At 37.0% G+C, this 72,089-nt stretch overlaps 2 protein-coding genes and 1 long non-coding RNA gene across 7 annotated transcripts in view; all 3 read left to right on the top strand.

Moving 5' to 3' along the window:
* The window catches only part of rbm5 (RNA binding motif protein 5), a 22,323-nt gene extending 3,900 nt beyond the window's left edge, over positions 1–18,423 (top strand). For 2 of the 3 annotated variants that reach the window (XM_039771920.1, XM_039771921.1), the window contains exons 4-25: positions 644–802; positions 1,972–2,041; positions 2,508–2,581; positions 4,195–4,278; positions 5,256–5,316; positions 5,713–5,778; positions 5,956–6,116; positions 6,197–6,294; positions 6,390–6,477; positions 8,018–8,086; positions 8,601–8,667; positions 8,897–8,994; positions 9,285–9,366; positions 10,495–10,586; positions 10,683–10,871; positions 12,315–12,458; positions 15,226–15,297; positions 15,640–15,819; positions 16,212–16,286; positions 16,420–16,517; positions 16,879–17,008; positions 17,449–18,423. In XM_039771920.1, the coding sequence (XP_039627854.1) occupies positions 644–802; positions 1,972–2,041; positions 2,508–2,581; positions 4,195–4,278; positions 5,256–5,316; positions 5,713–5,778; positions 5,956–6,116; positions 6,197–6,294; positions 6,390–6,477; positions 8,018–8,086; positions 8,601–8,667; positions 8,897–8,994; positions 9,285–9,366; positions 10,495–10,586; positions 10,683–10,871; positions 12,315–12,458; positions 15,226–15,297; positions 15,640–15,819; positions 16,212–16,286; positions 16,420–16,517; positions 16,879–17,008; positions 17,449–17,574 (2,283 nt within the window). In that variant the 3' untranslated portion in view covers positions 17,575–18,423. The remainder of the gene's footprint in view (positions 1–643; positions 803–1,971; positions 2,042–2,507; positions 2,582–4,194; positions 4,279–5,255; positions 5,317–5,712; positions 5,779–5,955; positions 6,117–6,196; positions 6,295–6,389; positions 6,478–8,017; positions 8,087–8,600; positions 8,668–8,896; positions 8,995–9,284; positions 9,367–10,494; positions 10,587–10,682; positions 10,872–12,314; positions 12,459–15,225; positions 15,298–15,639; positions 15,820–16,211; positions 16,287–16,419; positions 16,518–16,878; positions 17,009–17,448) is intronic. The other variant, XM_039771922.1, reaches the window with a different exon arrangement.
* Positions 18,424–24,331: 5,908 nt separating this feature from the next.
* LOC120541615 (RNA-binding protein 5-like) lies at positions 24,332–56,145 on the top strand. Of its 2 annotated transcripts, XM_039773411.1 has the most exons (24): positions 24,332–24,480; positions 27,172–27,225; positions 28,237–28,375; positions 30,280–30,420; positions 31,493–31,559; positions 31,905–31,978; positions 35,953–36,036; positions 36,410–36,470; positions 37,228–37,293; positions 39,007–39,167; positions 41,514–41,611; positions 45,336–45,423; positions 49,164–49,209; positions 49,899–49,963; positions 51,417–51,489; positions 52,318–52,409; positions 52,546–52,713; positions 52,826–52,978; positions 53,631–53,711; positions 54,008–54,196; positions 54,340–54,414; positions 54,953–55,050; positions 55,160–55,289; positions 55,527–56,145. In XM_039773411.1, the coding sequence occupies exons 2-24, from the start codon at positions 27,209–27,211 to the stop codon at positions 55,662–55,664; spliced, it is 2,304 nt and encodes a 767-aa protein (XP_039629345.1). In that variant the 5' UTR covers positions 24,332–24,480; positions 27,172–27,208; the 3' UTR covers positions 55,665–56,145. The 2 variants fall into 2 exon arrangements, with proteins under 2 accessions (XP_039629345.1, XP_039629346.1); XM_039773412.1 differs by lacking the exons at positions 24,332–24,480; positions 27,172–27,225; positions 28,237–28,375 and having other exon boundaries at positions 30,370–30,420; positions 31,489–31,559; positions 55,527–56,064.
* A 7,097-nt stretch (positions 56,146–63,242) lies between these two features.
* The window catches only part of LOC120540195, a 20,556-nt gene continuing 11,709 nt past the window's right edge, over positions 63,243–72,089 (top strand). For both annotated transcript variants that reach the window (XR_005635771.1, XR_005635772.1), the window contains exon 1: positions 63,243–63,355. This is a non-coding gene — a long non-coding RNA (uncharacterized LOC120540195). The remainder of the gene's footprint in view (positions 63,356–72,089) is intronic.

Genomic DNA, 72,089 nt, shown 5'->3' on the forward strand with positions numbered 1-72,089 from the left:
CTGTATTCAAAGTGTCTTGCAACACATCAGTAAAATGAGTTAATTGTTAGGAAACTATAAAGTTAAACCATGCAGAAAATTGAAAGCACATGCAACAAACAATGGTTATATATTTGGAAGAAAACTAACCATCTTTACAAAAAGATAAAATACACAAATAGCTTCTAGACATCAGTGAATGGTGTACAGAGCCCAGCCTGATAGCTTGAGTGCCAGGTTCCATTACTGTTGGAATTTTGTGGATAGGGAATAACAAACTGCATCTCTATTCTTTTGAAGCCTGTATAGATGTAGCAAAAAATGTAACCTGAGACCAAGGGTGTTTTTTTTAAATGTGCTACTGATTTAAGTCAGATACCTTGTGAAAATAAGGTCCTTATCCACTACTTGAATACGTTTTAAGTTTCATTTAACTCGAGAGTACAATTGACCTTTTTTGTAATGATTTCTCAAATATACAAATACCAAAGCAGATAACAGAGCTTTCACTTGATTCATCTTCTTTACCTTCCAAATTGCTAATTCAGAGTTTATCTGATTTTAAACACAGGCTTTACTGATAGGTACATCACTAATATTGTTTTAGTTTTTAAGTTTTATTACTTGGATTATTTCTACATTTGAATAATGCCTCTCTTAACAGCATAGAGACAGGAAAAGAAGGAACAGTGACAGATCTGAAGACGGCTATCATTCTGATAGTGAGTATCAGGAGCAGGACTATCGAGAAGAACCAGGTGAAGAGAAAGAAAGTAAAACCATCATGCTGCGGGGCCTTCCTGTTCACATCACAGAAAGTGATGTAAGTGTTAAGTGGAACTTTTAATTGTTGCGTATTTATTTCTGAACAGTGTGTGCCTAGAACTTATTTGAATATTAAAAAGCAAAACAAATATAATGGAATATAACCTGGTAGCCAAAAATAAAAATTGCGCTTGTAGTAATGGTTGACTGCTTTAGTGTAGAATGTAAAACCTACTTTATTCTGATGTACCATTTTAACATGTTCACCTTTTTCGTACTGCTTTAACATGATGATTAGTTTTTATTTTGGAGAAATATAATGAACAAGCATTCCATCTATTGTAGAGGCTTGATTTAAGTTACCCACAAACTAGGCAATCCCATGCCCCCCTACCGAAAGCGGGTACATTACTAGACTTTTGACTGTGTGTATTTATTTATAAGAATAAACCATCTATTGTTAAAGGAACAATTTCTATAGTAATAATTTTGTGACATTGAAGAGAGAAATGTAATACCTCTTAAAGAATGAGCTATGTGTTTTTGTATTTTGACCCTTTACATTTTCCTATCAATTCACCAAGGAAGCCAACTGCAGATGCTCATTGTTGTAATGCAGTGTTTTACGACTGTTGGTCATCTTCATAATATAAGGAACAAATCAGTAATTTCCTTTTTAAAAACAAAAAAAAAAAACCTTCAAACACTGGTCCACACCTGGCTTCATTCTGATTTATAAACCTGTTTTTAGAATGGAAATACGCCTTTATGTTGCTCAATACTTGCTAAGGATTGTGAACTTGTCCTGTAAACAGGTGTTTTTTTGTCACTGTGTTCTGCAAAAAAACAAATTTAATCTCAAAATGCTAGCAGCTGTTTCCCAACACTACTGAGATATATTGGGGAAAAGGTAAAGGTATGCTAGGAGCTACCTAGTTAAATTACCTATTTACGTGGCCTGGCTTTCATCTTCTGAATGACACCATATAGCATGTAGCATTAAAATTAGAACGTGTTCTTACTGAAGGCATGAAATCTTGAACTTTCTTTGCAGTAAACCCTGTCATGTATAACCTAGATGAGAGGACTGGCCTTAGTACCAATTTTGAGGGGATAAGAAATACATATGTATAATGCAAAGTCTTATTTACTTCAATATTTTACCATAGAAGCAGGATAAGACCATTTCTAAAGGTTTGATTGACATAATCATATTTGTATCACCAGATTCATGCTGCTTTGGATTTACTAGAGGGTCCCCAGCCAGCTGATGTCCGACTAATGAGAAAACGAACAGGTGAGAAGTGTTTGTTTGCTGTTGTAAGTTTTCCTTCCCAGTGTTTCTTTAAAGAAGTTATTTCCTACAGGTTCAATATATCCAATACAAACTTAAAATCTTGTTTGCCATAGCTAAGGAATTGCACAGTTTTCAAGTTTTAACAGTTAGAAAAACTTAGTTTAGCTTAATAATGGTAAGTAGATTTTTTCTGACCATTTAATGTGTCCATTTTACTTTCAAAAACAGACTATTTCACTACTGCATGGTTTTCATTTTCAAAGTTTGTGCACGGGTGTGAAGTAAAAATAGTGAAGATTTCTTGCTATGGCAAAGATTGAAACCAATTTTCCACGGCAGTAACCCTCAGTTTCATATATTGGGTGTCTTAAGTTGTGAAGCAGCTTGTGACACAGAGAGAGCTTGAATTGTTTTCCAAGGAAACTGACTAACACAACTCCCGTCTATATCTGAATGCTGTCTCTAGGTATAAGCCGAGGTTTCGCCTTCGTGGAGTTTTATCACTTGCAAGATGCTACCAGATGGATGGAGACCAATCAGGTTGCTTCAATCGCCAAGTCTAGAATTTACCTTGGGGATCACAACCAAAAATACACAGTTCAGGAATTGAACTTTTTAGTTTGGTCAAAGAGTACTGTACAGTTCACAAGAGCAAGAGGGGTTCAGTTGTAGAAATTCAGTCTTGAAGCCTGTGTATGCAGTGGTATTTCTAAGAGTATAAAAGTACCAAAAATTACTATATGTTGCAGCACTTGACAGATGAAGCTGTATGTTCTAGAAGTAGTTGTAGCTTTTTACAAGTGCCAAAGTTTTTTTTATTTAAATTACATTAATTTGCATTCTGATTTGGTTGCTATCTTTTTAAATCTTTAAAAATAAGCTCTTCATTTTTATATACCACAAGTATTAACATGTATTTCTAGTTAACACACAAATGTTTGAAGTTTGGCATGAGCATCTTTTTTTTTTTTTTTTTACAATGATACATTTTGAAGTGCTTTGCAAAAGCATACACGGCTGGTTCCATTACTGCAGTCATGCTATATTTTAATGCTAACATGGGTGTACTCTGAAAAGAGAGAGTTTTAGAAAGTGTGGCCTACTTGGTGGACTGATACCACTTGTAAGGGTTCTCCTTGCTTGTACTTGATGATTCTGTGGTGCATGTCAATTGAATTGAGTATCTTCAGAAAATTAACAGCTGGGTTTAGACCCTTTTGTTTTGGTGTTGTATTATACATTCCATGTACTCTGTTTAAAGCTGATTTCTTTGTGTTGGTTTTAGAAAACTCTGACTTTATTGTAAATTGGCTTATTTGTTTTTGATTGTAACCATCTTTGCATAGTATAGCATACACATGCCTGATGAGTAGTTTCTGAATTGAAGAACAGGGAAATTGGGTGGTGCCCAATGAATATTTTTGAGCAGACAATAAGTTTTTCAATTTTGTTACACTTTTTTATATTTCAGGTTTTCATTAATAACACTTATTTGGCTTTATTTGTTTGAAAATATTAAATACACAAGTCGCCTTTCAATGCATTTGTGTGTTAATTTAGAACGTGTTAAATTCTTAAGTTGCTAAGAAAATGAATATAAAACAGTCAAGTGTCCCTCTTGCTCTGTCTTAAAACAATGCAAGCATTAATGTTAATTTGTATAGCCCTCATAAAAGCATTCTTGTATGATCCTGATGATGATGATGATAGAAAACTGCCCAGTGCTTTTTAGGCAGGGATACGTTTTGAATCCAGTTGCAAGGCTGCTTCTAAAGTAAACTCTTGTTGTTTCACTGCATTCAGTCTCCTTTGAGACTTGTTTTTCCATGGCTCCACTGTTCCCTTGGTTTCCATTTCACATGCGCTCTGCCTCTGAGTCTTGGTCCATTTTACTGATGTCCATTTATGAAATTTAAGAATGGACCAAGTCCAGGTCAGTAGCATTCGGGTCCCCAACACTTAAAAATCTCACCACTGTTCACACAAATTGCTTTTTCTTTGACAAAACACACAAGAGTTGACATTGTTCACCAAAACTTTGAGAGCTTCGATTTTCCTTGGGAGTTTAAAAAAAGATTTTTTTAAAAATAAATTGTTTCCCATTTCATACTACCAAGAATGTGTAAATTAATTAAAGTTGTTTGGTTTTGCAGAATAAGTTGGTGATTCAAGGCAAGACAGTGGGTATGCACTACAGCAATCCACGGCACAAATTTGAAGACTGGCTTTGCAACAATGTAAGTAAACTGACTATTTGCAAACTCTCAGAAGGAAGTTCTACTGAATTCACTTATATATCTAAAGTTATTGATCTTTTCTTTATTTACAAAAAACAATCAATGTTAATTTTTTTTGTGTACTCTTGCCTATTTCAAGTAAAAACTTATTGTAATTTGAATCCATTAGATGAAACCCAAACAGAGGTAATTTAAAAATTATGAATGATATTGCCGGGATAGTATCTAGTCCTCGGCAGCCCTGATTTTAAATTGTTTTAAAAATATTGGTTTCTACATTTTCTTAAACATACAAACCTAATAGGTTGTCTCAAACTATCTTTGTGTCACCAGCATCTCATAGCAGGTTATGGAAGTAGTAACACATGTTGAACTTGAGGTCCAAAACCAATCCTGCATTTAATGCAAAAAAAAAAATAAAATGGAGGAATCCTAAAGTGTCGCGTGTTTTAGTTTGTGTTTGTAGTACGTATGCTTTCAGTTTGCACACCATTATTATATCTTCGTGGTGTGCTGTTGGCAACCATACAAATCCAGAAGAGCCAATGCAGACAAAACCGTTAAAAATTTGTGGGTAATGGCTCGCAGATAGAATTAAGGAAAAATCCATCAGTTCAGGTTAAAGGATATATTGTCTCAAAGTCCACATAGTCAGGTGATAAATACAGTACATCTACACTTCATTACACCTCTATTTTGTACCGTTGTAAAAGTGAAAAATTTTGTAGCATGTTTTATAGGTGTTTTTGGTTCTTTTCAAAGCAGCTCTTTAAACCTGTTCATGTTAGTTTTTAAACTGTCAGCGTGTCGTGGATTGTCTTTCCAACCCAAGCGGGTATACTTTTTGATGAAAATGTATTCAATTTTGTAAAAATGTACAGATTACTGTTTTTATGTTAATGTATATTACTTGATTACATTACTGAGGGGAATGTTCTTAATGCACTTTGATAACTAATTTCCTGGATTCTTTACAGTGTGGCCTATACAATTTCAGAAGGCGGCTTAAGTGCTTCCGGTGCGGTGCTGCTAAAGTAGGTAAGAAAAGACCCCAAGTGCTTACCTGGCTTAGTTCACAAAATGGTATTGTATTTATCCTTTAATCTGAAACTTGGAGTTCTGGAATACAAGTTCAAATAAGCTAATGTGGTTCAAGTGAATAACCTTTTTTAATAGCCTGTAAATAATCAAATATCTTGTTGCTATGGTGAAGATGTTTTCATGGATTTTATTAGAAGATTTTAGCAAATGGTATTTAAAGCCAGTACTAATTAATGGTGGCAAAAGCATGAATTTGTTTTGCTCTTGCAGTGCTATAACTTCATACCATTGTAAATTTACTTTCTTTCTTATAACATGTTTTAATTAAGTAGACTGCCCTTAAAGCAAATGGAAGAGTAAAAACAAAAATGTTACAATTTGTGTTTTTACTAGATTGTGAATCAAACAATCCCAGTGGATTACCAGAAGCTCAACAAAGCAATGATTATTATGGTGACAGTAAGTATCAAAAGTGTAATGCCACTGCTCCATATTTCCAAATTTATTTTTCAGAACTAAGTCTATTAAACAATTTTGTACAAATAGGCTTTCCTTTTTAAGTATAATTTCCCCTTTAAAAATGAGGAGGTAAATTGCTACCTTTATTCCAGTAATATTTTCTTCTTGCTTTGGCAGCTATCATCTTGAGAAATATTGCCCCTCTTACAACAGTAGAGGCCATCATAGCTGCTCTGGCACCATATGCTAACTTGTCAGTCAGCAACATTAGACTCATCAAAGATAAACAAACTGGACATAATAGAGGTTTTGCTTTCATTCAGCTATCGTCACCTTTGGTAAGGAATTTCACTGGAAAAAGTACAATTCAGTTTGAGTAAATCTGGTATTCATATTAATAAAGTATTTTTCTTTAAAGGAAGCTTCACAGCTTCTTTTGACTCTTCAAGGCCTACAGCCTCCCTTGAAGCTTGATGGTAAGACCATTGGGGTGGACTATGCAAAAAGTGCAAGAAAGTAAGTCAACCAAGCCAAGTTATTTTTCCTTCTACCTCCCATTCCACCCATGATGATGTAATAATTCTACTTTATTTCTTAACAAAATCCATCAGGGACCTGCTGCTTCCAGATGGCAATCGAATCAGTGCATTTTCAGTAGCTAGCACTGCAATTGCTGCTGCACAGTGGTCATCAAGTCAGGTAGGTTATAGATGATTTTTTTTACTTGTTATATGGTGTCTGGTACTCTTCTATATCATTTAGTATTTAATAGAATATGATTAAATAAATTGTTTATGCATAAAACCGGTTTATCTTTCGGCTGCTCCCATTAGGGGTTGCCACAGCAGATCATTTTCTTCCATATCTGCATATGTCCTCTGCATCTTGTTCTGTTACACCCATCACCTGCATGTCCTGTCTCACCACATCCATAAACCTTTGCTTAGGCCTTCCCCTGGCAGCTCTATCCTTAGCATCCTTCTCCCAATAAACTCGCCATCTCTCCTCTGCACATGTCCAAACCAACGAAATCTCACCTCTCTGACTTTGTCTCCCAACTGTCCAACTTGAGCTGGCCCTCTAATGTACTAATTTCTAATCCTATCCATCCTCGTCACACCCAATGCAAATCTTAGCATCTTTAACTCTGCCACCTCCAGCACTGTTTCCTGCTTTTTGGTCAGTGCCACCGTCTCCAACCCATATACCATAGCTTGCCATTTCACTCTTGCTGATACCCGACTGTCACAAATTACTCCTGACACTCTTCTCCACCCATTCTACCCTGCCTGCACTCTTTTTCACCTCTCTTCCACAATCCCCATTACTCTGTACTGTTGATCCCTGCATCCTCACCATTCCACTGACCTCTCTCTCATTTACACACATGTATTCTGTCTTGTACCTACTGACCTTCATTCCTCTCCCCTCTAGAGCATACTCTCTCCTCTCAAGGGTCTCCTCAACCTGCTCCCTACTATCGCTACAGATCACAATGTCCTCAGCAAACATCATAGTCCACGGGGACTTCTGTCTAATCTCGTCTGTCAACCTGTCTATCACCATTGCAAATAAAGGGCTCAGAGCCGATCCCTCATGTAATCCCACCTCCAACTTTGAATGCATAAAACGTATTTATAATTCTTAATTTCTGTCATTGAGAGGAACTCTATGGGTTTTTTGTCCAGAAGACTCTTAAATTTACATAATGGAAAATTTGCGCTCTAACTGGAAAGTAAAAGAATGTCTCTGGTAGTAGAGGTGATTCAAGTTTTGGTTTTGGGCAACATTCCCAGAAATGAGGAGTCTGCTTGGCACATAATGAGAGCACATATAGGAAGCTAGAAATCTGGTACTTCATTATAAATGGAAGATAGCCTTTCCCAGTGGATCCTGAGTTTGTGCGAGTCCTGAATTTTAGGTGGTAATTAGTGCACAAGTTTGTCTATCTCGGCTTGCCTAGAGGTAAGCATATGAAGGTTACTTGGCAAAACAGCCATTTGAAAATCTAGAAAGTCCTTGTTAAAAAGTCGACTCATTTCAATTGACAATCCTTTATTGGCTGATAATATATGGACCCTGATTGTTTAAAGCATATTTATCAGGCTGCACAAAGGTTTTATGCATAATTGATTTGAATTTTGATCTGTTATTAATTTAGAAACTGATAATAGGCACCGTTTTTATACTGAAGCTACCATAAGTGATGGCATAATTAATTTGAGTAAATTCTCTCTAGCCTCTGCAAGGAGTTGAAGGATCAGCAGAATATGGTTATATGCAAGAAAATTATCCCTCATTCTCTCAGGTAAGATGATTTACTTGAAAAGCTTAAATAGCCAAAGTCCATTCTTCATCCTCTGGGTCTGTGGGATGGTGTTTTTTTTTTATGGTTTTAAGAAATTAAAGGTAGGAGGGGAAAAAATACCATTTGGGAGCTTTTTTAATGATATCTACAACTAGATCAGTTTTATTTTACTCTGAAAACATATCACCCATTTGCTTAAAAATGAATGGGTCAACTAGATTTCCTAAAAATGATGTAGAACCCTTGCTTGTGTTGCCATTTATTGCTTTAGAAGTAGTAATCTACAAAATATAGAAAAATTATTCTAGTTGATATTAGTAAAATGTAATTTTAAATGTTAAATAAAATTGGGTTGCAATTGTTATGTATTTTGGCAGCAGTACAACTGGCCATTGAGGGTTGGCTTTGGTACATTTTAAACAATAGTGTCCCTGACTGTACTGTTCTGAAATTGCACAATTTATAAATCGAGTTGACTATATTTCATTTTGGTTGTGTTCTTGTCCTAATCCAGTATGGCCAGGATTACCAATCATACTACCAACAGCAAAACGGAGACACTTCAGCAGTACCTGCTGGAGGTAGGTGATATTTTCAAATTGGTCTGGACAAGTGCGTGTGTTACATTTTTAGTGATTCCCAACAAATTCAAGGCTTTTTAGTAAGAAAATTGGATTCAATCTTTTTTTTGCATTTAAATGGCAATCTGTTGTATACTGACAAGGTAGTAATTATGCTTTGTATAATTTGAGGCTCAGTGTTCATTCTGTGGTGTTGTGTTTTTTTTTTTTCCCCTCCCACCCCAATCAGATGCTGCCACTGAGAAACCTGCTCCTGTCACCACAGCAGTTGTTGTTTGTCAGGGTGCACAGCTTTATTCTCAGCAACAGACCCAGCAAGCTTCACAGGTGCTATTTAATGTATTAAATGTTAAATGAGTTCTGAGATTACTCTGAATCATTCTAGTAATTTAAAAGTTCTATGCACTTCAAACAAGTGTGTATGTCTGCTTAGAGATTTCCGTGAAGGCAGAGTTAGTGTTTTTATTTGTGTTTGGAAATTGGGCACCAATTTAGTTTTAGCTGTAAAAAATTGCTTGATTGCTGCACTTCTAAGTTTTTTTTTTCCAAGATTAGAAATGCTCATTTGATGATCTTGAATTCCTTAATTAAGACTTATTTTATATGTTAAAATTTAGGGTGGTGCTGATGCTGCTGCTGAACAAGAAGAGTCTCCCTCACAGTTACCAACTCCAGCTGCTAGCACCGAAACCAAATTTGGTATGAAACCTTTGAATTGGTGAATATAGGTTTAGAGCTGTTGCTTTTATGTACTTGAAAACTGTAGTGTGGCTAAGTATTGGTTCGTGTTTTGCTGAAATGTAATTTGGTAGCCGATAATGGTGTACAGTAATCCCTCGCTATATCGCGCTTTGACTTTCGCGGTTTCACTCTATCGCGGATTTTAAATGTAAGCACATCTAAATATATATCACAGATTGTTCACTGGTTCGCTTTCTGCGGACAATGGGTCTTTAATTTAGGTTACATGCTTCCTCGGTTTGATTGCCCAGTTGATTTCATACAAGAGACGCTATTGGCGGATGGCTTAGAAGCTACCCAATCAGAGCATGTATTGCATATTAACTAAAACTCCTCAATGCTATAAGATATGCTTCCCGCGCTGTGCTTGTTTGCTTCTCTGTATCTTTCGCTCTCTCTGCCTGACGGAGGGTGTGAGCAGAGGGGCTGTGTTTGCACAGAGGACACGGACGCTCCTCTACAAAATGCCGCTTTATCGCGGTGCTTCTGTATACTTAAAAGCATGTATTGATTTTTTGATTGTTTGCTTTTCTTTGCGAGCGCTCTCTGACATTCTCTGCTCCTGACGCGCTCCTTTATGACGGCGCTCCTTTGAAGATAAGATATGTTTGCATTCTTTTAATTGTGAGAAAGAACTGTCATCTCTGTCTTGTCATGGAGCACAGTTTAAACATTTGACTAAAGGGTGTTATTTCATGTCTAGAGGGCTCTAATAATGTTAACAGGGTGGGAGAGTTTATAAGGGCTTAAAATATATAAAAATAACCATACAAACATATGGTTTCTACTTCGCGGATTTTCACCTATCGCGGGGGGGTCTGGAACGCAACCCCCGCGATCGAGGAGGGATTACTGTATTCATGACATTCAAGACAGAACAAATGACTGGAGTTCCCCAACCCCCATTCAAATGTATCTATAGAACCTGTGATTTCATAGTTCCATGATTTTTCATGTTGATTGCGCAACGGTTTCTTTTAAAGGTACAGGCAATACTAAAATTTATACATTTTAAAACTAACAAATCCTTTCATGAGTTTTTAACAGACATGTTTAATGTGCAGTATTTTTCTAACTCCTTCCCAGCTGTTCCTGATACATCTACTTACCAATATGATGAGTCTTCAGGATATTATTATGACCCACAAACAGGACTGTATTACGATCCTAATACTCAGGTAAAAAGACATGTTACGTACAAGAATTTGAAATTCATCATTATGAGAATACTTTAAATCACATTTGTCAATTGTTGAATATTGCCTTTTTTTCAGTACTATTACAACTCACAAACGCAGCAGTATCTTTATTGGGATAGTGAAAAACAGACTTACATTCCTGCTTCAGAAAACTCTAGCTCATCAAATAGTCAGATGTCTAGTTCAAGCCCTACTTCGGGTTTACCACCTAACAAAGAGCCCAAGGAGAAGAAGGAAAAGCCAAAGAGTAAGACGGCACAGCAGGTATCTGTTTTTCTTTCGTTAAATATTCAGGTCTCTGCTTCTATGGGTAATTCTGATTTAGAGGTTATTTGAATTGCACTTAATGTTTATGTATGCTTGGTAAATAATAATCTTTACTAAAAATAGTGATTTGACATGCTGAACTGATGTGTTAATGGTATTAGTTGGGTAAAGGTTAACTAAATTTTTTTTCTCTGTTAACTGATGTGTAGTGATGGACAAGAGGATAAAATGCAAATTATACACTAGATCGCTGTGGGGCACTCTACTGACTTTGATCGCAACATCTTTTGCACTATATCTTTTACCATATTGCATTCCAAGATTCCAAACTTTTGGAACTTTTTTCCTCCCTGCTGAAGTGTCACCCATTGCACGGCTACACTCGGATCTCAATCTGGATGGTTCGTCGTGTGGTGGGTGAGGCAACACGCTGTAATAGGCGCATGCTGCCAACTTACCCCCTTCCTTCCCTGCTTTCTACTAGTTCATATGTATGCTGTGTAATAATAGTACATAAAAATGTACACAAGAGTGAATGACGTACTACCAAACCACAAGTGTAATCTTTGTCAGATCCCAATTTGAGTTAACGTTCTGCAAAAGGACTTTATATATAGAACTCATTTGGATTTCTGCGGACTAATCTTAATTACTGTATTTAAAAATCACTATAGGAGCATCTGTTGTAGCCCTTATCAGTTTTGCTAAGAAGTAGCATGATGGTGGTTCATTTCATAAAATATGAACAAAGTTTTTTTTTTTTTAAAGAAATGGCAGAACATTGTGCATTAACTCTGTTTTGTGAATTTCTTTAAATTGCTCACAGAGCCAGATCTGTCAATTACAATGTTTCAAGCAATGCAGTTGTACATTTTGTTTGTAGATTATGCAAACCTCACCAGTCTACTGGTCATTTACATTGTATTTACAAAGTTTTTACTCTGTTTACATCTGTGTACATGAAATTACAAAAAGATACATTTTATTGTAGAAATTTTTTACCTGGAACAGTTTATACACAAACAGTAATATATTGGACAGTACTACTGCTTTACATCTATAGCTAGAAAGCAATTTGGGGAGTAATTGGTATTCTTGCAGTGCCTAAAGTACTGCACTGTCCTGTCTCTCTGAAAACCCCTTTTTCTATCATCCAGACTTGTTTTGCTCAGTATGGCAGTGTGTTTTTTTTTTTTTTAATTAGTGAAACATGGCTAGTTGTAAACAGTGTTTCAGGAGAACAATTGTCTTGGTGACTTTACCGTACTTGGCTTTACTTCAACAGTGTAAAATGTTATTTTAAGAACTATCAAACTTGATGTCAACTATGCAGTATTTTGCATCTGTTCTTTCCTTTTGTTGTAAGGTGTGCATAAGGTTTGATTATAGCATTTAACATTGCTTTGGCAGCTGACTAAGTAATGGATATTTTCTCCTTAGATTGCAAAAGATATGGAAAGGTGGGCAAAAAGTCTAAACAAGCAGAAAGAGAATTTCAAAAATAGTTTTCAACCAGTAATGAAAGATGAAGAGAGAAAGGAGTCTGCTGCTGCAGATGCTGGATTTGCACTTTTTGAGAAAAAGGTTGGTTGTGTTGAGCACACGTTGTTTCAAAATATGTATAGTAAGCAAGATACTTTGAGGTTTTTTTTATTATTACTGTTTTCTTAGTTTTAATTTCTGAATTGATTAGCTAGTAATTGGTCATTTTGCTGATTTTTGTTAATGTGAAACTACTACACACTCAGTACTGACATATCACCAGCTTGCAAAGTGAAAACGGGCTAGGAAAGTATACAATGAGGAACATAAGTATTTGAACACCCTGTGATTTTGCAAGTTCTCCCACTTAGAAATCATGGAGGGGTCTGAAATTCATGTTGTAGGTGCGTTCCCACTGTTAGAATGTAAAAAAAAAAAAAAAATTCAGGAAATCTCATTGTATGATTTGTATGGAATTTATTTGTATTGCACTGCTGCACATAAGTATTTGAACACCTGGCAATCGGCAAGAATTCTGGCTCTCAAAGACCTGTTACTCTGCCTTTAAGAAGTCCACCTCTACTCCACTTAGTAGTCTTAATTAGTAGCACCTGTCTGAGCTCTTTAAAGACACCTGTCCACCCCACAGTCACTCGGACTCCAACTACTACCATGGGCAAGAGCACAGAGCTGTCAAAAGACACCAGAGACAAAATTGTGGACCTCCACAAGGCTGGAAAGGGCTACGGGGCAATTGCCAAGCAGCTTGGTGAAAATAGATCAACTGTTGGAGCAATTGTCAGAAAATGGAAGAGGCTAAAGACGACTGTCAAGTCTCCCTCGGACTGGGGCTCCATGCAACATCTCGCCTCGTGGGGTATCACGGATGATAAAGGTGAGGAATCGGCCCAGAACTACATGGGAAGAGCTGGTCAATGACATGAAGAGAGCTGGAACCACAGTTTCAAAGGTCACTGTCGGTAGAACACCATGCCGTCATGGTTTCAAATCACGCATTGCACGGAAGGTTCCCCTGCTCAAGTCATCACATGTCCAGGCCCGTCTGAAGTTTGCCAGTGACCATCTGGTTGATCCAGAGGAGGCATGGGAGAAAGTCCTGTGGTCAAAATAGAACTTTTTGGTCCAAACTTCACTCGCTGTGTTTGGAGGAAAAAGGAGGAGTTGCATCCCAAGAACACCATCCCTACTGTGAAGCATGGGGGTGGAAACCTCATGCTTTGGGGGCGCTTTTCTGCGAAGGGTACAGGACGCCTGCACTGTATTAAAGGAGAGGATGAATGGGGCCATGTATTTAGATTTTGATCAACAACCTTCTTCCCTCAGTCAGAGCACTGAAGATGGGTCGTGGCTGGGTCTTCCAACATGACAATGACCCGAAGCACACAGCCAAGATAACCCAAGGAGTGGCTCCGTAAGAAGCATGTCAAGGTTCTGGAATGGTCTAGCCAGTCTCCAGACCTAAATCCAATCGAAAATCTTTGGATAGAGGGAGCTGAAACTCCGTGTTGCTCAGTGCCAGACCCGGAACCTGACAGATCTAGAGGAGGTCTGTGTGGAGGAGTGAGCCAAAATCCCTGTTGCAGTGTGTGCAAACCTGGTCAAGAACTACGGGAAACGTTTGACCTCTAATTGCAAACAAAGGCTTCTGTACCAAATATTAACACTGATTTTCTCAGGTGTTCAAATACTTGCGTGCAGCAGTGCAATACAAATAAATTCTGTACAAATCATACAATGTGATTTCCTGAATTTATTTTTTTTTTTACATTCTGTCTCTCACAGTGGGAATACACCTACAATGTGAATTTCAGACCCGTCCATGATTTCTAAGTGGGAGAACTTACAAAATTGCAGGGTGTTCAAATACTTATGTTCCTCACTGTAGTTTCTCCAGCAGTACTGTAGCAGCATAAAGTGCAGTTACATTATTTGTGTTTTTATCGTCTGTTTTTGTGTGAATTTGCATTAATTATTGCATGTTAATATTAAAATACTCATTTCTTAGTACAAGCAACATGTAATTAAAATTGGAGCCTTATTGCTTCCAGTATTGAATTTTACAACAAAACCTGTGAAGACTTGATCTAATTACCCACTTTGAATGTACCCTTAAATTAGCAAGTAAATCGTATTGACCAATTCATGAGAAAATTGGTAATGGAATTTGACTCTAAATATCTTGGCCGATATTTTTTAAATGGTCGCTTAAAGTGCCAGTTGCAGATCCTACCTTGTAAGTACTGTGAACATGATTAATAAATGTGGTAGGTCCCCTGGATATGGCGTCCCTGCCCCAGGGTGGGAAAAAAAACGTGTTCAAATTGCAATGTCTCCCAAACTTAATAATGACACCAGGCTACCTCTACGATGTTATGTACATGTGCGGTCAGACTATCAGTCTGTACATTTCACTTACATTGTGTGATTGCAGTTGGCATTGCTTTGGTTTGATGAACCCTTAGATCAATAACTCATATCGATGGATTATGACTTCAAGTGAAAATGTGGTTATTTCATGCTATATGTAAGCTTTATCTTTTACATAATGGATTTTTCTTCTGTATTCTACAATGTGAAGCAACTAAAGAAAATTGCAAAAACATAACTGCAATAGAAATGAAAGTTCAGTTCTTAATCTTGGGACGAGGCAGTGTGTTTCTGGTGAAGTGTGATGTGACTGTCCCCTATTGTGGAAGCACTGCTAAATTCAAATTTTTTAATATTCTGTTGTAACTTGTGTTAAAGATGATGAGTTAATCTTTGCATTAATTTGAAAATTCAGTTTACCTTTATTATAGGTAGCATGTTGAAAATGGAAGATATCTGCTAACTGTATTTTCCTCTATAGCAAGGAATCCAGGAGAAGCAGCAATATCTGTCCGAGATTGTAAATAACGGAGATGATGAAAATCTATTAAAGGTAGGTGTAATTTACACATGAAAAAAAATAAATCCTAGTCAAAGTATTCAACTTTGCCACATTTGTTTTTTAAAAAACCTTCCTGAATGTGTGTGTTGGCAGTTATTCCTAACTAATCTTTTGTCGTTCACCTATAAAGTAGTTAGTTAAATTTCACTTGCATTGCTGACAATTCTTTTTTTCAGTATAAACTTGTACAAAATAAGTGTCTTTAATGTAATTTTTCTATTTCTGTTAAAACAAATACAACTTAAGATGAAAATAGTTTATTTTTGAAAATCTTAAAACTGTCTTTAAATGAAGGATTAAAACCAATTTTTTTTTTTTTTTTTCCATTTCTAGTGTGGTCTAGTGGCTGCATATAGTGGAGACAGTGACACCGAAGAGCCTGAGCCAGAAAAATATGAGGAAGGCATAGATAGGTTGACAGACTGGAAAAAGATGGCATGTCTGCTTTGTCGGAGACAATTTCCAAACAAAGATGCTCTAGTCAGGCATCAGCAACTCTCTGAACTACACAAGGTACCAGGAAACTTCATTCTTCTGTTTCATATGGATGGTTTGGGTCTTGGGTTCAAATTTTAATTGTTTTTGTAATGTTTTATTGACTTGAAATAGACAAGTGTCATTATCATGACTTGAAGTTAAAGCAATTTCTAGAGTGTTCTCAATTTAAAATTTCAATTTGGGTTTCCAATTTATGTAACTAAATGTACTTCCTTTGGATGGAAGTCTGCTGTGTTAACAGTTAAGAGATGGGGTTTTGGGGGTTAACCCCTTGTCAGGCGTTAGTGGTTGTTGCTAGGTCCTATATCCAGGTTAGAAGAGCTAGAGCATTTCTATATTAACTCCTTTTAAAACCAATGGAGATATTAACTTCTTAACTCTTGAACAATTTACTGTTTTTGTAATAGCAAAACATGGAGGTTTATAAAAGGACAAAATTGACAGATGCAGAGTTAGAAGAATTAGAAATGAAAGAAACAGAGGTAAGTGGGAGCATTTTGATGAAATGCGTTTGCTCCCCATCCCCCCCCGGTGCTCTCCCTCCATCTCCATTCATTTTGTGTCTGAAACTTAGTAAATTTTGCTGAAAGATGTCTAAATTCATTTGTCATTTAGATTAAATATAGAGATAGAGCAGCTGAAAGAAGAGAGAAGTATGGTATTCCAACACCACCTGAGCCCAAGAAAAGAAAATATTATGAAGCCCCTTCTGTGTAAGTTATAAATTGACTTTGCATGTGTGGGATGAATGGATAGAAGTCAGCCATTTTCTTTTTGTGGTCCGAATGCTGCTTAATATATTCAGATTTTAATGTTTTTCACATATCCAATGTGTGCATGAAAATATTTTGTGAAAAAACTGTAGGGTTGTTTTGTATTATTGTGAAGAAGTATGACTGCATAAGTTTTATTGGCAAACAGGTGTAACTTTTAAATGTGAATTTGTGAAAGCTTTTTCTGCATGGGCATTTTTTAACCTGTTAACTGCTAGATTTTCAGTACCAAAATGATTTTCTAATTTGTTTTGTTAATAAATCCTTTATCAGATTTCATGTGCATTTTTTTCCTTTCTAGAAATTATGAGCAGCCTACTAAGGATGGATTAAATAGTGATAACATTGGCAGCAAAATGTTACAGGCTATGGGTTGGAAGGAGGGAAAAGGACTTGGAAGAAATCAACAGGGCATTACAGCGCCTATTGAGGTTAGTGCCAATGTTTAAAATTGCTTAATTCTTGGGTTCATATCCTAGTTTTTTTGTAGCGCTAGACTATAATAGCAAGACATGCTTGTCTGACTGTCTTCACTTGATACTCCCCCTCAATCTTTTCAGTGAGTTTAATGCAACAAGTCACCTTTCGCAGCCTTTTTCACATGGCCAGGATGACTGGATAGAGAATTGGGCATTTTTTGTAGATTTATTTTTGCATAAGGCAATATACACGCGAGTGAGAAGAATAAGACGATATACGTAAGGCCTCCATTTCCTTATTACTGTTAACCCATTTGCTTGTGCAGATCCAAAATGAGATGAATGAAGCAGATAAATTTATTGTATTCATTCTGTAATTTGGATTCAGATTAAGAAAGTGATAATGAGTATATTGTAAAGCTCACTGTTTTCTCTTGTCTCTCTATGATCAGGCACAGTTGAGAATGAAAGGTGCTGGCCTTGGAACAAAAGGGAGCTCTTATGGTGTATCTGCAGCAGATTCTTATAAAGATGCAGTTCGTAAAGCAATGTTTGCCCGATTCACAGAAATGGACTGAGTTTTTGGATTCTGTGCATAAGTGGCTTTGATTACTCTAGAGTCATGGTTGGGCTGACCATAAAATGAAGAAGAGCTGTCGAGTAATTCCGGAAGATATCTGTAGATCTTCAAGATTGTTGACTGGGCCGATTATGGTGGTGCTTCCTTTTCATCATGGTAATCCTTGGTCTTGGCTATTGCAGGGAATGGCAGATATTGTTTCATGTATCTGAAAGACTAAAAGGTATTCCAAGGACGAAATGATGCAGCATAAAATTCAGACATACTTCATGTGAATGTCTGTTTTTTTTTTTTTCAGCTTTGCTCATTTGTTTCTGTTGGTTTGTTTCTGTATATGTATTTAGTTTGCTCTTGAGATGGTACTTGTTGCATACAATTGCTACACAGTCCAAGCAAGACCCTCTGTCTTAAGGTCCTGAGTGTCCGAGTGTTGCCCTCTGTCTTCCATGAAATTCTTTGCAGTCTTCTCGGGTTTCAGTGAAAACAGGCTGTGCTGGACAAGATTTCTATGATTCACTTTTCATGCAAATGTCGGTGTACATGTCATGGTATAGAGTTCTGTGTGCCTTTTACTAGACACTGCTTCTGCATATTACATTCATTGTTTTAAGTGGATAATTTGGATGCTTTTTGTTAATATAAATTTGTATATATTGTAAAGTTTATAAATATTTTTTGTTGAAAGTGTTTGTAATTCAGTTTGTACGAAGTAAATGTTTTTTCAAATATGCTGTCCTTCTTTCCCTCATTTTGTGTAAAACTTTGTATTATAGTTTTTTGTTTTGTACAGAGCAGGTTGTTCACCTCTGAATTGTTTTACACAAGTAAAAAAAAATGTAATTATAAACTGAGGTGTGATGAATTTTGTATCCTTTAAATGATTTATGGATCAGTTTGCCAAAGGAAGGAACAGATTTTTTGTTATGAGTTTAATGGTTTACTTCCAAACTGCTTCTAAACTGCTTAAAGGTAACTCGTTTTGGTTTATGAATCAGTGGCTGAGGAAAGCTCCATTCCTGTTTTTCTCACTTTGTGAGCACTTTTCCATTCTGTTTAACGATTTTTCTGTTCTGCCAGTGTAGCACATGATTTCATTAAATTTCATCTGAAGTGTATATATGTAAGATGAAGATAGTGTATCATTTTAAATTATAAAGGCACCCTTTTTTTTGTCTTGAACCATTACAAAGGGTTTAATTTGGAAAATGGGTGTAATGGGCCTGCACAAGGCTACTGGTTATCCATGGTTTGCCAAGTTGTCTGTGATTTTGGACTCTTTGGAAGTTGTTTATTTTGGCTTCAAGACAACAATGTGCATCAAACCTAAGTATTAATTTTATCAAATGGTGTGTTTAATCTTATTTGACAGATGTTCCACCTATAATATATATAAGCAAGAAACTAAAGATCCAGTTTCCTGAAAAAACCAAGGATTGGAGTTGTGCAGCCAGAATAATACTCTAGGACTGAAAATAAAGTGAGGGCTGTTGAGCTGTGAGGAGTGCTCTTGTCCAACCCTTCTCAAATTAGTTATGCATTACAAAGCCACTAATTTGGTATCTTTTAAGCCATTAATTTCATTCCCTATAAAACTGGTGCTGGAATAAAATAAACCAGTAAGGCCAAAAGACCACATGCTCTTTCTGGGTATTCCACAGTTCATAAAGGTGTTGCCATAAACAGGACCAGCTTGCTGAGCTCTTCATCTTTCCGGCACCATTGGTAACGCAGTATGGAGTTGTAACACAGTAGTAGTAGTGTGTATTGAAAAGTAACAACAATTTTTACCCAAAGTATGAAGAAATGTTAACAATTTTTACCCAAAGTATGAAGAAATGTTAATGATCCTAGTGATTTTCAAAGACATTAAGCCAAAGTAATCAGTTTTTTTTTCTCTTTATGTTCAATTTCTGAAAGTGGTTCTAAAATTACAACTGGTGATTGTCAGGGGACTGATTTTAAAATCAGTCTTTAAAGGACACAAAGTGGTGAGATGGTTTTCAATTTTCTTTTTCAACCCTGTTAAGATTCTTGTTGCTGCTGGGTTGTATTTTTGCAGTAGGGACTGAGAAACTAGATAGGGGTGAATGGTCAGTAAAATACAGAGATAGTCTTGATGAAAACTACTCCATTCACCTTTCAACAGGACACAAAGCGGAAATGATACAGGAGTGTACTCTGGGAATGTCCTTGAATTGCCCAGATATAAACTTATCTGGAGAGACCTGAAAATAGCAATTGCGCTGAATGTCTGCTGCTTGATGTAGTCCAAAGCTTGAGAGGATCGGCACAGAAGGGGGGCAGAAAATCCTCAAATCCAGGTGTCAAGTCCGCCCCAAGGAAACTCCAGTCTGGAATTGCTGCTGGGAAATGGTCTAAATACTCCCTGGGTTCACTGTAATGTCCATTTACTTGGATTTCATTGCACTGTGCTGTTTAAACATAAGCTGATACAAAGAAACAAATCTTCTAGAGCTTAAAGGGATTTTCAAGTCCAAGTAATTTGTTCACAAACATTGTGCATAAAAATGATAAAATACACAAGCCCTCTCAAAACAATCAGGAACATCTGTAGGAAATACTGTTTTTTGGCAGTCTGTCACTTGGACTAACCCTTCATTCTGCACAAAAAACAATGGACTGACATGTTTCTTGAGAAAACTTTATTTTTTTTTTGCCATTTTTGAACCCAGAATTAAATCAGGCTTTCATAATATTTCCCAAATGCTATAAATCAATAAATCCTGCCTTTCTGACATCAGGTACAAGGTTATTTGCTAGTGTGTGTGCCAAGTATAAAGTTGGTTACAACATGATAATTAAATTTTTACAGCACTTTTCCCACTGCTCAAAGCACACCAATGTGACATACAGCCAGTATTGAGCCATTATGCTCAACTATTATGTGGTGAAGGGGTGAGAGAGATAACCAATTGGAGCCAGGGGATGATTAGGGGGCTGTAATGGACAGTTTAGCCAGGACATCAGGATATACCCTACACTATTTGAAAGATGCCACGGGATCCTTAGTGGCCACAGGGTGTCAGGATCTCGGTTTAACATCTCAATTGTTCGGGCCCAAAGATGCTTAGCTTCAGGTGAATGACCGCTTCTGATGCAAATGTGTTATGGCTGCTGACATACAGTATGTTTGAGACAACCTTTAGTACTGGTGAAAAAAAGTGGACAGAGGGAATTTTCAAGAGAACCATTCATCGCTTTATACTTTGTGTATGTTTACTTTGGGAATATATGACCAGCTTGAACAAGAACATTATGAATTTGTTTAATAAATTTATTGTAAAAATGTTTAAAATGGCTTTCAAAATGGCCTAACTTTTTTTTTTATAATCTAATGATCATCTCAAAATTGAGCTTAAGTATATATTCTTAATTTTTTTTGATCATTCAGCTGGGACAGAACCCCTGGAGTGGCAATCCATATGTAGAACTTCCTTGCATTTCAGATACACATTACTACCCAAAGTTGTTCATTTGACCATTCACTGAAAACTGTGCAGTGGTGGGTTTGTGTTCATAACATACTTGGATGTTGCAAATCCATATCCTTTATATCCAGAACTGGAGCATAATTTCACTTGAAGGGAACATTTGGTAGCTATGGATAAAAATAAAACAGTGCAGGTGAGATGTATTTAGTTTTTTTGATGTAAAAAGCTCCGTAACTCAACCGTGTTCTTAGGCAGCCCCTGTGGACGCCATCTTTCATCTTAATGAATTTTGTAATGAGATGAACATTCTAGTATTTCATTTACTGTATTTAATTTAATAACATGGCCTGGATTGTGTTACTTTTTTAAAATATAACCCAGGAAGGGGATGTGTATGTTCTGCACAGAAGAGTTTTTTTTATCTATATATATATATATAATCCTAAGCCTAAAAGGATTTTATCTGACTTTTTTGTCACACTTTAAATCGACCTTATTTTAAAACCTACCGATGTTAGATTTTCAGATTCTTATTCCATTTTTAAATTATAAACTATAAAATATCAAGAACTCGTGTCCTGCAAGACGAGACTAAACCAAAAATGCCAAGAGATTTAAGCACGCCTGGGGCCAGAAGTAAAAGACATGAAGAGCAGGACAGCTGCTGTACAGGCTTTTCAAAGTGCCGCGTGAGATACAGATAACATGGCAGGCCAGCAGCTGATCGAGCAAAGAGGAGGTAAAAAAAAAAAAACGGAATTTATTTCCCATTGTATTGAGGGTGATTCGGAGCAGCGACCGCATCTCCTTGGGGTGCGTTCAGCCCCCCTCTTCACAATGCAAGTGGCGGACTAGCCACATCTGGGGGGTTAGGGTGCAAGGGGGACTTGCCCCCCTAGCCCTGATATTTATTTATTTTATCCATATATCCATTTTCGAAACTGGCTTATCTTGATGAGCGTCACAGGGCAGAATATTGCAAAATATATTTGTAATCTTGGAAGAGCAACGTGGCACAGCTGAGCAGCACCACCACCTTAAGTATGCAGTATCCTGTCATATAACTGTCATTGACTACTGCTACATCAACTGGAATGGCCAGGGACGAGTCCACCTCTGACCATCATAAATAAAGACAAAGTAAGAAGACAACTGAGGAGGCTACGCACAAGAAAGGCTGCAACACGGGATGGAGTCAGTCCTCAGGTTCTTGAGGCCTGTGCTGACCAACTTTGTAGTGTCCTCTGACACTTGTTAAATCTGTCACTTTGCCTGCAAAACATGCCACTGCAAAAAAAAAAAAAAAAACTGCATTGTTCCTGATCCAAAGAAGGCAAGCGCCATGAAGACCTATGAAAGGCTGGTCCTAGACTACATGAGTCCTCTTGTGGTAGACCACCTGGACCCAATGTAGTTTGCCTATCAGATGAAGCATGGAGTGGAAAATGCAATTACCTCTCCGCTCTGGAAAGACTGGACAGAGTTGGCAGTATCCATAAGTATTATATATATTTTTTATTTCTCCAGTGCCGTCAATACCATCCAGCCATCCCTGTTAAGGGGTCAGCTCAGAGATATGAAGGTGGAAGAGCATATGGTGTCCTGTAAGGCAGACACTGTAAGGTCTGGTAAGGCAGACCACCGTTTCTGAGACTTAAGGACTGTGTGAGCAATACTGGAGCACCACAAGGAACTGTTCTGTCTCTTTTTCTCTTCTCTCTTGTACGCTTCAGTATAACAGCAGGTTATGTCACTCTGTTGATTCTCTACTAATGGGGTGTATCGACAATGGGGATGAAACGGAGTAGAGACGTCAGGTTGGGGAACATTTGAGAATTGTCTGCAACTCAACATCGGCTAAACCAATAGGCTGCTTAATGAATAAGGGATCCAAAGAGAGTGTTTAGAAGTCCTCATGTGGAATTATTAATAATGTTAATTTTTTGAAAATGTTGTTTCTTCAAAGTTAGGCTTTTGTGCTTTTAATGAATTTCATAACGCATTTAATAAAGTTTAGTTTTAACATTAAAAACTATCTATGATATAGTGTCTTTCATATCTATCTATCTGCTCATCAAATCTCACAGTTGGCCCAATGCATTTTATTCATGGAATGAACCAAATATGTCAGTGAATTTGCCTAATGTACTCATCTTGGCAAAACCCAAACTCACTCGAAATGTAGAATATTTGTTTGTCAAATTCTTTGTCAATTTGGATGGCACAAATCAAATATTCATTAGGTCAATATTGTCACATGTGCAGATACGAGTATGCCGTTGGGAATACTGCATCGTTCCTGTAACATAAAATAAAGAGCTGGTATAATACTTGTCGAAGGTGATTGAACAAGTAACTGCTGTCAAATTAGCAGTTGTAAATAAATAGCTGACTTCACTGTTGTAATGCATGAGACAAATATTAGTATAAAGTAAGCACTAAGGCAGATTTATGATTGTATTTCTTTTGTATTTATTCAAACAGGTCCTTGTATGATTTGCATTTATGAGTATGCCAAAAATGTTCTACCTTGTCAGCATCTCTAGAGATTATATTACTTTTGATTTTTTGTCAGAAAACACACGAGGTAGCATTTTAGTTATTGTTCAGAAATGTAAGCATCATCAAATAAATCCGTTCTCAATGTTGCTAAATTACTTGAATACCGTAATTATTTCTGCCTTAAAAGTATGTGAAAAGAACGGATGAAAGATAATTACATTTAAATGAAGGATTACGGTTTACTGGATATTTGTTTCTTTACCTTTATATAATTTATATGACTTATGACTTTCAGTTATTTGATATTTCTATTCACTTGCCCTTGTTCTTAGGTATTTGCAGGTTACGCCTGGCCCTTTATTATTATGACTAAGGCGGTTCATTGTATTTAAAGTGTGCTTCATTGGTTGCAAAATATGTCAATAAAAGAAATAAAAAGTCACATTTATCAGTGTAAGTAAACGGAATATTGCACATTAGGGGTTATTCGGTTACTGAAGAAAGCACATACACATGTAATAATTGTAACGCTGATCAACTTACAACTTCGACGATACAGTCAGGCTTCGAAATATTAAGCCAAAAAAAAAAAATCTTACGTCTTGGAAGTTATTCCGCCCTATTCAAGTAAACGGAGTTTTCCTGGGCTGATGGGAAAACGAGTCTTTGAAAGAAGCTCTTGCCCGCCAATCCTCAGTTGTGTTCACTTTTTCGCGGCGTAAGCGGGAAATTGGTAGGGCTACATTTCCCATAATCCCTTCCTAGCCGGCTAAAGTGACGACGCTTCCTTTGTAGGAGGAGTAAGGTGACTGCAGCCATTTTTTGTTTTTTAGTGGTTCACTGAAAATACATGGAGAAGTACTAAAATATAGTGGCTGAATACTGTGTAGTGAACACGAGAACGTGTAATAACTCGAAAACAACACCATTAATAAAAAGAATCGTGTCAGGTAGGTACTTTTATTTTTCATTTCAGCGCTTGTGATGGAATAGTCACATAGGTTTTAGCCGATGGTCCCGACTGAGACTGAAGCAAAGTTGGAGGAATGCTGTTGTTTTTTTTATTCATTGGAGAAAATCGTAATTCTGTAAATCATGCGGTTAGGCCAAACAAGTGATTAGGGGCATGTCGAAGTGGGTCTTGAGAGTCGAATGTTTGCATTTGCTATGTTTAAGCTGTTCCGTGCGTTCTCAACTATTCCGACGAACCAACTATGTAAATAAGTGCCTGTACGAAATTCTGCTGCATAGTAGTGGCACGCTATTCGCTTAATTATATTATAAATATTTATTATAAAAGTGGGTTAATTTAAATGAATAAAATCCTGAAGTGACCAGTGCCTGTTTTGGATCTTAAAATGTAATTTTTCAGGTGCTGGCGTTTAACCCAGCAATCGATGCAAGGAGGTGATAGTAATTTGGAAGTCAGACGCGACAAAATGCATTAGGCAAAGTGACAGAGAGCAGCAGACCGCGCCGGAAGTGCTTTGCTGTGTCGCAGTAGGGCATCGCACCGTTTAGCGATCTTGTTTCGGTTTTGAGAGGTCTTATTGTGAACGTTCCGTGTAGTTGGAAATTCAGCGACGCACGTGCTCCTCCTTCAACTGTGTGTGTGCGCCCTGAAACGTGATCGTCCTTCCTACGGCCCTTCTCACGATTCCGGCGAGAGTTTGAGCGGTCTGAATATGAGTGGGACTTTTCCTAAATGTATGTTCTCCATAAGCGAGATACCTTTCTTAGTTTTTGTTTGAGACGTGAATTCCCACTAATACGCATTTAGGTTACCCTGTAAGTTTTATGACAGTAAACCTTGATGGGACGCCAGTACGTTGCAGGATATACACCTGCATTCACTCATATTGGGCCTGTTAATCAAACACGCACGTCAGCGAGACGTGGAAGGAAGAACAGTGCAGAACAACATTTATTTGTATAGCACATTTTAGGGAACACTAATTAACATAGAATAAAAGTAAGGTCCGATGGCCAGGGAGGACAGAAAACACACAAAAAAAAAATCTGCAGGGGTTCTTAGTCCACGAGACAGCCCCTCTTAAGTATTCTACCTAACATAAATGACCTCACAATCAGTCCTCATTGTATTCGGGGTTCACATGGAAGAACTTGATGATGACGGTCATGTGGACTTGTGGCATTTTAATCCATCGATGGGCAGAGTTTAGAGTCCATATAGGTTACTTTTTATTTGTAAATCTTTATCATATGAACATTGCAAATAGACAAATTGCCGGGGGTACATTAGGGTATATAACAGAAAAACGTTAAAAACATAACACCCACTAATAGTTTTTAAAGCTGTACAGTTATTTGAAGTTGAGATAGTGTTAACATACAATTTTTAACTTTACAAGAAAAACAAGTTTCTGATAATGTTATTATGAATATGAAATGTTGCCAATATAATACGATTGATTAAATAACATTATTTCACTTCTAAACACCAAATAGGATATCCTAAAAATTCGTGACAAATGCTAGGAACAGGCCTAAAATAAATGTAAAGTAGTTTCTGTGCAGCTTTACAAAAGCAGGTATCGGAGTCCATATTTTTTTTTTAATCTGAGCATGTAGTGCTTGTTAGGATAATACCAGTGGAGTAATTTAAAACCAGTTTATCTCACTATCACACATTATCTTGTAATTTAGATATTTAATGTGAATTAAATCAATATGTCAACGTGAAAGTCTCAGCTCGATAGAAAAAGTGGTGCTTTGACCAGCAGCAGCTTACGCAGTTTGATTAGGAAGAACGGGCAGACATTTTTCATTGTGAAGCACTCCTACCTACCCAGGTTTGGTTAATGTGAGTAAAAATAAATAAAGGATTACTTTTACTTAATTTTATATTTGGTAACTGTCCCTTATTTTGCTTGTTTCTTCTTTCTTGTGCCCCCATTATCCTTTACATTCTAATATCATGTTTCAATTATTTCATTCTAATCTGTTGTTGGTTTTATTGCTGTAATACGCTTTAGACAACATTTCTTTTAAAAGTGCTATATTAGTAGGGTGTTTTACTGTGTTAGCCATTATGGATGCAATGATATGTCAAAATGACACCTTCTATTGGCTAACTTAAAATGCTATATACAGTACATAAACTTGACATGACCTATGTAGTCATTGGATACATTAAGATGCTTTCATATTGTTTAAGATGCTGCCATGTTGCTGATGTAAAAGGTTCACTTCCATACACTAGGATCATTGATTTTAATAGTACGTAAATATGTGTGTGTGTGTGTGTGTGTGTGTTTTTTTTTTTTAACCCAGAAAATAAGTAAATATTTGTATGTTAGTGTCTGTTCTTTAGGTTATTGTTGGTGCCATACTTGTGAAGAATGAAGATTAATATACTCTAGCATTATTTTATACAGTACTTGTTGAATAACGTTATCTGCGTTCAGAAACTATTAAGTCCGTTATGAGCCTCCTTGAATGCATCATATGCTTATTTTCCATAGATTTGCGTTAAATTTATTTTTAAGCAAAAATGCTTGAATTTTTTGGCTGTATGATATAAAGTTACTTTGACTCACACTATTATTATTGCATTCCTGTAAGAAATTGTGTTCTTTGACAACTAGTTGTCGAGTTATTTTTTCCTTCTTTGGTTACAGGTTTCTGGCCGATGATCCCCTTAACATCAACATAAGCATGGATTCTGGTAAATGGTTGGTTGTTTACTTTTTTGTTGTTGTCTCTTTTTTCCTATATTTCTTCATTAAGCAGTTTTTACTAAAAATTTCAAAGACGTTTTTCTTGGATTTAAAACAGCAATTTTGTCTTGTTTGATCAATTTTTTCCCCAGTGTTTCACAACTGCTAACTAATAAACCTTTAAAGCATTTGGCATTAGATATTGTTAGTTAATATATCAGTCATTATCTGTTGTACCTTTCAGAACAAAATATAACTACTTAAATATTACAATAAATAGCTTAAGGGTGCATCCTACAAGTGTTAATTAACTAACCCAAAAAATAAGGTGCCTAGTTGGAGTTGTGTAATTTTTTTCACCAAGAGAAAAATTGTACATTTTTGTTTTAAGTAAGGTCTGTCTTAGTTTACTGTTGCTTTTTTAATGTAAATTACATGTAACTACTGAATAGTTTAACATTATTGTGAGAAGTATGGTATCTTTGTTTCACAGCAGTGCACAGTAGCATGTATGTTAAAAGCTGTTTTCAGGTTCATTTGCTGTTTTTCTGTTATTACTGTAACATTACTTGAATGATGCTTTTTTGTATACTTATTACCCTTTTGAAATTACATTTTCGTTGTTAAAGGGTTTGAATAAGATGAAGTGTTACAGGTTTAGGTGGGGTATATTATTATGAAGTGCTAAAATCCTTCCTCATGTAGGATGCTACTATGCTGGCATCATAAACAAATATTCTCCCGGTATCTGTTTGGGTACTGTGATAATACAGTATAGGTAACATTAGGCTATACTTAATATTACTTTGACCTTTCTTTCTTCTTGTATTAAAAGTGTTTATAGTGTTATGTAAATAATAAAGAATTTGTCAAGACTTAAGCGGACGTTGGGGCCTGGTGTATAGTCTATTATGTAATAGCAAATTTCTTAAATTGCTACTTGGCATTTGCAGTGTTAAATCAGGAAATTATTATGTAAAAGGTGAATCTTGTGCAAAAGTGTATTATGATTTTATGCTTGAACAGGTCACGTTCCACACATAGAAGTGGAAGGTATGGACAGGACCCACATCGAGATGATAGAGAAATTAAAGGAAGAGGCAGCCATGATTATGAATGGAGAAGTGGGAGATACGATGAGCGCAGGAGCAGAGATTGGCCAGAGGTAAGTTTACCTAATATGTAATAGTTTAAATTACAATTAACAAATACTGTATCTATAATCTTGCAGTGGCTTAACTTTTAGAACGGGATTGTGAGACTTGCATGTTTAACTACAAAAAAAAAAGTAAAAAAAATCACCATTTATTTTAATAAAACAGGATAGTCCTGCTACTCTTAAGATAACAATTGGAATAAAACACTGCAGTGCCAGTAGTATCCAAATATAATCTGACTTTAGAAACAAAAATGGAACTTTTGTGCATGAATTAAGGTGTAGCCATTTCCACTTTTAGTGTAATATATCTGTATGTAGAAATTTATTTTCTTGCATTCATTCCCAGCATGACATCCTACATTTGTGGCAAGTAAAAACTGAGACCAGTTTCAGATCAAGTGGCTTCCCACCTGAGATTAACCTATAGTGGTCATAAAGTGAGCTGTATGAGCCATTTTCATTTGAAATTTTACATGTCAGTATTTCAAAACTTCCATTCTGACTTAGTCATTCAAGAGGCTAAGTTCATGATGCTTCTTGAAATGGAAGCATGAGGAAACATGACAGCTTAGTCTTATCAGGATGTGCAAGTTTGTAGGGCTGCTAACAACTGCTTTGCATTATTGTTAAAAGCAAAATATCATACACTAAATATGTGGTGCTCATTGGGTTTTTTTGAAGAAAGTGTAGCTTCCATTAGTACAACAACTAATAAATGAAAGTGCAAATGGCACGTATTTGAGTGTCACAGTTACAAATGAGAGTTATCCTACAGTTGACACTACATTGATAGGTGTAATTACAATGGGTTGGTATTGTTAGGATCTCAGCTATACTTGAGTCATGACACAATAAAATTACTTTTTATTTTTAGACCTGACTTTCACATTTAATAGATTTTCATTTGAATATATTAGATACAGGGCTGAAAATTCTGAGATGTCACTGTATGCTGTATGTCACTATGCTACAAAAGAAAATGTAATATTAACTAATAATGGTGAATCCTATTACTTGTATTGAGGATATATTTTTACAAAAAATATTGCAGTGCTGTTAATAAATACACACTCTCCCTAGATCATAACCGTTAAGGCCAATCATTTTGTTGTGCTAATTTTGAATCGGCTGTCAAACCTAAGCAATGATATCCATCTCAATTTATATACACACACACACGTATTAAATTATATATAGTCTACCCAGTCTACTCTATTATTCAGATTGACCTCCAACTATTAATATAACTGCATGCTCTCAACTTCTTTCAATGTGGTGGTTGTGATGATTGATATTGATACATGGTCTGAGCATGTACCTGATGATGAATAGATAACGACACATTGCTGTGGAAGATGTCAGTGTAGGCTCAGTGATGACCAATATTATCCATCTGCTTCATACATTTGGTCAGCATTTGCTAAAATATGCTGGGGTAACCACCTAGCAGCACAAAGGCAAAGTATTCAGCCCCTGTCAACTGCTCAGTTGTTTAGTTAACGGAAAAAGTACTCATGGAGGCATTGTTTATGTGCTGTAAGAACAGTATGATTGTCATGTGGTTACTGTTAAGTGACAGTTCCTGTCTGTTGCTTTTTTTGTTATACCCCATGAGTGGTCCTTTTTCTGGTAGTAGTTAAAGACCTGCAAATCTGACCATGCTGATCTCGAAAACATTGGTTTTCATCTAGACTTTAATTGGGTTCAGAAATGGATGGATCTTCAGCTGCATCTGGATGTAGATCATTCCTATAATTACTTTTATTACAAGTTGTACATTCAATAGTGCTTTTTGTGAATATTCTTATATCTTTTGTCTTAGAAATTAAGTAATTTCTTGAAATCGTACTTGCTAGAATGCTTGAAAATATACTGGGTTTGATACATCATATTTCATGATACACTTACAGAGAACAAGCAGAAGGCACGAAGATGAACATCATTCTGATGGAGAGTTTCATGAACATGGCCATAGAGGACAGTCAGCTGAAGAATATGAGAGCAAGACCATTATGCTCAAGGGCCTGCCTCCACATGCCTCAGAAAGTGATGTAAGTTTTGATTTCTATATAGAAATATGAAAATTCATTTTGTTTTCCCTTACTTGTAGAAGTTATTCTATTCTCACTTAACTGGACACGTTTCTGCAGTATCTTGAGTTTTTGTTAGTTTTTTTTATTTAAAAAAATATATATATATTTTCAAACCTGCTAAATCCAATTCATGGCCATGGTGGCAGGAAACTATTTTGACAGCTTGTACCTAGGGCAGGTGAACAACCCAGAGTGTCCAGGTTCACTCATGCACACACCAACATTCAATTGGAAACAATTTAGAGTTGTCAGTAAACATGGTCTGTACACCTTTTGTGGATGTGCTAGGGTAAACCTGAGTACTCCCAGAAAAATCCAAGGGGTGATTTTACATAGATCCCAAGTAGGCACAGGTTGTAAACCCAGGATGCTTGATAAATGAAGAAGTAGCTCTAAACTGGAGCAGCTTAGTGCCAGTCATTTTAAAGAAATTGGACAATGTAGTTTTTTTATGGAAATAAACACATTTCTGTCAGTTTCTTTTGGAACTGTGTGATGATATTAATAAAAAAAAAAATTGAGTTAATAATAATATACTAGGCACAACATGTTACACATTTGTATGAGGGAGAAAAAATGATTAAATAATTGAAACACTGGAAAATCTGACACATTTGTAATTGAACTGAAAGCTTATGAAGATTTGTACATAGAAAAATATTAAACAAACTTTATAAAGGAAAAGTTTTAGTATTTTTAAATGACCTATTTGGAAATTGGGTAATTACATGGCAATATTTAATTTTCAGGTATTGTCATAAAGATGTTGCAGTAGATTCTAAGAGTGCTTGTAGTTAGTTATTTTCTAATACAGCCTGCTTCCGAAATTCATGGATCTCTCTGCTTTTACTGTGTTTATAAAGTTTCAAATTTCTCAGCTGTTGTAAATATTGCACAGCAGTGCTTACTATGGTATTAACCTGTCCGTTGTTATCAGTGAATAGAGGTCTTTTTTTTTCAACTCCGTGAATTAACTAGCAAAACATTTTCTCTATGCGTGATTTTTATTTATTTTTTTGTTTGGAGGTAGATTCGTTCTGCTTTAGAAATGGATGGTCTAACAGCTGCAGATATTTGTTTAGTGAATAAAAGACCAGGTAAGTACTGAATATTTTTTCGTTCCCCATTAGCCTTCTTTCAGCATACAGTTTAGTATTTATTCAGGTCAGCTTTATATAATTTTATTATTTTTTTTTTTATTATTTTCAAAATTGTCTTTTTGTTAATACATGGCAAGCATTTAAAATTTTTGTGACTATATGATGTAGTGAGAATAGCAGCAAAAAAAAAAAAAAGAATTAGAGTGTTTGAAAATTTTATCCCTTCAGAAAGTTTTATTTTAGCATAATTTTTATAGGATAGAAATAAGTGGTGACAAAAACGGTTTTGCTAGTTTTTCAAGGAAATTAACATACCCATCTATATCTGAATACTTTCTCTAGGTATAAGCCGGGGTTTTGCCTTTGTGAAGTTTTATCACTTGCAAGATGCTACCAGATGGATGGAGACCAATCAGGTTGCTTCATTTGCAAAGTTTAGCTATTTTCTTTACAATCGGAACAGACATGAGAAGTATCTTAAAAAGAACTTTGCATACTCTATTTTTCTGAGTTTTTAGTTCCTTATATGCATTATGTACCACATTAACATACATGATTATATTCACTTTCAGCAGTTTAGATATTTTTAATAACAGTTAACAGAGTTACAGATATGAGTGAGAATGTTCTAATGCCTATCCTACAGTGGGTATTTCTGGTCTTAATTGTAACTGCTGACATAATTTTGTATACAGTGAAAATAGTCCTATAGTATAAAGTGATGAAAATTTTTACAAACCTTTATACATAACTAAAACTTTTAAGTATATTTGAATACAGCAATATGATTAAAAAAAAAACAGTTTTACAAGTATTATGTAGCTACTGATTAAGTGGCCAGTCATAACAGTTAGTGCATCCCAGTGCACCATATGCACCAAGAATATAAGATAAATTTAAGAGGAATAAAGTATTAATTTCCAATTGTAAGCTCAACATGCTGTGAACTATAGTGGGGAAAGCATATGTAAAATGCAGTTCAGCATATATAGTATGAAAATACATAACGAGTGATGTGAAAAAGCATTTACCCCTTCCTGATTCTCCATTATTTTTATATATATATATATATATATATATATATATATATATATATATATATATATATATATATATATATATATATATATATATATATATATGAACCCTGTAACTGAGAGAATAACTTTTTCCACAGTTATCCAGCAGTAAATGGCACTGTGACAAAAAGGTTATTAGCGCCAAGTCAAGGGATTTTTAGTGTCAACTGACTGAACACAGCATGACTTGATTGCAGCCAGCCTTGCTCTGCATAAACGTATTAAAAGAAATGCTGCAGTCCAAGGAAGCACCTGAAAAGGTCAGGGAAAAAAAAAAGACGTTGAAAGCTATCATTGTGGAAAAGGGTACAAAGCCCATTATTAAGGACTTGCCATATTTGAGACAGCTAGGAATTCTGCTCTGTTTTGAAAATGTTCTGTCATCTGAAGCATAATTGGATTATGCAGCAAGACAATCATTAAAAACACAAACATAGGTACAAAATAATAACTTAAACAAAAATAAAGTTTTGAGCTGGCCTAACAAAGCTGTTTTTTGTTTAATTAGGGGCACTTTTGCAGTATTAGATTTTGGCTGAAAACCAGAAAACACTCATTGTTTTTAATTTAATAATAATTATATACAGTATATAAATTTGCAGTAATCGAGGAAACTAGGATCACATTCTTTTTCCTGGCACTGTTTATAAGAGAAGCAAATTAATGTCATATTTCATAACTGATTTGACCCCATTTTGATAAATGAATAGCTGTTAGTTGTTAATATGTCTTCTTGCAAAGTATCGGTGAAAATAATGCAGGAAAAAATCCCCATATAAAGTTCTTTATATGTATTATGCATGCATGTATTTTAATGTTAAGTGAAAACCTGTCAATTTTGCTTTACATTGTTAAAAAAAGTTTCAGGGATTTTTATTGGGATTAGAGTCATGTGGACATACTGTACTTGGTAGTTGGTTACTTGCACAGTCTGTCAGCTGGCAGACGAGAAAACACACACTGACCCCTCCGCTGTTGTGGTTATGCTCAAGTTGCCTTCCATTGCAGTTGTAATGCATGTTAAATTCACTTGCACACTTCAAATCTTGGTCCATATATTAGCAAGGTATAGCTCCCGTAGTATAATGCAATTGCATCCATAATATTTAATGTATTAACATGAAGGCAGACTTCTTTGTCCCTGAACCTTCATGTTTGCTTCTTGCCAAGGCTGTCAGTTTTATGTCTGAATGGAAAATATTGTGCCTATAGTATCACTGATATTGTATGTAATGATATTTTATTGTGATATAACTTCGTTGTTAGCGTAGTCCAAAAGTCAGTTGTCAATGCAAGTTTATTGGTGAGGGTAGCTGGATTTTGAGGCCTAGTCTGTTTGGCAAAATGTTTATCTGTATTGTTGTTAAGTGCCTCTGAGATAAAATGTGGTAAGACGATAGCTGATTATTTGTCAAAGCCTTTGTCCTAGCATGTCGTAATGTACCAACGTGCTAATATTCTGTAAATTTCTTCAGACTGCCGTTCATTAGCTTTTTTGCTTGCTGTTGCTGCGGTCTGACCTAGCAAACGATACATATATATGTGGTAGTGCTGTGTAGATATGCTGCTTTAATATTTCAACACGATATTAAACGTTTTGTAGCAAACTTCATCTCCCTTGCAATCAAAATGCTCCAAAATTGAGTCATGTTTAGCATGCTTTATATTTGCTAAAGCCTCCCGTTTGGTTTCTGGATGAAAAACCTTCCAAAGTTAATTAAGCAATTATTAATATCTCTTCAGTCTAGAGTTAAGATTCTTTTAGCATCCAGATGACAAAGTCTAAAAGCAAAATTTAGCTCCAGTACTAGAATTAATAAACTGTTTAAGTTAATAAGCAGTTTAATCTGGCTTGGCGTATTCAGAACGGATTTCACTTTAGGTGCTCCCTTATAATTGATAACCTATAAACTAATGGAAATGTTAATACTTTGAAACTGTAACATGAAATTGCTGATTAGCAATATCTGATTTATATCTTACTATTTATTTGCATGTTTGATTGCATTAATTCCTATTTAAATGTTATCAAGCCATGGCTCCAAAAACTTATCTATATCCTGAGCTTTCAAGCTTCCTTCAGTACATACATGTTTTGTTAACCATATTGGACACAAAGAACAATTTGTAAATTGTTTAAAATATAATTTTATGTATGTATGTACAGTACCGGTCAAAATTTTAGAAAAACTGAGTTTTTCAAGACATAGAACAAATAAATAATGGCAAATAAATAAGTCAAGGAATAATTAAGTGTATACATTTTGTTCTAATTTTTGATTCATCAAAGTAGCCACCTTTTGCTACAATAACAGCCAAACTGTGGAAATTCTTTTTATTTAGTATGCCTGACACTTTGCAAGTCACCAACTTTGCTTTCTGAAAAAGAACCCCAGACCATCACACTTCCTCCTCCATTTTTGACAGTTGGTGTTACACACTGAGGAACCATCTTGTCACCAACTCAATGGCACACATTCCCTGTGATGAACTGAAGATTTCACATTTTGATTCATCAGTCCACAAGACTTTCTTCCAGTCTGCAGTACTCCACAGCTCCTATTTCAAGCCCCTATTTTGTCTATTAAGGAACTGCTTTTTTTTACTTCCACTGGCCCTGTCAAATGTGTGTCACAGTAGAAATGGAGACTTGCTTTATTTCAACCACTGTTAAACTGAACTTGAAGCTGTTGTCCTGTGGGGTGCCAGTGATCACACAAGCTGGTAACCTTCAGAGACTTCTGATTGGGTTTCCAATTGCCTTTGGATTGTGTAGGACACCATACTCACTAACAATTTGAGTTTAAATTTTTTTTTTTTTTTTGCTTTTTGCTTTTTGCAATTTCTCGAAATGAAAGGCCTACACATCTGATAATAATGCTCTGTCTCATTTCAATTTAAGTGCCATTTACAGTGTAATATTTTCCGGGTGTAGTCTGTTCCAACTCTGTTTGGACACCTGTTCAAACTGTATGCTTCAATTTGCAAGACTTGCATTACTTCATATGCTGCAAAGCATCTGTAGGATGTAACCTATTAGTTGTCCTCTGAAGAAGGCCCATTTGTAATATTCCAAAATTTCCTTTTTTCAGTTTTTTCTAACCTAAACTTTAAAATTAAACCTTTTCAGCATTTTAGGTCATTCATTGCATTTCAACTAAATTTGAAGAAAAACCTGAGAAACGGAGGTGTTCTAAAAGTTTTGACTGGTAGTGTATATGTATATACACACTCATTGAAAGTTAAACCTTTTGGCTTTCTAGCTTTAAATCATTTAGGAATGAAATACATTTTCATATTCCATTTTACAGAGGCAGCTCCTGATACAAGATATGAATGTAATCATGCAGTACAGCAATCCAAAACACAAAATGGAAGACTGGCTCTGTAGTAATGTAAGTATTGTGTAGTTCTAAACACAATGACTTTGAACTTTGGCAGATACCCAGTTTAATAACAAAATATATATCTTGTATGGAATGGGGTGTAGTGAATCATTTAAGGCAGATTTATTCTATCAGCTCCTAGCTGCAAATCTTTATGTGGATTGTTGTAAACCTCTTAAACCCTAACAATGCAGTAGTAAGGTGTAGTGGCCATTTCTCCACCAACTAAATTCGCAGTGCAGGCAGGTGAATTTATAAATAGATATGGTCAATTTGTGATTTTTCTTGAAGAGGGGTTTGTTCATTGAAATTGTTGGTATTGTCTAATGTATTGTTTATAAAGAAGGAATATTTTTATAACCACTAACTGGCTGCTTTGCAGTGTGGTTTGTCCAATTTCCGCCGGAGGCAGAAATGTTTCAGATGTGGTGCTGCCTGTGTGGGTAAGTAATTAAACTACTTTAAACAAAATTCCATGCATGACAGATTAGTACATGAGAGTCCCCTTCAAATGTTTTGATTTTATTCTGGGAGCATACATTAACAGCAAGCCTAGCCAATCATACCGTATGAACATAAGATTTAGCAATTGCAATTAAGAACTTCTTTCTATTATGCACACGTGTCAGTTATGACCCTGTAAACCTATTAAAATGAATAAGCATATTTTGAGGGAGACAATACAGATTGGCTTGGGTGTCCACATTATGGTTCAGACACAATTTTATTGTTATAGGATAAATACAGTTCTTGAATATGAAACCCCTGCAGGATTTGACCTTTCATTGCCACTACCTGCTGTTGTTTTTTTTTTTTTTTTCTTTAATCCCTACGCATGCCCTTTCCTGTCTGTTCACTTTGTTCACCAATCACACAGAATTAATAAACCAAAAATAAGATAAAATTAGAAAATAATGCATTTATACTGATTTAAAATACAGCCTGTTGTTAAAAAAAAAATATATATATATTTTGTCTAGTGCCATTGTTAGTTTTTTGCTGTGTTTACCCAGCAGCTAATGATTGCTTTCACCATATTATGTGGAACAAGTTAACCAAACCTAGATTGACTTTACTTTCTTTGTACTTTTAACATTCAATCTTTCTCCTTGTAACATTTTTTAACTTGAAATGTCCATTTTGACAAGTTTTTTTTTTTTTTTTTTTGTCCTAAATTATACATGTATTGTGTTTCTTTAGAAACTGATTCAGCGAGTACTAGTACATCAGTTGAAGCTCAGCAAAGTGCAGAATACCGCAGTGATAGTAAGTGAAACAAACTTTGTGGGACCCATTTATATATTTATTTATATGGAGTAATTCTGAATTTTATTATTTTAATGTATAGTGTTGGTGGTAGAGCAATTCACAAAGTATGGTGGAAAGGAGAAATTTATTATTTTTTTCCTTGACTTCTGAAATTTGCATAACCCAGTTTGGGCTGTAACACCTGCAATAGGTGAAACACTGAGCTGGATATGGGCTAATCCAGACTATCAAACGTGTGAATAATACTGTCCATGTCTGTGTAAAGAAGGCTTTGAATATGAAAGTAAGGTGAAGATTTCATGTCCATACATAAGTGAAGCTTGTACTGATAAATGTTTTTTTTTTTCCCTCCCTTTTTTGCTTTTTATAAATGAGCCTTGACCCTTAACTACCCGCACTGGTGTATTTTGTACACCAATCTCGCTTATTTTTGTCCAGCGCCATTTTACTTGAACCTACCGGCAGCATCTGTCATCTATCTTCAGCTTTATTTACTCCAGTATGCTTCCATCTAGTTTTGAGTGGCTGCACAGTCGCAAGTTCCATATGGTACATTTGGTACACCATGCGGGTATTTACATATGTATGACAATGATGAGATATTCTTCTTGCAATCACTTTGTATGCAAAGAACATTCAGCAACTGAAGGGAAATGTGGTTCATGTGCAAATCCTGTAGTGGATGAAAGTGCGGCCGGTGACGAATGAGAGAGAACTGGAGAAGTGGATCAGGTTTATTTTCAGATGGTTCTAGGTGGTGTCATACTATTCAGTAATATTGTATTAAATTATTTTAAAAACATGTACAATTTAAAATGATTGTAATATTTTATATTACAACCTCACAGTGTGAATATAAATTGCCATTTTAACACTGGTGCAGAAAGTACACTGTGCAAGTACTTATGAGATTAGAAGTGGTTCAAGTAGTTAAGGGTTAAGTTATTAGTGCATGTGTGTGTTAGTAAAATTTTGTTCTGAGCCTCTGTGGAATTTAAATAGTCCATTGTGTGCTCATTTGGAAGGTTTAACTCTCAGAAATTAGACAAATATTATGAAAATGTAATCACTATATATTATAAAGGAAAAGATGTCCTAAGGACATTCACTTTAATTATTGATCAGCCTGTGGGACCATGCAGTATACTGTATCTGCTGGATAATGGTATACTTCTCTAGCTCATACTGATATGTAATACTGTGTGTGTATGTGTACATATAGATATAGATAGATAGAAAGATACAAATAAAATTTTTATTAAGTTATTATTATATATGCTGCTATATAAAGTTTAGTTCTGAGCCACTGTGGGATTTCAAGAGCCCACAATGAGTCCACTATATCTCTTCTTGAACTGCTTCAAGCTAAGAAATGAGACTATAAAATATTAGTATGAAAATAGACACTTTAATTTTTGGTTTCTCTGAGACATAGTTAAAACAGTACAGTATACACACTGGGTAATGGCATACTTATCTAGTAGAAAAAATGAAGGAAAATAAACTAAGTCAGTGCCTCAGATTTGTATGTTTGCCTCAGAGAATACTGAACATTTGCTACATTAAATATTAAAAAGGGCATTTCTGCCTTTTCTGGTTGAATTGTGTGGTGCACAATAAGTACATACTGGATTGATGTATGGACCTAAACAGCCATTTCATGCATTAAAATGCATATTGTTTTACTAACTTTTGTTTCTGTTTGAACAGCCATTCTGTTGAGGAACATTGGTCCTCTTACAACTGTTGAAGCAATCATAGGTGCTTTAGCTCCATATATTCAATTATCTGCAAACAACATTCGGCTTATCAAGGACAGACCAACTGGCCACAATAGAGGCTATGCTTTTGTGCAGTTACCATCTGCTGATGTAAGTCTTTTCAGTTTATACCCATTTCCATTTATTTTGTTGATGGATGCATTCAAACTCCTCTCCATTAATGAGTATGACGTAGGTTGTTGATGTTTAATTGTGAAGGTGTATCTGCATGTAACTTTTCCAGAACAAAGTATGAATGATAGACCTTACCCTTTTATTTGCAAGTACTTTTCTATAGCTAATAGCACAGTATAAAAAGCAAACTACAGTTTAGTACCTCAGACTATTGTACAGAATAGCTTGATTGTTTACAAAGTTAATACATGTTTGGGTAGTTATTAGGGAGAACACAAACTAACCAGAATATCCTCTAGAGCAGTGATTCTTAACCTTTTTTGAGTCACGGACCCCTTTAAGAATCTGATGAAAGCTATTGACCCCCTTCCCCAGAAATATTCACATAAACACAAATTTTCATGCAATGAATATAATATACTAGATTTGATTGCCTCATATGTATATGACATAGACAAAGTATTAAACTTTTAAAGAAAACAATATATAAAAAAAAACACTTTTTTTATGCAAAAAGCAATGGTCGCTCATTATAATTATGAAATACAATCCTCTTGTGCAAATTAAAACAGATCTACTACTACATTTACTACTACATCTAATCTAAATCAGCTGTACCGGGCTATATAATGAATATAAATGTTAATTTTTATCTGACCCTCAGAGACCCATCTCATCAGGTCCATGGACCTCCGGTTAAGAACCCCTGTTCTAGAACATTATACATTTCTGTTTGGGTTGTAGCTTTCTACCTCCTATATTGGTGTCTCTGCCCAATACCTTTCCAGAGTATCTAGTATATTAACAGAATTTATAACAACCTATGGAGAGCATGTATTCCCCCTCAACCTTACGTTGGGCGTCTTTCTTGCTAGTACATAGTTGTGTCTGGGTAGATAGGCGTTACGATGCGCTGTTTGTAAAACTGGAAGATTTAAAGGGGATTTTAATTTGTACACTTTATTTGTAGACCATTAATGAACTGGTAGCATATCATGTTCATTTCTACTTTTCGTTCTCAGAGTTGTGCTGTTTGGCTCCAATAGGTTGTGTGTAAAATTAGCAAGCATGCGGTTCTACTGCAATTAATTTATAAGAAACTAAGATCTTTGAATGGTTTTCTTTGCTAAATTTGAATATGAAAAGCTTTTATGACTGAAACTGCAAGTCCCAATGTTATTTCTTGTTTACAAAAAAAATCTATAACTTGGGCACACATAATAATCTATTTTGCTGTCTGTTTACTCTGGACATCATATCTAAGCATATTTCAGGATGCTGTCTCTGCAGTGAGAATGCATTTGTCTGTCTTTTCATCAGAATGGCCCAAATATTAAACAATTTGATATATTTTCTTATCTGGTTACCTTCAAGTTTCCAGAATTCCTGCAACCATTTGTTTTTAACAATATCTTTAGAATAGCATTAATCTCTTAAAAAGAATACAGAAGGGTTTCAGTGCCCCCCTTTTTTGTTTTTGATGTATAACTGAATGTTTCTGCAGACACTGTTACACATTAATGCGGGTAACAAACATGTATTTTCCATCAAAAAGGTGCATTTATGGAACAGTTTATTGTTACTCTGCTTTTTCTTTGTTCTGAGCAAAGCTGGTGAAAGGTTGATGAGTCACATGTCTGAATGAACTGGTACTTTAGCTTGTTTCTCTGTGTGCTGAAGCTTTAAGGGAGGCATGACCCGCTCTTAGGCAGATGTTTAGGTTCTTTGGCAACAGAATGGCATTGTTACTTGATTCTGTTCATAACGGCTAGGAAAAAGTAAACTTTTAAATGTTTTTTGTTTGCAAGTTTGGTTTAGTCCATTTCAGCTGTATTTCATTTTCAAAAGTGAAATCATCTTATCTTGGAACTCCTCTCTCAGTATACGGTAGACTGGAGTCTGATGCCATAACTAAAATACAATAAAAGGGGATGGTCTTTTACAAAGGAAATTCCAATATCTTTCTAGTTTCAACTTTCAGTGTCATGGTATAAGAAATTTACTATAAAATTAAAATTTTGGTTCCACCTGTTTTACTGTCAAAGCAGAACGCTCATTTGTTACCAACATTACCATGACTAAATCATTTCGGACTCGGTATCAATTTCAAATAAAAAAAAAAAATCTATATCGAACTTATCGTTTAAATCATTAGTTTAGATGATGGGGGTATAACATCCTTCTGTGACATCATGTCTTTTAAAATTAGTATGTGTATCCCCTTTTTTTTAATTGGTCCCAATCTTTGACAGTACATGACACTCAACAGAGTTTTCATTTGTGTTAAAATTTAATAAAAGTTCCTTTTTTAACTTTTCTTAGGAAGCATCGTTGCTCCTTGTAACCCTGCAAGGACTTCAACCTCCATTGGTACTTGATGGGAAAACAATTGGAGCAGAATATGCAAAAACTCCAAGAAAGTAAGTTTTTTGCTTTATATTTCTTTGTATAAGATGTAGCAGCTTATATGACTGCAACCTGTTTTTTTTTTTTTTTACTTCAGTATAGTTAACTTCATGATATGGTACCATGACAGTAAATAATGATCTTGGTTTTAACTATTTAGTAGAGAAACTTCTTTTCCTGACTTTTTCTAGGAGTTTTCATTTAGGCACTCAAACTTATCTTGCCTTTTTCAGTTGAGACATTTAAACAACAGGCTAGAAAATGTTGTCATATGTACAGTTAGAGCCTAAATTAGTTTGAAAGTATAAAATGTATTTAGATATTCAATACATTTTATCATTTAAATTCCTAGGAGAATTGTAGAGCAATGTCAGTCATTTACTTAATATCATTGTCTGTTTTGCTGGTATATTGCTCAGGAAAGATCAGTTTAGCAGACACTCTGTAACTAACAATTTATGCAAATGAGAAAATAAACACTCATCTTTCTTTACTTGTCTCTACCAAACCATTATGTATGTATGTATGTCATTCAGTATGTGTGTTTTGTGATTCATTATGTGCACCAGCATTTTCATTATACAGTAGTTGTTCTTGAATCTTTTCCCCTTTTTAAAAGGTGCCTCATTCACAGCCAGGCACCATGCTACTTCAGGTCCTTTCATCTTTACAAAGAAAGCACACCATTTATTTTTTTTGTCACATTTGTATACATTGTGAGGTCTGCTGTGCCTGTGAAATCATTTTGAGTGATGGCTGTGCTGTCACTTGCAGCTTGCTCAGTCCAGTGTTATCTCACGTTTACATTTCCATCTCGTCAAGTAGATACTTACTGCATATTTTGTTGTTTGAAAAACATTCTTGCCTTTTCAAGAGAGTTTAAAGTCATTGTGTTTACTTAACTGAAATAACTAGAGCACCAGCAGTTCTTTTCGAAGTGTCTATTTGTTTCATCGCGCGCAGTGAAACAATGTGAGTGATTATAAACAGGGCTGTGGAGTCGGTAGATAAATCCTTTGACTCTGACTCCTTAGTTTCCGGTACTTCTAACTCCAACTCCTCTGTATTTAATATGCAAATTTATTTTCCATGTTGATTGAAGGATGGCAACATACACGTAATTTAACCACAGAACTACTGGCTAGGAAGCTGACTCTCTATCATATTGGCCAGTTTAAACAAAAGACAAGAACCCCTGAGCATGCATTAGGCCATAGCGTACACCTCACCTACATCATTACACTTGTTTACACTCAAATGAACTTATTAAACGCATTATATCTGAAATAAAATGAAAACACTTTTTGTAATGTACCATAATCCAGATTGCAATATGTGAATGTCAGGTTGTATAATAGCTCATCTGAAATTCACACTAGCAGTAACACAACTATGCACTGGGCTTTATTCTTATATCGGAGAAGTACTTAATTAGGACTATTGTTTGTGAAATGGGACATTTGAACTTGTATATATTTTTTTCATAACAATTTAAACTTATTAGGAGTCGGTACATTTTTGCTGACTCCGACCTTAGGTACCCAAAATTGTCTGACTCCTCAACTCCAACTCCACAGCCCTGAGTAGAAGTGTGAAATCTTTTCAGGGATTATTATTTAATTATCTACAAACAGTCACTCACATTTGGGAAACAATAGTATTAGGAAGGGGAGGATTTGTCAAGGTAAAAAGAATATACAAATGTGGTCAAGTGTGAGCTGGAGGAGTTGAGCAGAGATTCACAACTAGTTATCAGGGTTCAGTGGCATTGCTTGTGGCAGATGTTTTTTGTTTTGTTTTTTTCTTTTTTCTTCCCATGCACTTATAATATTGGCATATGTAGTGCAGCAATTTAGGAAACGTCAAGGAAGGATTGGACCATGATACAATGATGAACTACTTAAAAATTTGTAAACACAATGCCTATTGATGTCTGCTGTGGCACTTCTAAGAGTAGTGCATTCAGATTACCACGACGTTTGAAAATACCCATGCATCATCAGTACATGCTATGTCTTCCTAATATATTACAGACAAATTCATCCAAACAAAATATAAAACATTTTCACAACACTTTACATATTTTGAAATGTGGAAGAAATATAAATTTGAACCACAAGAATAGTATCTATACAACTTCTGAGAAATATTGAGGGGAGTAAAGAGGAGTATTTCATATACAGAACTGTGGATCTGTGGCATGAAAGATATTGGAAGGTTAAGGGTTACCAGCACTGCTAGTTACTGCTTGTTTGGTAAAGTAAATCACAAGTAAGAAATTAGGCTGTGTGCTCAACTTTGTATGTGCAGCCATCACGCCACAGTGACATTTCAATGATAATAATGAAATGTAGTGCATCTTTATTATTTTGTAGGCCTGAAGGGTGTCATAGTGGCTGTGAAATAAACTGGCACTTTATTTTGTTTAAAACTAAACTAAAAAATATAACTAGGTCTCTCACACTGACTTGGAGATGTACTTTTTAATACTATAAAAAATAAAACCTGCCCTAGTTGTGGCAGTCCAGTTATTTTTAGTGTGTTTGTTAATTTTTCTTCATCACTTCCAACATCCAGACTTTTTATTTTCTGACTTTTCTATTTTTTAATTTTTTGAGGTGTGGAAGTAGTGGCCAGACTAGTGGCTACTGCGTAGGAAAACACCTAAAAAAGGAAAGAAAACGGAACAAAGTATACGTGGAATAATATCTTGTATCATACCACTCCTCAAAAGAAAATCCAGAGTAGGATAATGCACATTTACAAATGGATAATATTTTTTAAATCTGTTTCAAAAAAGTTTTTTTTTTTTAAGCTTTCACAGTATATCTGATGTGTACTAATTAAATAACTAGTAATTTGTAAAGGTCCTTTTTGCATTTTACCTGAGAACCTGTCACAGCGATCTTCCTGCACTCGGTGATGAGCACTATACAAAACAAAACAAAAAAAAAAGACTATTGTTATGGGTACATTTACTTTAATATTGAACTTTTACATATAGCCTGAATCCTACCCTTGGTGGTGTATAGCCTTTTAGATATAACAGAGCCCTTTAGTTTTGCTGTGGCTGTTATTAAAATTGTAGTTTTTCGTAGCAGGTGGAAAACAAAGTTTATAGCAGTAAAACATTTTTGGCCATCTCTTTACTGTGTAGAATGTACTTATTACAGTACTGAGGTTAGCATGCTCTTAGTAAACTGTAGGTCTGGATTATTACTGTGAAGATAAATTGGAGGCATTGGAAAAGATGTCCCCTGTTGATTACATGAAATACATAATATTTATAGCATTGTATTTATTATGTATATTACCAAAGAAAGATGCCTAAGGAAGAAGCTGTTCAAATATAGCTGAAAACAGTCATTCAGAAATTTTGGAGCAATTGCACTTTTCAAATACAACAATTTATTAACTGTATATGCTAAATTTAAGATAATAACCCTTTATATCACATATTTTAGATAATAGCAAACCTTTGCTTCTGTTCAGCATCCTTTTCCAGAATCTTAGTATTTTCAATTGCTTGGATGCTTTCAAACTGTGAATGGATTTGAACATAAATTCTGACTTTGAAAGAAACAGGTAAGGCATGTAAAACAATTAGAGACATGTTAAGGAATAAAAAATGGTGTTTAGTAATAAACAGTGTACAATACATTTTCTGATTAGGAAGGTAGCTTGCGTGTTCTTTTAGATCCTGAAGGTTTCAGATAAAACTGTCAATCTGGCTTGCAGGGATTTCACTCCTTCAGATGGAAATCGCAATCTGTCTTTAACAATGGCCAGTACAGCAATTGCTGCAGCGCAGTGGTCACCCAGTGAGGTAATAATACACAAATTACTTGTGTTACACACAATTCTTTGGAATTACCATTTCATTTTCTTACCAGGTTTTCTTAAAAATAGGATGTTATAGTGGCCATGGCTATAACTGGCTCATCTTTCAAAATGTCCAGTATTTTATGTCTCTTTATACCTGTCTTACTAAAAGCAATATTTCTGCAGATAAACAGTGTATTGCAAATGAAATTGGACCCTTGACCAATTCTGTAATTATACTTGATAACAAATACTACACTGAAATTTTGTTCTATTTTTTTAAGTACTGAAATTCATAATTAGTTTTTAATATGGTATTGTTTATTAAAAATCTTTTTATTAAAAAAAGCTGTGTGAAAAGCAGAGAAACTGGACATCTGGTTAAAATAGAAGGAAGAACTGTTGACAAAGCTTGTTCTGGGGAAAGATGACCTTTCAACCAAAGCTCCAAAACATATTGTCATGATAAAATTTGAAGTGGCTCAGACACAAAGATGGTGAATGTTCTACAATGGCCCAATCAAGCTCTGATCTCAATGTGAATGAGAATCTGTGAGAGTTTATAGCAATTATAGGACACAAAAATGGACCTAATCTGTTCAAAGCTGGGACATTTCTATAGTAAAGACTTAAAACTCTGTTGTTGCTGCAGAAAGTGACTCTAGAATATTAATTGATTGATTAATGAAATTGTTCAAATACCATATTTCTTGTATGCTCTTGAATTTATTTTCTAAAAAAAAGTCACATAAAAATGATTTTGAATTTCAGTGCTTCACAAAGAACACAGTTTCATTGTGGGATCTTGTTTTTCAATAAAATTAGGGAATTAATCCATAGTGTAAATACAAATGATTGTACAGTCATATGAAAAAGTTTGGGAACCCCTCTTAATTCTTTGGATTTTTGTTTATCATTGGCTGAGCTTTCAAAGTAGCAACTTCCTTTTAATATCTGACATGCCTTATGGAAACAGTAGGATTTCAGCAGTGACATTAAGTTTATTGGATTAACAGAAAATATGCATCATAACAAAATTAGACAGGTGCATAAATATGGGCACCCCAACAGAGATATTACATCGGTACTTAGTTGAGCCTCCTTATGCAAATATAACAGCCTCTAGACGCCTCCTATAGCTTTTGATGAGTGTCTGGATTCTGAATGGAGGTATTGTTGACCATTCTTCCATACAAAATCTCTCCAGTTCAGTTCAATTTGATGGCTGCCGAGCATGGACAGCCTGCTTCAAATCATCCCGTAGATTTTCGATGATATTCAAGTCAGGGGACTGTGACGGCCATTCCAGAACATTGTACTTCTCCCTCTGCATGAATGCCTTTGTAGATTTCGAACTGTGTTTTGGGTCATTGTCTTGTTGGAATATCCAACCCCTGCATAACTTCAACTTTGTGACTGATGCTTGAACATTATCCTGAAGAACTTGTTGATGTTGGGTTGAATTGATCCGACCGTCGACTTTAACAAGGGCTCCAGTCCCTGAACTAACCACACAGCCCCACAGCATTATGCAACCTCCACCAAATTTGACAGTAGGTAGCAGGTGTTTCTCTTGGAATGCGGTGTTCTTCTTCCACCATGTAAAGCGCTTTTTGTTCTGACCAAAGAACTCCATTTTTGTCTCATCAGTCCAAAGCACTTTGTTCCAAAATGAATCTGGCTTGTCGATATGAGGATTTGCATACAACAAGCGACTCTGTTTGTGGCGTGAGTGCAGAAAGGGCTTCTTTCTCATCACCCTGCCATACAGATTTTCCTTGTGCAAATTGCACTGAACTGTAGAACGATGTACAGATACACCATCTGCAGCGAGATGTTCTTGCAGGTCTTTGGCAGTGATCTGTGGGTTGTCTGTAACCATTCTCACAATCCTGCGCATATGCTGCTCCTGTATTTTTCTTGGCCTGCCAGACCTGGGTTGGTTTAACAGCAACTGTGCCTGTGGCCTTCCATTTCCTGATTCCATTCCTTACACTTGAAACTGACAGTTTAAACCTCTGAGATCGCTTTTTGTAGCCTTCACCAAAAACATGAGACTGAACAATCTTTGTTTTCAGATCTTTTGAGAGTTGCTTTGAGGATCCCATGCTGTCACTCTTCAGAGGAGAGTCACAGGGAAGCACTACTTGCAATTGACCACCTTAAATACCTTTTCTCATGATTGGACACTCCTGTCTATGAAGTTCAAGGCTAAACAAGCTAATTCAACCAATTTGGTGTTGTAAGTAATCAGTATTGAGCAGTGACAGGCATTCAAATCAGCAAAATGACAAGGGGACCTACATTTTTGCACAGCCAGTTTTTCACATTTGATTTAATTTCATACAACTAAATACTGCTTCACTAAAAATCTTTGTTCGGAAAACACCTCAGTACTCAGATGTTCCTAGGAAATGAAAGACATACCACTGTTATCTTTTTTGTTGAAAGGAGAGTTAATTATTATGCAGGCTGAGAGGGGTTCCCAAACTTTTTCATATGACTGTATATATTTGTAGTATTTGATTCAGTAAAATTGATATATTGTTACATATATTGTTGTAGCAACTATTAATAAATATGAATGAATTGAAGCAATATTAACCTCCTTAATGTTACATATTTCTCAAAAACACATAAAAAGCATTACATTTTTTCGGCTTGAAAAAGGACATTTTTATTAAATCTCATCTTTCTGCTTTAAAATGTGCAAAACACTAAGTACAAAGTCAGAAGTGTAAATAAAGTATAATGATACAAATATTGTTAATAATAATATGAAATTATTAATAGTAATAATGCTAATATAGTATATACTGTCAAACATCCACAACGCTAAAAGTACAAAGTCAGAAGTGTAAAGTATAATACAAATAATGAATAGTACGAAATGAGTAATAATGATGAATACTGTATATACTGTCAATGTCTTTTATGTGGTATATCTTTGAATGGAAAAATTGCTTAGGTGTACGATCATTTACCCGACACCGTTCAGCATAACAATAATTCTTTTTATCATGTCATCAAGAAATAATTTTCAAGTAAATGGATCTTGGCTGTCCACATTGACTTTTACTCTTGGCTGCCCCACAAAATCAAAACGAGGTGGTACTGGTTTATTTGAAGCAGGGTCAAAAGAAACCCAACCGCAAGCTTCACGTTCGGATTCTTTGAGTATTGTTTTGGGCTTCACTGTCCATTTCAGTTTTAACTGCCTTGAAGACAGATGCACTTTGTCATCACTGCTTGTATCACTGTCAGGAGTGTGAAAAACGTTTCTTACGAGACACCATTATGAGGCTAGGAGAAGATGCACCTACACCTTTGCCCAGGTAATGCTCAGGCCTGATGCTTATGCAAGACATGCCTATACTGTTGCCCGAGTAATGCATGGGGCTAACATTTTTTTTTTATATCCCACGTAATCCTCGGGTCTAATGCTTACATGAAATGTGTCTGTACAGTTACCAGAGTGATACTTGGCACTAACACTTTAAACACTGTTTTTATAGTTGAAGTGACGCTCGGGTGTAACGTTAAGGAGGTTAATGGCATTTCTGAACTTTAAGCAATTTCATGTATTCTTGTGTTTTTAAATAACCAATTACTTTCTAAAGAATGTCTGCTGATGTCAAACATGTTCATAAATCAATGAGAAAACCCCTTGAAATTGTTGAATTTTGTTAAAGTTTTTCCCAAAATTTGAAACTGTTGGTTATTTCTTAATTTGTTTTTTTCTAGTCTCAGTCATATGCACAGGAATACCAGTCTAATTATCAACAATCAGGTAAATGTAGTGTGGCTAAAAATTAACATTTTATATTGGGTAATTGTTAGACATTTAATTTGTTTTACTGTTATATACTTATTAACATCAATAGATGTGCGTTATGAATATCATTTATATTTCTAGCTATATTAATATAACAATCGTAACCAGTTTACAAGCTTTTGTCAGGGACAAAGTGTAGACAGTTGCACCCTAAATTCCACTGTTCAGCAGTGCTGCTTGAAAGTTCTTCCATCTGAGAATCCCTTCCAGATGATGAGCGTAGGGGAGCAAGGTTTTCCTTTTTAAGTTCACTGTAAATGTTTTGCAGAATTCATGGTGGCACAATAGTTAGCAATTCTGCCAAACAGATCTGGTGTCTTGGGTTCAAAACCAGTACCCAGACATTGTCATAGTGAAATTTTCAACTTGGCCTTATGTTTGCATGGATTTTCCTCCCACTTGATCTTTGTTTGTTAGGTTAATTGGTAAATGCAAATTGTCAAATAAAAGATTTACGTGTCGATTATCTGATTTAGATATCATGATCAGATTGTTGAACTCTCGGAAGTAAGGAATAGGGACACAAATGTGATTAGCATCTTTGTAATTTTCTTCATTTATGAAGCATAGTCTTAAGGTTTGAAAGTAAATTATTTGAAACCTTGTAGAATTACTAGTATTAAACTCTGATATTTCTTCCACAGCTGTTACTGTTTCTCAGAGTCCACAGATCTATCCTCAACATCAACAGCTACAAATAACTTCCCAGGTAGCGTTTATGCATGGTTAAACAATACTGACTTTAAATGAACTGCTCGTGCATATATGGTCCCTAGTAAGAATGTAGACATACCTCTATAAAAGTGTGGTCCTATCTTTAACCTATAATGCTCTTTTACATTTATTAGTAAGCTAGGTTTAAATTTCTGTTTCTGAACATCTTCTGTGCCTTTGCATTTTTCAAAATGTTCTATGGCCATAAAGGAATTAAAAGCTTGCAAATATATGACATTGTTTTTTGTGGTAAAAGTGTACCTTTGCAAAAATACTTTGAGATCACACATTATTAATAGGAAAAATATGTAAACTGCAAAACTGAGAATGTTTTGAACATACAGTGATTATTGGTTATTTGGCAAATAAGAGAGACTGAGCAATGTAGTTACTAAGAATTCTTAATCAACTTTTTATGTGAGGATGGGTGGAAAATTTAAAGAACTAATTTTTTTTAAATGTAATTAACAGCAATGAAAGAATATAGATAAGACTTTTGGATTGTTCATCTAGAATAAGCAAGTCGAAGGTGGGGATATTTGATCAGAGAGCCATACATCATGCAAAACAAAGTTTAGTCAATCTCTTTGTCCCACTGCACTGAAACACTTTGACACTGATTCTTGGAAGAAATGCTTTTAGACCCTTTGTTGTTATCCTGGTGTTGGAGAGGAGTTCAGGATTCTTTCACTCATGGGTGAATATGGTGGGATTGGCTGCTCTTGATGACTGCCAGTTTAAATTTTGTACCATTACTAGTAATCGGACATCTCTATATTTTATGTTTCTTTTTGCTGACTTTTCAGAGAATGCTGATGCATGTTTGTATTTATTTATTTTTTTTAATAGAAAGAATGTTGTTTGTTATTACCACTCATATTTGGTTAGGAGCAAAGAATATAATATCTAGAAATAGCTTACTAAGAAAAAAAATTAGCGTTGTATAGTTGGCAAACAGTTGATCTGTTATCAGTGTATATGGTCATCATTATTGCCAAACTTGGATTTTAGGTACACTGTATATGATGTTCAGTATCTTTAGCTATCTTTTGATGCAAAGTATTTTGACTGAAGCTGTTTTACTGCCTACTTCTTTTATACCTAAAATGCAAGGATGCTAGTAATGTTGACCTCCACTTTACACCAAAACTCATTGGAGAATAAAATTATATATAAGTGATCTACAGTATATATAAGTGATCTAAAATGCATTTTCTTCCTTGAGGATTGACATTTTAACACAGTCCTAAGGAGAGATTTCAACACTAGTTGTTTCTAGCCTAAAAGACCTTTCACTTAGATGTAGAAATACAGGAAGAGCTGTGCCAGTGATTTATAAGTTTTATAATGTTGAAATTTTAGCATATTTGGTATCTCGCTTACCTACATGAGTTACTTTTTAGAGGTTTGTAACTTTATGTATTGGTTTATTTTTAACCCTCATTCAGACTCCAGAGGCTGTTCAGTCTCCAGTTTCCCAGGAATCTGCAACACAAGAAACTGACACTCAGAATGGATATGGTAAGTTACTTGTTTACTTCACTCCAGAAGTTACATTTATTTAAACAAAAATGCATTAGACTTGATTTGAATATATACTTTTCTTTGGGTTAGATTTGTTACTTTAATATCACTGTTTATCGTAATGTACAACTATACTTGCGCTAGAGTAAAAGAACCGCCACCCAACTGTATTTTTCATTTGCGCATACCTGGCAAAATATTCTTTTCTTGTGTTGATTTTTGCTGTTAAAATATTTTCATAAAAACATGAATTGAGCCATGATCAAAATCTAAAAATTAAAAAAAGTTAAGACTGTATATGACAAACATATCTGTATAAACTGGCAGGAAGTGATTGGGTTCAAGTTTTTAAATATACTTGAACGTGCAAAGAATACTGAAGTTGTAGAGAAGCATCGACTCCGATATTTGCATTAGCTCAGAATTTTAGCATTATAGTACTGAAAAGTTTTCCAGCTCATTAGATCAAAACTTATCTGTTGTTTTTCTTTTTTCACTGCATTAAATTTATGTGGTGTCAATTTCAGAATGTACATTAATGCAGAAACTGGCTCTAGATGTGATGCTTAGCACATTCTTGGTCTCACTCATGAACATCCCCACCAGGCTATATTAAATACACTTTCACAGTGAAAAATTATATATTAAATACACTTTCACACTAAAAAAATTAGGGATGTGGGGGGAAAAAAATCGAAGAGCTCTGGATAAAATTCTTACTACAAGAATAATCATCATTGTGAACCTTGGTAAGCTTATGGTTTTATGATTTTTCTTTATTTTACCATCTAAAATAGGAAACTTTTTCTTGTTTTTGATTTATAGCTGCTCCAGACACTTCCAGTTACCAGTATGATGAGGCTACAGGATATTATTATGACCCACAGACAGGATATTCTTATGACCCTAAAACACAGGTAAAAGAAAATGGGTAAACCAATATTTTCCCTTGGCATTTGTACAGTTGTACTGACTTCATCTATATGCAAAGGAGTTCCTGTTTAGTAACTTCATTCGCATTTCAGCATTACAACAGTCCATTTTTTTTTCCAGTATTATTACAATTCACAAACACAACAATACCTTTACTGGGACAGTGTCACACAGACATATGTCTGTGTCACAGATACCTCAAATGAGAAGCAGAATACCTCAACATTAGCATCAAACAAAGAAGCCAAGGAAAAGAAAGAGAAGCCGAAGACCAAGACAGCACAGCAGGTTAGTTAATTTATTTTTGGTCTTTATCCTATGAATAAAATAAATGCCAGCATCAGTTTTAGAGTCCAGTATAATGTGATTAATAATAAAATATGTCCTGTTTTCATTAAAGATTGCGAAAGATATGGAAAGGTGGGCAAAAAGTTTAAACAAGCAGAAGGAAAGTTTGAGAAACAGCTTGCAGCTTATAAACTTCCCCAAAGAAGAAGAGGCTATCATTGAATCTCCTGCTGCAGACACAGCCTACAGTATCTTTGAAAAAAAGGTAAATAAGTCGTCTTACTTGGAGGGCCTAAAACGTTTATTTAACATTTTCTTATTTCTCAGGTGCAAAAGATAGGGCAGTGGATATTTTTTTCATTCATTTATGCATTCATTTTTTTCTGAATGCCTGGTTTAACTGACTATACAGACATTTCTTGGCACAGTAAGGCAGCTGGACAGTTGATCTTTTGACAAATTAACCAGTTTTTGACGAAGAGTCAAGATTTGTAACTTTAAAATGTTCATTTTAGAATGTTTCTGCTGTTCAAGTTTAGCTAAGTTTTTTTTTTTTTTTTGTTTAAGTTTCTATCACCTTGTTGTTGTGTAACACGTTGGCAATGCCCGATAATGGTCATATACAAAGTGGAATTCAAAGTGAGCTTTATCTACCAGTGCTGCTGTTTGTTTCTCAAAACATGAAAGTCCTAGTCTTAGTTTTGGGATATACTATATATAATGTAATCATAAGTGATTAAGCAAATTGAAACACTGCAACTTTGTAAGCTTCCATAATAAGTTTTTCTTTTTTATATATTCATGTATCAATGTTTGTAGTCATTACTTTTATGAAATAGACGATAGTAAGTTTGCCTACTACAGTTACGTGAATGTACGAGTAATTAATCTTCTAATTTTCTCTTTTCAAACCACAGCAGATAAGCATGGAGAGGGAAGAGCTAAGATATGAATTAGACAACAGTGATGTCGAAGATAACTCATTTCAATCAATAAAGGTAAAGCCATAATGAGAATTGTTTCTCTTGTTTTCAATGTGGATTTTTATTTGTTACCTAAGGTTTTTTTTTAAAGCAACACAGTTCAAGAATGTATTTATTAATAAATATGCATTAAGAATGTCATGGCATCATTTTATTTTGTGTAACTTTAATATAAATACATTATTTTCTTATTCTGTCTTGACAAGTTTCTAATTATATATACAATGCTTTTACTAAATTTTATTTAACACAGATGACCGCTTGAGAAATAAATTAGATTTTTTTCCCCCCTACTTTTTCTTTCTCCTAAGTTTGCTCAATGTGGGCTCGTAGCTGCATATCATGGGGACAGTGATCCAGAGGAACCTGATATAGAGAAGCGAGACAGTTTTTTAGACAAATTGACAGACTGGAAGAAAATGGTTTGTTTGTTGTGTCGAAGGCAATTTCCAAACAAAGAGACACTCGTCAGGCATCAGCAACTGTCAGACCTTCATAAGGTATAAGAATATATTGTTTAAGATTAAACAAAGTAAAATAAAATGGAGAAAATGAGAAAATGCTTATGCTTTCTAGGATATTAAATTGGTAGATGCTTAATTATGTGTGGTAGCTCATGTATTGATTGTATTTATTTTACCAGCAAAACCTTGAAGTATATAAAAGGTCCAAGCTGACGGAAGGGGAGTTGGAAGAATTAGAAAGGAGAGAGAGAGAGGTGGGTGTTATTTCAATTTACAGAATAGACCTCATAAGGGCGTGTATTTTTTTAGTTAGTTGATACCAACTTTTATTATTATTTCAAATGCATATGTCTGGGGTACCTTGCTTATGCTTTCTTTAGCCATTGTTAGGAGTGACACCTATACCTACTGTACAAATACTTAATTTGTAATAAAAGCAATGAACACACCATATATCTGTAGAAATCTGTTATCTGTGGATTCTTGACACTTGTATGTGTAGCTGTACCATATAAAGCTTTTAATTTTAACATGCACAATTCCTTGTCATGTTACATCGCAAATTACTAACTTAAACCCTTGCATCTCCGTGACGTGCAGGGACCATGTCATTGCTACACAGAGACATGCACACTGAAGTTTATACTGCAAGATTGGGCACTGAGCCCTGTTGGAGTAGCGCAGTGTGGCAGTGGGACCTCTGCTTGAATATAGTTGGCTAGATCTGTTTAAAAATGTGGAGACTGTTGTGTAAAAGTTTTGTTTGGTGTGATTTGTCTTTTATATGTATAGATGAAATACAGAGACAGAGCTGCTGAAAGAAGAGAAAAGTATGGTGTTCCAGAACCTCCTGAACCGAAAAAAAAGAAGAAGAAAAATGAGCCAGTTGTGTGAGTTTAGAGTCAAGTAACTGTTGCACTATTTTATGTGCTTTATTTATGATTAAATGCAGATTTAAACCATTGCTTATACACTTTTTTTTTTAATTTTTTTTTATAGTGACTATGAACAGCCCACAAAGAATGGCTTAAATAGTGACAACATTGGCAGCAAAATGTTGCAAGCCATGGGGTGGCAGGAAGGCAAGGGGCTTGGTAGAAATCAACAGGGGATTACCGCTCCTATTGAGGTTTGTTCCAGTCCTAATTTGAATTTGAGCACAAGGCAGTACGTGTTTGTTTTTTCTTTTGTGTGTGTGTGTGTGTGTGTGTGTGTGTGGAGTCCCTTAGACATTCATTCTTTGTCATTTTGTTTTTGAAAAATTTCTATAACTGAATAGTTTCATCATTGTATTGAGTCTGAATGAGAATATCCTTTTGACTAGAGTCTTGGTGGATAATTTGACATTATTCTATTACTTTTTCAGGCACAGTTACGGATGAGAGGGGCTGGCCTTGGCTCAAAAGGTAGCGCTTATGGTGCAGCAGCAGCAGCAGCAGCAGCCGATACCTACAAGGATGCTGTGCGGAAAGCAATGTTTGCTCGTTTTGAGGAATTGGAGTGACCACAATTCTTTATACCTTTTAAGCATCTGATCATGGAGTATTTCATGTCAGAGACCTTTTCAGTGACTTAATCAAGTTTTGTAAACTCGGCTGTTTAAGCAGACTGGAGCACAGCTAGAGCTGTTCTTGAGTCTGACATTTACAAAACTTAAGAAAAATACATTCTTTTGGCCTACTTGAACTTTTACCAGCAATTGCACACAGTATACAGCATGAGGTGAAAGACCAAACATGTTACCAACTGGTTATTTCTATGGCAAAATATTGATCCACATTGTTTTCAAAATGTGAAAATCCTATGGACTGGAAAGGCTGTTTTGCTGTACCGAAAATGTAATGCTGAAGGAATGTAATTGTGAATTTTGTATATAAAGTTTATTTTTTTCCCTTAAGTTCTTTTCAACCTTTTTGTCAGTTTTTATTCTGTTCTAAGGGGTTTTATTGTACCTTTTATGGTAGAATACATGAAACATTACCCTGTTGGTCTTGTCTCATTTGTTCCCTTCAATTTAATTTTTAATTAAAGAGTTCTGCTCCATCCAGGATTTAATTTTTACTAAGGCAGGCTGTGAGCTGAGAAAACTCTGAAGTTGCACTTTTGATATTGAAGTAGAGTTGAGTGTCGTCTGCATAAAAATGATAACCCTGTCCATAGCTACGAATAATATGGCCAAGAGGAAGCATATAAATACAGAAGAGAAGAGGGCTGAGGACAGAGCCCTGAGGAGCTCCTTGTATGACTGGCGCTGAGCTGGACCTGCTGTTGCCAAGACTAACAAACTCTTGTCTATCAGTCAGGTAGGACTTGAACCACTGGAGGGCAGTGCCAGAGATACCCAGCATGTTCTCCATTCTGGACAGTAGAATGTCATGTCTGACCCAAGTGTCAAAGGCTGCACTGAGGTCTAACTGAATTAATTTGCTGGTTTGTCCAGAGTCTGCTGCCATAAGCAAATCATTGGTTAACCATAGCAGAGCAGTTTCACAGCTGTCCCGTGCCCTGAAACCAGACTGAAAGGGTTCCATCAATTAGAGGTCAAGTAAATGGTGAACTAGGAGGCTACAACACGCTCAAGAACTTTTGATAGAAAAGGTAAGTGGGGGAAATAGGCCGAAAATTGTTACGATCGTCACCATCAAGACCAGACTTTTTTTTTTTAAACAGAAGCGATTTTAAAAGTGTCTGGCACAAACCCAGTGTTGAGAAATGTATTGATTATTGTTGTAACAGTCGGGATTAATGTATGATGGCAGGATTTAATAAGTGTGGTGGGGATGGGGTCCAGTACACAAGTAGTTGGCCTCATCTTACAAAGCAAGTTATTAACAAACCGATGTGACTGGTGAAAATTTAGAAAGGGAGCTGGATGGAGTGGGAAGACAGGAAAGGATATAAATGGATGATGGATTTATGTTGGTTGAATTATTTAGATCTTTAATTTTATTGTCGGAAAAAGTGGAGGAATTTTTCACAGACTTTAGTAGACGAGGTATATGGGCCAAATGCAGGTTGAAGTCATTCAAAACCTTTGGGTTATCATGGCCACTTTCCATTATTCTGCCATAGTGTGTGTTCTTGGCTGCAGTTAGTGCATCCTTGTAAGCCCTTTGGTGGTCATAGAAAGCCTGGATGTGAACAGTGAGGCCAGACTTGCGTGACATTCTCTCAACGTGTCGGCCAGTTGCTTTCATAGATCGTAGCTCTGAATTATACCAAGGAGCTGAACGCTTAAAGGAAACCTCGCTGTGTTTTAAAGGAGCTGTTTTACCTAGTGCGGAGTTATAATGGTCAACAAGACTATCTAGTGTTGATGGCAGTGCAGGATTTACGTTTAAGCTACACAAGCTATAGCTTAGGGCCCCCAAAACAAATCATATTTGGCACTTACATAGAATATCTGGACTTATAAAGGGCCCCATGTCTCAAATATCTTAGGGCCTTATCAAGTCTAAATCCGGCCCTGGTTGATGGAATAGGTGAAGACGGTAAAAGATCAGAAATGGATCCAGCAAGAACAGAGGGGCAGATATTTGTAAGGTTTTGGAAAGAAATTTGACGTTTACAGATAAGAGGAGGGAGGGAGGGAGAGGTGCTGAGACAGTGAAAAGCGCTGCTTTATGGTCCGAGAGTCCCAAATCACTGCTATAAGTGTTGCTGACAGATAATCCAGATGTGCAGATCAGGTCCAGTATATGACCAGTATATGGGAAAATCAACCTGTTGTGTCGAGTCAAAACAGCCCAGTAAGGATAGGAATTAATCTCTCAGTTTAGATGTGGGGATGTCAATATGGATGTTGAAATCACTAAGAAGGATGACACTCTGGGAAAGTGAGTTAATAATTCAGTCAGATCAGATTAAAAAAAAAAAGACGCATTGTATTTCGGGAGACGACAACAACAAATGAGACAGGACAGGATTTTGTTACTCGAAAGACAATGGACTGTCAATGGGGATTCTTTTGATGTTTAAATTCCACCTAGCGATTACTGCGGCGACTCTGCACTCGTTGGACCATTTAATACGTACAACGCAAATTACTTTGAATTTCTTTACATGGGGTGGTTCGTGAAGGAGTTCAAACTCATGAGTTCCTGACTGCCAAGCAATTTTTACCCACAGTTCTAACGTGCCTTGAACACAAAATTAGTGCTTACTCAAATTCAATAATGTGCTTTAATAAGCACTATGAATATGAAAAGAGCAAAGAAAGCGGCACCCTTTAGATAGTACGGGAATTCTAGTAGTTCAACAGATCCAAGGTACAATTCTAGAATCCGTGTTCCCTTTTAGGTAACAGAATTTATATTTAGTAGCTCTGTAGCCGCCGATGTATAAGGCGAACTCGGGCACGGGTAAGACGCGTGTCAAAGAAATCTCGCAGTCCAAAAGTTGGTTTTTAAAATATTTAGTGAACGTTAAAAGCAAATAATCCACATAAGAACAAAAAGAAAAATAATTACACACATAGAATAAAGGCAAAAAAAAAGGAAAAATGTATCTTCTATAAACTTAGCTTTTTTTAATAAGCTTTGGTTATTTCTATACTTAAAAGGTTATTTATTTCTTCTTCTGTATGCTTTAAAAATATGGTTCAATACTTAAATCTTTTATTTTACGAGTTACTTCACACTCAAAAGGCCCGTTGGCACATAAACATGCGCCCAGGCTCGGTAACGTGAGCACAGACAAGGACACGTTAAAAAACCGTCTGCCTCTGTCCCTTACACAAGGCGAGGCTAAACACTAACTGGAGAACGTTGTTAACTCATAGCTGTTAAGAAATGACAGGAAAACACCAACTCAATTCTATTCACGGGGGTTATAGGAACCCCCCATATTTTATGCATTATCATCTAATAAATATTCATACATTTTATAGAACTAGAAAAATGGCTCTTACACATCCGGCCCCTAATTGTTTATGCTAGGGCAGAAATCAATTACTTGACTTTACTTAATAAGAGCCTTCATTACTTTACCAAACTTAAAACAAACCTTACGAAGCTATAAAAACACAAATTCTAAACTTAAGAAACTTTATAGCTTAAACTCTAATGTATAAACACAAGCACTAAATTTAAAAAACGTTAAAATTAGGCATGCAAAAAGAGAATGAGTCATTGTAATCATTGTTGCTTCCTGGAGCAGGCGCAGTTTGTTCACAAGTCTGTCCAGCGTGCTGGTCTGGATCTGCACGCAAACTCTTCTGACTGCCCGTTTTGCAATTGGCATTGTCCTTACCCAGGAGTTTCAGGGTGTAGCATCTTGTAATTACACCCACAATGTCCAATTTCTTTATGAACTTGTTGCATACTGAGAGTAGCAATGTGTGAATTCTTCTAAATGGATTGCAGGGTGGTTTGCCACTTCTGGCATTGCTGATTTGCTGAGCCGCCTTCTAACTCTCAATATTCCATCTTGCAGAACTGGGTCCAGTTTGATGATTTTACCTGTCTTTACAAGCTGATTTTTGTGCAAGGCTTGAACTTCTTCTGGGTAAGCTTGTAGTTGAGTGAGGCGAATAAGTTTAGACAAGTCATCTAGAGACAGTGGCTTTAGTCTCACTGTTGATTTGTATTCCTTCATATGTTTCGCGATCAGCATCTTTTGTCCTTCTGGGCTATGTCCAGATTGGCTAACTGTATATTGAATTGACTTTCTCTCTTCTTTCAGATGTAGTAGTACTTCTTTAAAAACTTAAGAAACCAAGCTATTTTATTTAATTTGTACCATTCTGAGTAGTACTTTTTTTTACCGGTTCAGTTTTTTTCTTCTACACATGTAAAATTTGCTACACACCTTTTGATTTCCGGATCGTCGCTAGTAGACAAGTCCACCTCATCCCGTCTCTTAGGCCAGTAGGAAATTCGGGCTTTGTATCCAAGTCTTACTTTTGATGAAGCTTTCTATTGTCAAACCTCTTGATGCCTGATCCGCAGGATTTTGCGCAGATGCGACGTATCTCCATTGCGAGGGTTGCGTGTGCTCTCTTATCACTGCGATTCTGTTGGCAACAAAGGTTCTGTAGCGTGCACTTGTACCTTAGTACTGTGGTGCCGTCAGACCAAAAGATTGACTCTTGTAGGGGAATCTGCAGTTCTCGTTTTAACATTTTGTCCATTTTGACTGCAACCACTGCTGCTGTAAGTTCTAATCTTGGTATAGCGACAGGTTTCAGTGGTGCCACTCTTGATTTCCCCATTAGAAATGAACAATGTCTCTCATTTTCTTTGTTAGTCAAAAGTAGGTAGGAAACAGTGCCATACCCGTTTTCTGAAGCATCTCCAAAATGATGCATTTGTGCGGTCATTATTTGACCAAATCCAGGCGGTTTAAAGCACCTGACTACATTGAAATCCACAAGTAGCTGCAAATCGTCCATCCAATTTTTTCCATTGCCGAACGTACTTAGCTTCCACTTCTTGATCCCAAGCATATTTTTCGTTACACAGCTCTCTTCGAATAAGCTTGGCAGGCAATATGACTGGCGCTAAAAATCCAAGTGGGTCATACACTCACCTAAAGGATTATTAGGAACACCTGTTCAATTTCTCATTAATTATCTAATCAACCAATCACATGGCAGTTGCTTCAATGCATTTAGGGGTGTGGTCCTGGTCAAGACAATCGCCTGAACTCCAAACTGAATGTCAGAATGGCAAAGAAAGGTGATTTAAGCAATTTTGAGCGTGGCATGGTTGTTGGTGCCAGACGGGCCGGTCTGAGTATTTCACAATCTGCTCAGTTACTGGGATTTTCACGCACAACCATTTCTAGGGTTTACAAAGAATGGTGTGAAAAGGGAAAAACATCCAGTATGCGGCAGTCCTGTGGGCGAAAATGCCTTGTTGATGCTAGAGGTCAGAGGAGAATGAATGGGCCGACTGATTCAAGCTGATAGAAGAGCAACTTTGACTGAAATAACCACTCGTTACAACCGAGGTATGCAGCAAAGCATTTGTGAAGCCACAACACGCACAACCTTGAGGCGGATGGGCTACAACAGCAGAAGACCCCACCGGGCACCACTCATCTCCACTACAAATAGGAAAAAGAGGCTACAATTTGCACAAGCTCACCAAAATTGGACAGTTGAAGACTGGAAAAATGTCGCCTGGTCTGATGAGTCTCGATTTTTGTCTCGAGTCAGAATTTGGCATAAACAGAATGAGAACATGGATCCATCATGCCTTGTTACCACTGTGCAGGCTGGTGGTGGTGGTGTAATGGTGTGGGGGATGTTTTCTTGGCACACTTTAGGTCCCTTAGTGCCAATTGGGCATCGTTTTAAATGCCACGGGCTACCTGAGCATTGTTTCTGACCATGTCCATCCCTTCATGACCACCATGTACACATCCTCTGATGGCTACTTCCAGCAGGATAATGCACCATGTCACAAAGCTCGAATCATTTCAAATTGGTTTCTTGAACATGACAATGAGTTCACTGTACTAAAATGGCCCCCACAGTCACCAGATCTCAACCCAATAGAGCATCTTTGGGATGTGGTGGAACGGGAGCTTGCCCCTGGATGTGCATCCCACAAATCTCCATCAACTGCAAGATGCTGTCCTATCAATATGGGCCAACATTTCTAAAGAATGCTTTGAGCACCTTGTTGAATCAATGGCACGTAGAATGAAGGCAGTTCTGAAGGCGAAAGGGGGTCAAACACCGTATTAGTATGGTGGTCCTAATAATCCTTTAGGTGAGTGTGTATTGAACTGACCACTGACAGAATGCCACGTCTTGTAGCATGCAGGCTTATTGAAACTTGAACCTGTCAGTCTGTGTGCACCATTGAACACCTAAGGCTCTTTCAACTGGTAGCAGATCATGGCTTAAGTCCAAGTCTCTTTGATCCATTGCCCTGCCTTCTTCAGGGATTGACATCCAAACTGCTCTGCTATTACTTATCCATTTTTGCACAGGGCTTTAAGATCTTTGGCCAATTTTATGGCTTGTTCTTCTGTAGCAACTGACTTTAAACAGTCGTCGACATAGAAATTATTTAACAGTACGGTGTTAGCTGCTTCCTCTGGAGCGGTGTCCCTTGCATCCTCTCTGCTGTTCTTCTCAAGGCATAAGAGGCACAACTAGGTGACGAAGTGGCACCAAAAAGATGGACTGTCATTTTGTATTCCTCAAGTTCATTGTCTAGATTACCTTCGGGCCACCGCAGAAAACGATCCATGTCCTTTTTCTGGTACTTTCACTTGATAGAACATTAATTTAATGTCCGCCATGAGAGCGATTGGTTCCTCTCTGAATCTTGTAAGAACTCCAGTGAGTGTATTCGTTAAATCAGGTCCTTTCAGCAACTGTTCATTTAGAGAAAAACCTTGATAAGTGGCTGTACAATCCAACCCCACTCTTATTTTGTTTTTCTTGGGATGATACACTCCATGATGAGGGATGTACCATATTTTTTTCTTTTTCAATGGTCCGCTGTTCAGTGTGTACCTTTTATGGCATAACTTTTGTCTACAATGTCTTTCATATAATCCTCATGAAACGTCGGGTACCTTGTAAGTTTCCTTTTAAGTCCTATAGCACGTTGTCTTGCAACACAACGATTGTTCGGCACTTCAAGTGTTTCATCCCTACAGATTTTATTTTTTTCTTCAGCCGTCTGGAGTTTTTTTTTTTGTTTTTTCTGTCCCCCCTGGCCATTGAACCTTACTCTTATTCGATGTTAATGTTGACTTATTTTGTTTTATAATTGTGTCTTTCATTTTTCTATTCTCTAATATGTAAAGCACTTTGAGCTACTGTTTGTATGAAAATGTGCTATAGAAATAAATGTTGTTGTTGTTGTTGTTATCTTTAAAAGGCAGATTGATGCAGTAGTGTCCGTTCACTAGCCTTGCAGTATCTGAGGCTTTGCGCATCAATTTAATGTCTTCCTGTGACATTTCCTCTTTTTCTTCACAGTCGCGGTCTGCAAAGTCTATATTGTATTGCTTGAGTAATATTTGTTCTACTTCCTTTATTGTTACACAATTGACTGAACATCTTTTTTCACTTTCGTTGTCTGACAGTCCATCCTAGAACTGTTCTCGTTGCAAAAGGTCCGTCTCCTTCGCTATGAATGATTTCCCATGGCTCCAGGAGTTTACGAGAGTCTGTACCTATTATTAAACCTACTTCTGCGTTTATTTGGGGTATAGGTGCACATCTTTAAGGTAAGGCCATTTCGTAATATCTTCTTGAGTAGGAATTTTATCTTTAATTTCCAGGTATAACAATCATAAAACGTGTTTTCTTCTATCCCACAGACTTGTAACTCTGTTAAGGTTTTACATTTTAATGGTTTTTCTAGATTATCTAGAGTGTTGAGACACAGATGCGGTTTTCTTCCTGAGAGGTTTAATTGTTCTCTTAGGCTCTCTGTGTAAAATGTGGCTGTGCTACGTGGGTCAATTATTAGAGCATATGTCTCAATATATTTCTCATTCCCTTTGGATTTGACTTTAACTGGGACTGCCGCTATGACACTATTTCCGGCCCCGGTAGCCATACAAGACTCTTTCGGTGTTATGGGCGCATTCGTAGAAGAAGCGCCTTTCGGTTTCGCTTTAGAGCTCTCTTGATTCTTTAATGGATTTAGCTTTATCATTAGAGTCCTTTTCTTTATTTATATGTAAAATAGCTGGATGAAAGCGAGAGCATATGCTACATTAAATTTTTTCTTGATGTCCTTGTTTTAGACATTTAAAGCATAAGCCTTTGGATTTCAAAAAGTCAATTTTACCATCATAAGTTAATTTCTGAACTGCGTTGCAGTCACTAAGATCATGTCTTATGTCACAGAAAAAAACAGTGCTTATCGTGTGTACGCTCAGTTGTCTCCTTTTTGTTTTCCTTTTCAACAGTAGTGGCGACATTCGAGACGAAGTTGTCCTTTCTCATTCTGCCTTTCGCAAGATATTTTTCACAATCAGTCTTTTCTTTCTCCCTTTTGAAGGTATAGCTTGTGAACCCTGCGGTGGCTGGCGCCCTGCCCGGGGTTTGTTTCCTGCCTTGCGCCCTGTGTTGGCTGGGATTGGCTCCAGCAGACCCCCGTGACCCTGTAGTTCGGATATAGCGGGTTGGATAATGTATGGACGGAAATTTAAATGCATACAAAAAGGTTTTCCAGACTGTTCATATTTACCACCATATGCATGACAACATGCTAAAAAAGCACCAATATTAAAGACTTTATACTATCATTTTTCTGGATCAAAGGGGCCGATTTTTTTTTTTTTAACTTTGTCACAATAGGAACCTGGGGAACTTCTAGTATGGGAGTTGTGTTGGTTAAAATAATGTATCATGGTAATAGAGTACCATAGAATGCCTGGCATGACCTAGACTGGCCCTTAAATAGAATGGCAGGCAACATGGCCTATCCTGGCATGGCTCCTAATTGACTTGGACAATGGCACAGAAGTGAGTAAACCTCCATATTAGACTGGCGCTCATTGACACCCCCCTCAAATAACTGCTTAGTTCCCAATGACTCAACTCAGGCTTTCCTCCTGAGGGGGAAAGGGGTGCCATAAATTCTACACATCCCTTACATTTTGGGCAATGCCATCCTTTTAATGGCCTTTCATCTCACCTGTAGTCCCCCAGGCTAGCTAACCAGAGATTTTTTTTTTTTAATAATAACGCAATTGGTTTCTCAATATTTTGGTCTAATGCATATTTTTAAAATAATACTATTACATCCACCTTGTCAGGAGGACGAGGTCATGTTCATCCAAAGCATTCGAACCCGGGTTCCCTATGTTTTGAAGACGCTTATGGCCCCCACGCTCACTCGGTGGGACATTTTGTAAGCATGCGTCTCTTATGCAATCTTTTTTTTTTGTGGTGGTTCATTAAAGAACCGCTTTTGTGTAACATCAAGTCAAAGAAACTTATGGGCTGTTGATCTGGTCAGTTAAGTAGCAGAGGGGCTTGTTAATCAGTTTCAGGTGCATGAGAGGGGCAACAATGAGATGACCCCCAAAACAAGAAAGGTTCAACAGGACATTTTTTCCCTCCTCATCTGTTTTGTCACTCGTTTTGCATTTGCCTACGGTCATTGTCACCACTGATGGCACGAGGCGATACCTGGACCCTACATAGTTTGGTTGCACAGGTAGTCCAGCATCTCCAGGATGGCACCTCAATACGTGCACAGTCTCAAAGGCATGGAGGAAGTTCCAGGAGACAGGCAGTTACTCTTGGAGAGCTGGACAGGACCCCTCGTAGAAGGTCCTTAACCCATCAGCAGGACTGACCGGTCATGTCTGCTCCTTTGGGCAAGGAGGACCAGGATGAGCCTACAAAATGACCTCCAGAAGACAAGCCACTGGTGTGAATGTCTCTGACCAACCAATAAGAAACAGACTTCCTGAGGGCCCGACTATGTCCTGTAGTGGGCACCATGGAGCTCGATTGGCATTTAACGTAGAGTACCAGAATTGGCAGGTCCCACCACTGCTTTTCACAGAGGAGATCGGGTTCACCCTGAGCACATGTGACAGACGTGAAAGGGTCTGGTGAAGCCGTGGTGAACGTTATGCTGCCAGTAACATCGTTCACCATGACCGGTTTGGTGGTGGGGTCAGTGATGGTATGGGGAGGCAAATCTATGAAGAGAAGCACGGACCTCTGCAGGCTAGACGACGGCACCTTGACTGCCATTAGGTATTGGGATGAAATCCTTGGACCCATTGCCAGACCCTATGCTGGTGCTGTGGCTCCTGGGGTCCTCCTGGTGTCATGTGGTGAAAGGATGAAGGAATTGATACCATTGAGTGGCCCCCACGCTCACCCGCCTGACCTCAATCCAATAGAACACATCTGGGTGGGACGTTGTGTTTCGGTCCATCCAATGCCGCCATGTTGTACCTCAGACTGTCCAGGAGCTCAGTGATGCCCTGGTCCAGAGGAGCACCATACACATACACACACACACACACACACACATGTTGTCGGGCATGCTTACAAGCACGTGGGGGCAATCGAAACTACCGAGTACGATTTGGAGTTGCTGTAATGGAATTTCGGCAAAATGGAGTAACCTTTCACTTTGATTTTCAGGGTGTCTTTGAATTCAGCCCTCTGTAGGTTCATCATTTTCATTTCCATCAAACGATGTTGCATCCTTTCGTTCCTAACACATCACCAGTCCAGATATCCAGCAGGACCCAACATTGAGATCTGATGGGTTTTCAAAATGTTTTTTGAGCAGTTTATATTCCTCCTTCTGTGGTGGGCTGGCACCCTGCCCGGGGTTTGTTTCCTGCCTTGTGCCCCGTGTTGGCTGGGATTGGCTCCAGCAGACCCCCGTGAGCCTGTAGTTAGGATGTAGCGGGTTGGATGATGGATCGATGGATGGATATTTCTTCTTGTGGTTTAGTTGTAGGGCGTCAATCCTAAAATTCATGGATCTGCTGCTCTCCATGTTCGAGTGTTCAGAGCGACATTACTGGCCAAGGACACGTTCAGACTACAAAATCCTTGACTGCAGCTTGCTTTAAGCATTTTCATGGCCACATAGTGGAGTTGCTCGTAGACAAATCTACACGTGTTGTCCCAATTTTAGACCACATGTACAGAATAAGGATAGAAATGGCATTTTTGAAACTGCACATAATAATTGTGTTCTTAAAGCTCATGTAAACCAGCTTATAAATTAAGGAAAGTGGGCTGGCTGGCCTCCAGTTCATGTGAGAGGGAGAGAGAGAGAAGATGTTTCTCCTGGAAGGTTTCAAACTCTGTTCTGCACACTTACCCATTAAAATGCAATCTACAACACAATCAGATTGACCGTTTTTGCCCATCACTCTACCCTCAATAGCGACGCACGACAAAGGAAGGGCCGGTTGGCTCTCAGGTCTGACTCATTTTCTACTCACGTGTCGTCCGTCTGTTCCTCAGGTGTTTGTTCACTCTGTGCCCCTCCAGCTTTGTCCCCATTGAGTGTCATTCAGCTGTGCCCTACCTGCCCTGATGCCAGCTCTCTCTACTGATGGCAGGGCGTTGTGCACACGGCCTTATTGGGCAGTTCTCGCGTGATCTTGTCGCTTTATCCCCAGTCTCCACTGGGCTCTGAAGCTTATTTGCAGCTGCCATTTTTATGCAGCTCTGCTGGAGGATCTCTTGTTAAGCAGGTAGCTTTGGTTATTTCTACTGATGAGCCCTAATGATGTCAGAGCAGGTGTTAATCACCTTGGCACCCAACATCCTCCCCAAGGGCATCCCATAAACGGCCATTACCAGCAATTATTGCCAGCAGTGGCGCTGCTCTGGGCCGATGCCAGAGACAATAATGACTCCAGAGCAGCCAGGGAGGTAGCTGGCCAGACTTCATTTTATAAAATGCAACTGCCACCCAGGAGGTTAGACCTTCTGCTCAGGGTTGTGCTGTGATAAACGGTGGCATAAGAAGTGGCAGCAAGTGAGCATTACAGGTGCATCTCGATAAATTAGAATATCATCAAAGAGGTAATTTATTTCAGTAATTCAATTTAAACTGAAACTCGTATATTATATAGATTCATTACACACAGAGTGTTTATTTCTTTTCATGTTTCTGATTATGGCCTACAGCTAACTCAACCCAACATTCAATATCTTGAATATCTTGAGAACATTGGGACAATGTTTCATATGGCAGACTCCTGGTGTCTCATGCCACGCGGCTAGTCGACCCAAAACATCTGCAGTGGCGTCCTGAGCCTTGAAATGGTCTCTCAGTCCGGTTTAGTAGGCCATACAAGCAGACTGCTGACTTGACAGTTGTCCAGATTTGGGACCCTCCACAAGGAGGCGAAAGCCACAAAAGGTCACCGCTAAAGACGCTGGCCGTTCACAGAGTGCCGTATCCGAGTGGAAGGAGAAAAAGGTGCACAAGAAACAAGGATAACGGTGGCCTTGAGAGGATTGTGAAGCACAGCCCATTGAAGAATTTGGGGGGTGATTCCCAAGCAGTGGACTGCGGTGGGAGTCGGTGCTTCAAGAGCCCCCCACACATGGACGTGGGCTTCAACTGGCACAGCATTCCTTGTGTCAAGCCACTCCTGAGCCAGACACAACGTCAGAAGTGTCTTACCTGGGCTTAGGAGAAAGCAGCCTGGACTGTCGCTCAATGGTCCATAGTCCACCTTCCAGATGAAAGTCAATTTTGCATCTCATTTGGAAATCAAGAGTGGAGAGGCACAGAACCCCAAGGTGCTTGAGGGTCCAGTGTGAAGTTTCCACAGTCAGTGATGATTTGGGGAGCCATGTCATCTGCTGGAGACCCCCGTGACCCTGTAGTTAGAATATAGAGGGTTGGATGATGGATGGGATGGATGTCATCTGCTGGTGTTGGTCCACTGTGTTTTATCAAGTCCAAAGTCAGCGCCGCCAGCCGTCTACCATTTTAGAGCACTTCAGGGACTGGGCGGTCTCTTGGTCTGGAATCCCTACAGATTTTATTTTTTTTATGTCCACCCTGGCCATCGGACCTTACTTTTTCTATGTTAATTAACGTTGACTTATTTTTATTTTCGTATTGTGTCTTCTATTTTTCTATTCTTCATTTTGTAAAGCACTTTGAGCTACATTTTTTTTGTATGAAAATGTGCTATATAAATAAATGTTGTTGTTGTTCTCTCTGCTAACAAGCTTTATGGAGATGCTGGTTTCATTTTCCAGCAGGACTTGGCACCTGCCCACACTGTCACAAGTACCAATAGCTGGTTAAATGATTGTGGTGGGTATGACTGGCCAGCAAACTCGCCTGAGCTAAACCCCATAGAGAATCAATCAGGAGAGACACCAGAGCCAACAATGCAGATGAGCTGAAGCATCCTGGGCTTCCATAACACCTCAGCAGGGCCACAGGCTGATGGCCTCCATGCCACGGCGCATTGATGGCAGTAATTCATACTAACGGAGCCCCGACTGAGTATTGAGTGCGCACGTGGACAGACTTTTCAGTAGGCCAATAATAATTTTTTTATTGGTCTTATGTAATATTCTAATTTTCTGAGATACTGAATTTTGAGTTTTCTTGACCTGTAGGGCATAATCAGCGAAATGAAAAGAAATAAATGCTTGAAATATATCACTCTGTCTGTAATGGAGCTATAGAATAAACTAGCTGTGTAAGCCTGTGCTGTAAAAAGTCCGGGGTCCTAGAAACTATTGAGATTGTCAGAAAAAATATTGAAATGTAGAGATGTCAGGTGTTTGAAAGGAACTGCTCTGGGCGTCTCTCTCCTGGGAGGATTTGTTTTGCTGATGCGCTCGCCTCGCTTGCGCATTAGCGGAGAGAGGAAAAGTAAAAAGGGGATACTGTTTTACCGATGTTAGTGGCTAACCGACTTTGTCTTTCTTCGGAGGTTTCGCTTTGCCGACGTGCTGGCCTCGCTTGTGTATCCTTGGAGGCGGAGCTCTTACCCCGACTCCGCCTCTCACTTTCTGGCCTTACAGACACACACACACACTTTCACGGCTAGACGTTTATATATAAGACTAGAAGGCTCCGCCCCCTGCTTGCTTCGCTCGGCCACCCCCGTGTTTGGTTTACCGGTTAAACAATGTAAAGAGATTGTTATTTTCAGTGGGAATTGGTACATACGTATTATTTTCACTTTTTCTTTGAAACTTTTGTAAAAACAATATTTGTCCTTTATTTCCTGCCCCAGGCGTGGTTACATGTCTTTCTCACGGGACGTATAACACTACTCTTGTTGTGAATGGGGTTGGTTGAATGCACGCTAAGAAGAAGCGGTCGGATCCTCTGCTGGCTTGCTGCTGCTGGCGAGCTGCCTGTTCTTTTTGTCGTAATGCACGTCGATCATTTCATTTTTTTTTTATTTATTAATTTTATTACAATCCATACAAAACAATCAATTTACAAAAAAGAAGAACTGAGTTAAGAACAGATCGATCCCCACCCCTGAGAGAGAGAGAGAGCAAGCCAAATGGCGTAAAATTTAAGGCTTGTAAACATACCTAAATTAATAAATTCTCTGTGCTTTATAAACTTATTTTAAAATATTACTGATTAGATCCTGCCATGTTTTGAAAAAAGTCTGTACGGATCCTCTAACTGAGTATTTGATTTTTTCCAATTTCAAATAATATAACGCATCGGTTTCCCACTGACTTAAAAGAGGAGAGTTTGGGTTCTTCCAGTTTATCAGAATAAGTCTGCGTGCCAACAGTGTAGTGAATGCAATCACAATTTCTTTGTCCTTCTCCACTTTAAGCCCCTCTGGAAGACCCCCAAACACAGCTGTTAATGGGTTAGGAGGGATTGTGAGTCCAAGGCTGTCTGAAAGGTAATTAAAAATGGCACATCGATCATTTCAAAGCCTGTACAGCAGCTGTCCTTTTGCCACTTCGTGTCTCTGCCATTCGCGTTGTGAATGGGGTTGGCTGAATGCACGCTAAGGAGAAGCGGTCGGATCATCTGCTGGCTTGCTGCTGCTGGCCAGCTGCGTATTCTGCTTGTCGCTGTTTTAAGAGCTGGGAGCACATGAAGTGTGTCTGCCAAAAGCATTCCAACAACTGCAAGATTGGATGTCCGTGAACTTGGGTCTCTCCGAGATGATCAGGTCTCGACCGCTTCGCTCCACCGAGGCGCACTACGCTCCTGTCACTTTGCGTCTCTCCCACTCGGGTTGTGAATGCACGCTAAGTAGATGCAGATGGATCAGCTGCTGCAGATGTGCGTGGTCTGCTTGTCGTGCTGTGCGTCGACCATTTAAAAGCCTGTACAGCAGCTGTCCTTTTGTCTCGAGGGACATTAAAGTGTCTCCGAAAAAATAACATATCATCTCTTTCCAAGCCTTCCAAGTTTTTTTTTTTTATAATAGGGAGATGAATTGAATTATTGAAATAAATGAACTTTTCAATGATATTGTAATTTATTGAGATGCACCTCTACTGGAGACCACTAAAGGGGCAGCGGACCCATTAAGCTGTAAGAACGAGTCTGCTGGCTGTCGGATTTGGATTTTGGGAAAGAAATTGGGAGGTGAGTGGAGGATGGAGTTGACTGTTGGGGATTAATTACAAGCTTGCGTGAGGGGGTCGTTAGGTCCAGTCAGGGTTTTACGTGGGCATCTCCATTTATAAGAACAGCAAGTAGACCAGGCAGAGTCTTGCTGCGGTCTGGCTGGGTGGCAGTGAGGCAGCAGAGCTAAAAACCACACAAGGTGATCCCCATAGCTTGTGAACAGTCACAGTAACGCAGTCCACCATAGCCGTCCATGTCCTGCGATCTCAAAAATTGAAATCTGTGCCTCAGGGCTGCTTGAATGAAGTTGTGAGGTTTTGAAGAGAATATAGCGCCTCTCCAACCTCGGCAAGGCCCATCCTTGACTTGATTATCAGATTACAGTCACGCTTATGTAATGTTGTGGTTTGATAACGTAATAATAATAATAATAATAATAATACATTTTATTTATTTGTAGGCACCTTTCTAAACACTCAAGGACACCGGACAAAACACAGATTATAAACAAAAGTAAAATAAAAAAGTTAAAATCAGACAGAGCAATTGTTATTAAGAGAAAAGCCGTCTTAAACAATTGACTTTTAAGTTTAGATTTGAAAAGTGAGAATGATTCAATATTTCTAAGCTCAGGTGGGTAGTGAGTTCCAGAGCTCTGCTCTGCTCTGCTGCCCATAGTGGTAAGACAGACGAAGGGGACAGTCAAGTGGATGGAGGAAGAAGATCTGAGGGTCCGGGAGGGAATGGCAACATGGCGGAGGTCAGACAGATCTGGAGGGGCGAGGTTGTGGATGGCCTTAAAAGTTAGCAGGAGAATTCTGAATTGAATTCAGAACTGAACTGGAAGCCAATAAAGCTGCTGCAAAACAGGAGTGACATGGTGAATAAAGGGGGCTCTGGTAATGATGAGGACGGGCAGCTGAATT

Source organism: Polypterus senegalus, chromosome 12 (assembly GCF_016835505.1).
Source record: "Polypterus senegalus isolate Bchr_013 chromosome 12, ASM1683550v1, whole genome shotgun sequence".
Lineage (NCBI taxonomy): Eukaryota > Metazoa > Chordata > Cladistia > Polypteriformes > Polypteridae > Polypterus > Polypterus senegalus.

What these genes read in the sequence shown, in the direction of transcription:
- LOC120541615 (XM_039773411.1), top strand. An exon ending in CACATGCCTCAGAAAGTGAT is followed by an intron (nt 30,421 to 31,492) that starts GTAAGTTTTGAT and finishes GTTTGGAGGTAG; the next exon opens with ATTCGTTCTGCTTTAGAAAT. An exon ending in TGACACTCAGAATGGATATG is followed by an intron (nt 51,490 to 52,317) that starts GTAAGTTACTTG and finishes TTTGATTTATAG; the next exon opens with CTGCTCCAGACACTTCCAGT.